The sequence below is a fragment of the Diadema antillarum genome, unplaced genomic scaffold, assembly GCF_040938485.1.
Source record: "Diadema antillarum isolate AM-2024a unplaced genomic scaffold, OU_Dant_1.0 scf00000015, whole genome shotgun sequence".
In the NCBI taxonomy this organism is placed as follows: domain Eukaryota; kingdom Metazoa; phylum Echinodermata; class Echinoidea; order Diadematoida; family Diadematidae; genus Diadema; species Diadema antillarum.
In genome coordinates this window covers 464502-536590 of record NW_027270904.1, presented here as the reverse complement: position 1 = coordinate 536590, position 72089 = coordinate 464502, and the positions used below count along the sequence as shown (strand labels likewise).

General features: G+C 38.5%; 1 protein-coding gene across 1 annotated transcript; it reads left to right on the top strand.

Moving 5' to 3' along the window:
- The first annotated feature begins 14103 nt into the window (after positions 1 to 14103).
- Positions 14104 to 25794, top strand: LOC139724117 (uncharacterized). The gene is made up of 8 exons (XM_071635321.1): positions 14104 to 14180; positions 15926 to 16192; positions 16550 to 16684; positions 21453 to 21617; positions 22024 to 22173; positions 23377 to 23532; positions 24258 to 24389; positions 25493 to 25794. The coding sequence occupies exons 2-8, from the start codon at positions 15988 to 15990 to the stop codon at positions 25792 to 25794; spliced, it is 1245 nt and encodes a 414-aa protein (XP_071491422.1). The 5' UTR covers positions 14104 to 14180; positions 15926 to 15987.
- The last annotated feature ends 46295 nt before the right edge of the window (positions 25795 to 72089 follow it).

The window sequence follows — 72089 nt, the reverse complement described above, 5'->3', positions numbered from 1 at the left end:
GGAAGTTACCTCTCTCTTTCATTTAACAATCTTTAACATGTTGAACTGGTCCATTTCGCCCTTAAAACACATCATTCAGATCGAAGAATTTAAGAAAGAAAGAGGAAAATTTGGGGCAAACGAATTAGTTTAGACAAAATTACAAATATTGGGGCATCAGTGGGCGAACATAAAAGAAAAGTGTTACCTATTGAAACCACTCTAGTGATTAGACTCACATGCTGGTCACTTTTGCAATTAATGTCATCAATAATGCTACAAAAATGATTTCCATTAGCCTTACCTCGTAGACTATGTAGATGGTCCAATCTTGAATACATGTATTCATACTTAAGGTGGTCAAAAGCTTCGTCTGTTATTTTCACAAAGCTTAACAGGAATTTACTGTCTAAGATTATTACAGTAAAAATGATCAAAATGACACATGCACACACACACGCACACACACACACACACACACACACAAAATCTTCAGGCCAGAGTTTTTATGATCATAATCTTGAAGATTAGAAGTATGGTGAAAAAAAAAATATTCTTAGCAACTATTTAGCAACTTACATAGAAGTTCCTTACATTTTACATGTTATTGGGCATAACAATAAAAAATGATAATAAAATTAATTTGTACGTTATAAAATACTCATCTGTAGTGGAATCGGAAAATGCGCTTATTTTGAAAAATAGATAGTGAGGCTTTTTTATCGATAAGACAACAAAGTGCCTGCCCTGATGACGATCAGGGGTCTTGCTTTGCATGAAATTCAAATTCTCGGAGCATTTTAGAATTTGAAACCTTCCCTTCTCCTTCATCTGATGACATCTGATTTGAATGTGCATGTGAATTTTGACTTAACAGTGAAATAACATTATGATCAGTACTTCAGCAGTACACACAGTCTGTATTTCTGTTTATTTAGCCTCAGGTAGGAAAACAATATTCCTCATTACACTAGTGTGATAGATCTAATGATATTGTATTGATGTATTATAAACTATATTATGTTTGTGCATTTAGCCTGCTTTGAGCCTGTGGATGGGGTATTCACCCGTACGGTCAATGTAGGTGACGCAGGAGTGATGATCGAAATGACAGATACAGGTGCTTGCTCTCCTGGTACCCCTGTGTGGAGAAAAGATGGAGGAGACCCCGTGACAGGACAGACAAACACCACGTTCATGTTTCCTGATCCAATCGTGGCTGAGGATGAAGGCATCTATGAGATTTACTACAGTGGCATGCGAAGTCAAGGAAGGGGAGCCTTGTACAAATTGATTGTTCGAGGTAAGTCACTGGAGCAAAAGCTATGCTTTGATGTAAAGTTGATATCTGTATCACCCCTAAATGTAATATCAACGCTAAATGTAATATCGACCCTAAATGTAATACACCTTAACCCTAAATGTAATAACAACCCTAAATGTAATACATTTTACCGCTAAATGTAATAATCGAGTCAACCCTAAATGTAATACAGTTTAACCCTAAATGTAATAACCGGAGACAACCCTAAATGTAATACATGTCAACCCTAAATGTAATATCGACCCTAAATGTAATACATGTCAACCCTAAATGTAATATCGACCCTAAATGTAATACTTTTTAACCCTAAATGTAATATCGACCCTAAATGTAATACATGTCAACCCTAAATGTAATATCGACCCTAAATGTAATACTTTTTAACCCTAAATGTAATATCGACCCTAAATGTAATATCGACCCCAAATGTAATACACCTTAACCCTAAATGTAATAACAACCCTAAATGTTATATATTTTAACGCTAATAAATAATCGAGTCAACCCTAAATGTAATACAGTTTAACCCTAAATGTAATCACCGGAGACAACCCTAATGTCATACATGTCAACCCTAAATGTAATATCGACCCTAAATGTAATACATGTCAACCCTAAATGTAATATCGACCCTAAATGTAATACTTTTCAACTCTAAATGTAATATCGACCCTAAATGTAATACATGTCAACCCGAAATGTAATATCGACCCTAAATGTAATACATCTTAACCCTAAATGTAATATCGACCCTAAATGTAATACACCTTAACCCTAAATGTAATAACAACCCTAAATGTAATACATTTCAACCCTAAATGTAATATCGACCCTAAATGTAATACATCTCAACGCTAAATGTAACATCGACCCTAAATGTAATACATCTTAACGCTAAATGTAATAACAACCCTAAATGTAATACATTTTAACGCTAAATGTAATAACAATTCTAGTTGTAATTCATGTCAACCCTATAAATGTGATACGTCTTGACGCTTAATGTAATTACCACCCTAAATGTAAAAACCTCATTATAGAGAGTGTAACCAACGCAGAATATCGGGCAAAAGGTCAGGGGGTATATGAAGGGGCTATGACGCAACTTTTTATAGCACTCTTGAAAGAACAGCAATAGTTGCTTAGATTTGTTTTTGTTGTTTACCCAGGTAAAGATCACGCAGTCTTATTAATTCCTTTGTTTGCCGCAAAGTTAATTAGGTACATTCGACATAGTTTTTCTTTTTAATCTATACCTTTATCATACAATCACATAAACATTTTGTATTCCAATCGTCATTCAGTGTTCATGTTAGTTTAAAGTTTTGATGAAAAGAAAAAAAAATGGGCAAAAATTCTCTGCAAGGAAATTCTGACTATGAATAATATTGCAAGAAAAAAAAAACATATACCTACTGATGAAACGGGATGATAGAGCGAGTAGATTGAGAAAATTAGAAATTAGAAAGATTTAGAAAGATTTCGCAAATTCTTTACGAACCATCATTATCTATGTAATGTTTCAATGACGAAATAGCTGTCACACATTGACATGGCAGCAAATCACTGTCCGAAATATTAGCCTCATGACATTGTTCACTGGTACTCCTGGTAATCACTACTATACTTAGTGACACGAAACTAGGACAATTGGTCGTGGGGAGGGTACACGAAATAAATTAAAAGATGCCAGTAAAGCAAAAAGAAATAGATGTCTTTTTTTATCATCTTTGAGTCACCATTTGTATATTGACTTTTCTATGATATATAAATGTATGAGTAAGGCAAACTGACTTAACTTTTGCCCATTTTTTTTTCTTTTTCAACAAAACTCTAAGCAATAAAGAACACTGAATAAAGATTGGAATACAAAATGTTTATGTGATTGTATGATAAAGGTAATAGATTTAAGAACTATGTCACATGGACCTAATTAACTTTGCAGCAAACAATAGATTTAATATGACTGTGTGATTTTTACCTGGGTAAACAACAAAAACAAGTCTAAGCAACTATTGTCGTTCTTTCAAGAGTGCGAGAGAAAATTGCGTCATAATTATCTCCTTCGTATACCCCCTGACATTTTGCCCGATATTCTGCGTTGCTTACCCTCTCTATAATCAGGTGTATTACATTTAAGGTCGTAATTACATTAAGCGTTGAATGTATTATATTCAATAGGGTTGACATGAATTACATTAAGGATTGTTATTACATTTAGCGTTAGAATGTATTACATTTAGCGTTAAGATGTATTACATTTAGGGTCGATGTTACATTTTGCGTTAAGATGTATTACATTTTGGGTTGACATGTATTACATTTAGGGTTGAGGTGTATTACATTTAGGGTCGATATTACATTTAGGGTTAAAATTTATTACATTTAGGGTTATTATTACATTTAGAGTTGAGGTGTATTACATTTAGGGTCGATATTACATTTAGGGTTAAAAAATATTACATGTAGGGTCGATGTTACATTTAGGGTTAAAAAGTATTACATTTAGGGTCGATATTACATTTAGGGTTGACATGTATTACATTTAGGGTCGATATTACATTTAGGGTTGACATGTATTACATTTAGGGTTGTCTCCGGTTATTACATTTAGGGTTGACATGTATTACATTCAGGGTTGACTCGATTATTACATTTAGCGTTAAAAAGTATTACATTTAGGGTTGTTATTACATTTAGGGTTAAGGTGTATTACATTTAGGGTCGATATTACATTTAGGATTAAGATGTATTACATTTAGGGTCGATATTACATTTAGGGTTAAAAAGTATTACATTTAGGGTCGATATTACATTTAGGGTTGACATGTATTACATTTAGGGTCGATATTACATTTAGGGTTAAAAATTATTACATTTAGGGTCGATATTACATTTAGGGTTGACATGTATTACATTTAGGGTCGATATTACATTTAGGGTTGACATGTATTACATTTAGGGTTGTCTCCGGTTATTACATTTAGGGTTAAAATGTATTACATTTAGGGTTGACTCGATTATTACATTTAGCGTTAAAATGTATTACATTTAGGGTTAAGGTGTATTACATTTAGGGTCGATATTACATTTAGCGTTGATATTACATTTAGGGGTGATACAATATTAAGCAACAAAACAGAAAGCTATGAGTGCACATAGTTTATGTCTTAATTTTCTTGACTACGTCCGCTGCTGTGCTGGGGTTGAAATTAACATCAGTGCATTTGAACATTCATTCAAATATCAAATAATAACCTGTGCCCCTCTGATGTTTCCGAAGGTTCTTGCTTAGATAAGAGTTGTACGTGACATTTTATGAACTTCCTTGCCCTTCGTGATATAGTAGGGATACCGTATATTTTGTGTCTTATTTTGTTTTCTACCATAAAGTTTAATCAGATGGAACATACATATTTCTTTTTCTGTTTGCAGATTGTCCAGCTGGTAAATGGGGTCCACCTTACTGCATCAGAATATGTGACAAATGCTACAACGGTGGAGTTTGTGATGATGAGACTGGCAGGTGTATATGTCCAAATAATTTCAGAGGACCAAACTGTTTGGAGAGTAAGTAGGCCTACATAGCAATTGGTTCTACTGCATGTTACTGCATTTCAGCAATTTTGGAGCTAGTGAGAGATAGAGATAATAGGCGGGTACCCTACAAAGCAGTATATGGAAACTGGATCCAACAGCATTGGATGTTGCTGGAAATATTTGATTCAGTTTAGGGAATGCATGTATGGCCTATACACACAAGCCACACAATTTTTGTTTTAAATCAGTATTTCATTGATTCATGCAATAGTTATTAACACGTGTTTGAAATAATTACAAATTATATCATGTATATTGGTGTGCTTTTGGTTTCTTCTTTAGTCTGTAGAGCCAATGGAGGAAATCGATTTGGTCCAAACTGTGAGTTTAGATGTACGTACAATAGTGACCCTGCTAATAGTTGTAGTCCTCATCAGTTCTGCCTGCCTGATCCCTTTGGGTGTTCTTGTGATACAGGAACTCAGGGAATCAACTGTAATACAGGTAAGAAAACATTATCGTGTGAGTCTATTGAAGACTGCAGTGAGCAAACTTTGATTTATCAAATTCAATTCGATTCAAATTTATTTTCATTTTTTGACAGACAACATACATTTCACTTTCTTTTATATCACACAATAATGTAAACAAGACAATGTGAATTGACTAGAGTATACAACAATAGTGAACCCTCATAGTAATCTATGAATGGACAAGGATTAACTGAATTTGATATCACAATTCAGTTACTGATATCGAGCCTCTTCTCATGTGACATATTTCAAAATAAAAAGGTTACAATCAACTCGAAAGATACAGAAGATCCCATATAATAATGAGGTTATTTTTTTAGAACTATTAGGTCTTTGTTGTTGTTGTTCACCTCTTTTCCTCTTACTTTACAAAGTTTGTAGCAGCGGAACGTATGGAGCTGGATGCACTCAAACATGTCACTGCCAGTCTGGTGAATGTAACAGATATTCTGGAGTCTGTACAAAAACAGCCTCTTCGGGAACATCTACAGACTGTCAAACAACCTGGTCCGGAGAGAATTGTCAGAGTGAGTATAGAATCCTCCTCTCCTTCATTTTAAGATCTATCAAAATCTACAGTTTGTGTAATTGAAATCCTTTCCAAAACGAAAACTTAGAACAGAGTATTTGTCACCTTGAACGTTGTAATCATGTTTGAAAAAATAAAAAAGTAAACTTAATACGAAAGATTTTATAAACATTGATAAAGATAATAACTAATAACACTCCTCTGAAAGCTTTATCAATATCACCCTAAGTATAGGTCGTGATGTGTTTTGTCATATCCAATTTGTTAGTGTTTGTAGATGGCTATTTCACAACTTTCAATCAAAAATTGAAATCTTGTTATAAGGCTAGGTCCTTCAGAATATACTGTGCACCGAACCTTTAATATTATTTATAACCAAAGCCACTTAGAAGATTATTACGCAGTGGTTTGAATTGAAAAATTGAAGGGGACTACACACACACACACGCACATATATGACAAGTTAGATTTCATACTGCTATTTTTTTATTTACGGAAAATGACGTTAATAGATACACTGGAAATTTGTTGTTGTTGTTATTATTTTAAAGATCGAAAGAAGAGAGAGAGAAGTGGGGCCCTATACAAATAATTTGCCCCAGACAGCACTTATAACATAAAACAAACATTATAGATCTTAAAGAGATATAAACAAGAATATTAAATGCATACCAAGTCTCCTCGAGGGAGCTCATATCGTCTCCACGAGGGAGCTCATATTGTCTCCACAAAGGAGCTCATAAAGTCTCCACGAGGGAGCTTATCAATTATTGTCTCCATAAAGGAGCTCATTACGTCTCCACGAGGGAGCTCATATGATATTGATGAGTACCTCATATTCTTCAGACAAACTCAAATAACTACACAATACACGCGCGCGTGTACCGCACACTAACTCATCCACGTGCACACACTCAACCACATACACACACCTCAACAACGCACAGCACAGACACCCATATCATGGTTCAACCCAAAATAATGTACAGTATTTAAATAGAGCACACGCACAATGATATGTTTTTTACAAAATAGATAAAATTACTATAACTGTATCATTGTTTCGAAAGAAAGAAGAAAAAAAATATATATACAGTGTTTATATCAAGGAGCTCTAAGGCGTTGATACAGAAAAATATTTGCAGCAAACAACGGAGAAATATGATACAGATATAGGAATCAAAGACGTATGAGTATACCTGCGGGCTTCAAGCCCCCCCCCCCCCCCCCCCCCCCCCAAAGAAAAAAAAAATAAATTCAAAAAAAAATCTTCAAAATAAATTCAAACCACAGATTTAAAGTATTAATTAGGTGCAGGCGACTCATACGAAAGGGGATTAACAAACATTTTAAGTTGTTCTCACCGCAAAAATAATGAAAGGTGTATCATTTATAAAATTACACTATAGGTATATGAACGAAAAGATCCCCTGTTCTTGCTAGGGAAACGCACGCAAGGAACGTAAGACAATATACATGTATATATTTTATATAATAGAGACCCATTGAGGGAGATGCCGGGATCTGCAGCAGCGAGTGACTCCCCAAACCCGCTTGCTGCAGATTCCGGCACCTAGAGGCGACGTGGACGGATGGAGGCCTCAACGTGACGGCTGACCAAGGTCGGCTTGTTGTCGGAGGGGACCGGAGAGCGATGTCCGCTGCGAATGTCGTGAAGGTCTATTACGCTGAGGATAGGAGAGATTAAAAGTCCTTCCCCTGTGTACTGGGAAAGGGAAAACGAGACTAAATAAAACATAAGTGAGATTTATCACAATCAAGCATGAAAAAAAAACAAACAAACACAAAAACCCACATATCATTGATAAGCAGATATATGCCAACATGACATGTGTATAGGCAACTCGCAATTATTCATGAAGATGTATGATACATGTACATACATCTTCAAATGCATTCCACAGCAACGTGGGAGACATTATTAATAAACAAGTAATTGATAATAACAATAATGCATAATAACATATAATACGACGACTCACAAAATATCTTGAAATCTACGTTTGCAAAATGATAAAGTACATGTACATTCTGCAAGACTTTGCAAAGTCCATGCTACCGCAAAGTTATGCAATCTTAAATACTGTGATATTTGTTGTTTTCCTTGACATAGGCAATAACTGCGTCCAGAGCTTTGTGATTTGCGAGTAAATCAGAGATGTTTAGTGATTGCTTATGGATAGCACGCATGAGATTTGTACGTTGATTTGTGTGTTGTTTGCAGTGTAATAGATAATGTTCCACGGTTTCCAGTGCATTGCATATTGAGCAAAGATCAGTGGGATGCTTACGGATAATATGATAAAAAGTTGCTAATCTGGCTCTGCCCATGCGGAGTCGGTGAGTTATTATTTCATCACATCTATTCAGACTTTCAAAGGTGAAGGTGTTTGAGGCACAGGGTTGGATGTTGAAAAGATGGCGTCCTTTCTTAGACGAGCGCCATAACGCGTTCCAAGCGTCAAGACACCTATGTTTAATTACATGTCGTATATCATCAACACTTAGAGGAACACTGATTGTAATGTTCTTACGTAAACTTTGTTTGGCAAGATAATCGGCTTTTTCGTTGCCCGCTAGACCACAGTGAGCTGGTACCCATGCTAAAGTGATGTCACACCCATTCATTACAAGATTTGAGCATTTAAGAAGGACTTCATTGGGAAGGTCAAGGATATTTGAGGTGTGGTTATTCAAAAGTGTCAAGGCACTGAGAGAATCTGAGAAAATAACAGCTCTGAGAGGGGGAGAGGATTCCAGCCATGATAGGGCAAGAAGAATTGCTACCAGTTCTGTACGACAAATTGAGATGGGTGAAACCCTTTCACTTATTTCATGACGATAGTGAGGTACGTAAATTCCAAAGCCAGAACAGTTAGTGGAGGGATCATGGGAACCGTCAGTGTAAATTGTCATGTGGTTTGAATATGTGGTCTTTATGGTTTGAAGAGCAGTTTGATATTGCGCTGAAGGGAGGGCGGTCTTGGGACATGAGCTGTGAAGAGAGAAGTCAATATTGGGATGTTCAATGGACCAAGGGGGACTGGGATAAACATGCATTGGTTGCAGCTTTAGGAAAGTGTCCGTAAGCGGCTTGACTCGGAGAGCGAAAGGAAGTTTGTTTTGTGGCCATTTATTCGAAGAGTATTGCCAGCAGTTGACAATGGCTTTTCGGACGGGGTGAAGTGGGGACAGTGTGTATATGTAGGCGCAGTAATTGAAGGCGGCCCTTTCACGGCGTATATGGAGTGGTGGTTCGTTACATTCTACTTGAAGTGCATGCAGGGCAGTAGATGGTAGCGCGCCGGTGCATATTCGAAGGGCATGGCCCTGTACTGTATCTAGTTTGCTTGAAAGGAGCGGGGATAAAGAACCATAGATTTCACAGGCGTAGTCGAGATGAGGGCGGACTAGAGACCGGTAGAGTAAGAGAAGGATTTGTGTATCGGCGCCCCAGTTTGAACCGGTTTAACTGGAAATTTGACAGTAGAGAAAAATCAATGTGAAATATTACATTTCTGTTCATGTCCAAACATCATAGAAAATAGTTCCATTATTTTTCTTCAACGCTTAAGTAAAGGAATGGTTAAACATTTAATGAGTTTTCAGCTATCTTTTGAAAACATAACTTGCTCAATAGGTGATTTTCTCAGATTCTTTACCTCAAAAGAAAGAAACACAAGTAACACAAAATAAAATGATATTTCTAAGCCTTATTTGTTCATACATTTTCCAGTCCCAGACACGTGTGATGACGGCTACTACGGAACCGACTGTACAGATAAATGTCATTGTTTGGATGACGCACCATGTGACAAGATAACAGGAGAGTGTCCGAATCAGCGGTGCGCCCTCTATTTCAACATCTATGATGATGACGTTCACTGTCAGGGTAATAGTATACTAAATTGTCTTAGTTCATGTAACTCTCTCTAGTCACGTGATCCATTTTTAAATACATTTCAAGAGTTTCATCGTACAACGACCTAACTCAATTTTCGTTAAGTTGAGATTTTTGCGATCAAATCTGCAGAAAACAACGAGATTTAAAAGAAAATACGGGATATCCCTTACTCTAACTTTATGAATTTTATCACTGCAGAAGTTTTTTTCGCTCTATTTGACGATGGATTTGCCTAAAAATAGCAATAAGCCCATTTTGCGATGAAAATCTTCTTTTGTCAGTTTTTTTACATATTTAATACCTTGCTTCTTCCTACCATAAATTTGATACGCATATCCTCTGGGGAAGAAGTAAATAAGCTGAATTCAGTCGATTCTACTTTTTAAGCAGTTGTCTTGTTTTGATCTTATTTTTCCCCTTTGCACATTACTTATGACGGCCATGTAACTGATCTCTTCACTGTCACGGCTTTATACGAAAACCGTAAGAAAGATATTAAAATATAATGAGTGAATAAAGTGACACTGGACACAGGTATGCATTTGATATGTGCGAGACTTATTTTCAAATAGGAAGAGTAGTCAATCCATCACTGTTTGGAAATTTACTCACGGTACAACGTTTCTTTCTTTCGCTGTGATAATTTTATGCAAGTAATTGACACTAGTTGATCAGTCTTTATTTCCCTGCATAATCTAACAGAATGCCAAGGAGCGTTCTATGGCCTTGGGTGTGTGGAGCCATGCCACTGTGATGAAAGCACTTGTGACAAAGTGTCGGGAATCTGTAGAGGACAGTGTCTACTAAACTGGGTGGAGAGAGATTGTCAAGAAGGTAATGTAGGGAGTGCAACACTCGTAGTAGTTTTAATTAGACCATCATTGTGGAGCTTTCGAATCCATCCTAGTGTAGTCGTCCTTGAGTATGTCCTTCGTCTGTCTTGAAGCAGGTGTGTCAACTAGATTTCTGCAAATATCAGCATGGTCAGATATGGTTTCGCCATCTCATACGGCAATGACGACACTAAATAGGCTCCCTAGGGTAGTATGACCAAATCATTATTTTAGTGTCTCACATAGCCATTGTTGTTACTATTCTCATTATTAATAGTATAAGTAGAAGTAGTGCAGTAGTAGCATGATATGTGCAACTATCATTATCATTATTATTGTTATCATTGATGTTGCAGAATCGCATGAGTGTTCGAAAATGCCGCTGTAAAATTTCCTCACATATGATGTCATAGGGAAACGTGTAAATGTTCTCAGATTACTTTCGAAATGAAACAGTTGGCACTAGAATATGAAGAAAATGTGTTTAAAATTGATGTACCAAGAGACTAGGAGTAGCTGTCATGTGAATGTAACACTTTTATTTCCTTTCAGGAATCTACGCCCTCGATGTGAATGTCAGAGTTAATCCAAACCAGCCTTCATCCTTCACCTGTGTTGTTGAAGGAGATCCACCAGCTAACGTAACAGATGTCAGTTTCTACCAACTCACTGATGGTGTGCGAAATTACTCTGGTATCAGTCAAAATCAGAGTTCTCTGAATGCGTCTGGAGATAGGCGTTTGGTAGTATTCTCAGTTGATCGAGTGACTTCTGGAGAATATGTATGTGCCCTATATGAAAACCAGGCGAGCCTCAGTGTCTCTGCAGTCACATACGGTAAGAGGAATGTTCTGAAATATCAGTATGATAAGTTTTTAATGAACTTCGGGATTTCTGTATATTATGATAGAGCTGTAGCAACTTTTTACAAATTGCATTTATGTATAGACGAGATAGCCTTTATACAATGTGCATGTACATGAGCATGGTAGGATGTGTAGTTCTCAGCCCATATCAGTCCAGGGCACGATCACGCACTAGCACCCAATCTGGTCCGATATGGGTCGAAATCGGTGTTTTGTGTAATTCCCTTTCTTGTTTTGCGATATTTCTTTCATAGTTCTGCCTGTAATTGAAGCTGCTCCAGTAGTTACTGCATCAACATCCACCTCTCTTACCATTGAGTGGGTGGCTTGGAGTGAGCAGACAGGTGTTGGAGACCCACCCCTCACAGAATACATCACGTATTACAGGCTTCCTGATGAAAAATGGATTACTGGACCAAAGGTATTTGCCTCAACGACATCTGCTACATTGACTGGTCTGAATCCAGACACTGAATACGAGGTCAGTGTAGCAGCGGTCAGGGAGGGTCCAGGAGGAACAGGACCGAGGTCTAACTCATCCTCAGGAGTGACCATGAGTGCAAGTAAGATCATGTGGTCAGGAATATCTTGATTTGCCAATTTATTGCTTCAAATATATGTATATATATATATATATATATGTATATATATATTACATATGTATATTATAAATATACATATTTATGTATCTATGTATATCTATATATAATTTGGTATAAGCTGCTGCGTGTTGGCAAATTTAGAAATACAGAGATAACAAGAATGATGCCGTACTTATAATTTCTATCTATATCATTTGACATATTTCAGAAATTACTACAAAATTAATGTATTCAGAAATGCATTTATCTTTTACACTTCATTCCAAAATATTTGGGTAGCACTAAACCTTCATAAGACCGACGAAATTACCATTTACAATAACTTGTTATAATGAGGAAGATATCAAAGTATAAAAGAATAGAAAATCAAAGCCAACAAAGTGTTATTGACATGTTATGAGTAACAGCTCCTCAAAGTGTAAAACTTGGATTGATTTTAAAAACAGGGGGGTCAACAACAGAAAAGCCAACAACAGAAGGACCAACAAGAGGACAGACAATGGAAGGGCCGACAGCAGAAGGACCCACTCCTGAAAGGCCAACAACAGTGGGTACAACAACAGAAATGCCAACAGCAGAAGGACCAACGAGAGAAGAACCAACAGTGGAAGGGCCGACAGCAGAAGGACCAACTCCGGAAAGGCCACCAAGAGAAGGAATGACAACTGAAGGACCGTCACCTGAAAGGCCAACAGCAGAAGGACCAACAGTGGAAGGGTCAACAACAGAAGGACCAACTCCTGAAAGGCCAACAACAGAAGAACCGACAACTGAAGGAGCCACTCCTGAAAGGCCAACGACAGTGGGTACAACAACAGAAAGGCCAACAGCAGAAGGACCCACTCCTGAAAGGCCAACGACAGTGGGTAAAACAACAGAAAGGCCAGCAGCAGAAGAACCGACATAATGAATATGAGACCATTCTGAAGCAAATAATTTTCACACAACAATAGATATACAGTGTATAATGTACTCTCAAATGAATCCCATGCACAAGAATGGAATATTCACCCCCCCCCCCCCCCCCCCAGCATTTCCACCGATTCCCACTGATCAGTTACTAGCCATCCCCTTTATGTTGCGGGGAGTCGTACACTGCCTCACCATAGGTAGCCTTTCAAAAATAGAGCAAATCCAATAGAAATACACAAGTATTACATAAGTCAGACGTACAATAAGAACATCATTAAACTGAGAAATTTCGCGTATTTCTATTAAAACAATGATATGAGTATGAAGCACACGATTATGTTAATTAGATAAAGTGATATGTTGTGTTTGACATAAAACAATTTTTAGAAAGAGTTTGTATTTTTGTTATGCTGTGATTATCGAGTAATGATGACCTTGAAAGGATTTTAGTTCCTCAATGATATTGACCAAACATGATTTGTATGATATCTTATTATTAGGGGCTGAGTGATGCCATATCACCTGAACAAGTTTCTGCCTAGAGTTACCATTTTTTCATCTGTTTCAATGCTTTCAATAAGAAATAATCATATAATCATTATAAATCTTAATTTCTCTGAAGCAGTAGGCATGCTCTTACGATTTGAAGGTTTTGAAGTGACAGAATTTAACTTGACAATTTTAGCAATGTAGAAATGTTGAGGCGGTCATATGATGTATTGTCTAAATGCTGTGTAACATGGGTGAATATTTAAGCGGTAGTTTTTCGATTTTTTTTTCCCCCGAGATTAAAACCCTCCTTCATGTATGTAATTTGTCCATATCCAGGTGAGCGGGTCCACATCACTGTGCTTTCAGTTGGATTTTCAAACATTGAGAGTGCAACTTCTCAGATGCTCTGCTTTCGAAGCTCTCCATCCTCAGCCGCCTCCCGTGACTTTGGCAGGACAGCACCAATCCCAAGTGACACTTCACCTGAACCACCTTCAGCAGTCATCTCTTTTACAAATGTCAGACGCATACAATTTCTACCCACTTCTGACTGGGAAGTGGAGGGATTCGGAGCATTTTACTGCCTTGGTTCACAAGAAGGCTTTGACGACCAGACGATATCATCATTCTTCAAACGAAGTGACGGTATGATAACAAAACAATGCCTTGTACTCACATGACAATATACACAATCAAACTTGTAAGAATATATAGCTTACATCAGGTACTTCTAACTCCATGATGAGGAGTCTTTGTTGAGAATAACGACAGCTATATGATAACAACGGCCAATTAGATTTAAACTTAGAAACTGTTTTGCAGGTATCCCTTTTCCTATGCCGACCAATAATAAAAAGAAAGAACTTCATACAAAATAAATGCTATCAACAGCTGCTGGGCAAAGACGGAAATGTATTATCGTATCGTAACAGTGGCGGATCAAGGCGGGGAGCAGCAGGCGCTCCGGCGTTTTTTGTTTTGTTTTGTTTGTTTGTTTGTTTGTTGTTGTTTTTTTGCTTAAAACAAAACAAGAAAAAATAAATAAAAACTTTCCGGGGTGTGGTGCGTGAGCCCCCTATAGTTTTTAAATGCTCCCGTCTTTAAGGAATTTCTGGATCCGCAAATGGATTTCATAGGTTTAGGTAGGTTGGCAACTAGTCTTCAAATCATCCACTTTGTCCTCCATTTAATCATAGGATAAACTATAAACTCCTAATATAAATCCCTGACGGCAACCATCAAAATCCGTATATTGCAAGATTAGCTTATAACTATGATTTCAGATGAAGTAGCCAACACTCCTGCCCGTTATCTATATAGCTAATGTATCACTTGTTCCATCAAATACATCAAATACATTGTGAAGTACATTTTGTGTGTTTATGGGAAGTTACCTCTCTCTTTCATTTAACAATCTTTAACATGTTGAACTGGTCCATTTCGCCCTTAAAACACATCATTCAGATCGAAGAATTTAAGAAAGAAAAAGGAAAATTTGAGGCAAACGAATTAGTTTAGACAAAATTACAAAGATTGGGGCATCAGTGGGCGAACATAAAAGAAAAGTGTTACCTTTTGAAACCACTCTAGTGATTAGACTCACATGCTGGTCACTTTTACAATTATGGTCATCAATAATGCTACAAAAATGATTTCCATTAGCCTTACCTCGTAGACTATGTAGATGGTCCAATCTTGAATACATGTATTCATACTTAAGGTGGTCAAAAGCTTCGTCTGTTATTTTCACAAAGCTTAACAGGAATTTACTGTCTAAGATTATTACAGTAAAAATGATCAAAATGACACATGCACACACACACGCACACACACACACACACAAAAATCTTCAGGCCAGAGTTTTTATGATCATAATCTTGAAGATTAAAAGTATGGTGAAAAAAAAATATTCTTAGCAACTATTTAGCAACTTACATAGAAGTTCCTTACATTTTACATGTTATTGGGCATAACAATAAAAAATGATAATAAAATTAATTTGTACGTTATAAAATACTCATCTGTAGTGGAATCGGAAAATGCGCGTACTTTGAAAAATAGATAGTGAGGCTTTTTTATTGATAAGACAACAAAGTGCCTGCCCTGATGACGATCGTGGGTCTTGCTTTGCATGAAATTCAAATTCTCGGAGCATTTTAAAATTTGAAACCTTCCCTTCTCCTTCATCTGACGACATCTCTTTTGAATGTGCATGTAAATTTTGACTTAACAGAGTAATAACATTATGATCAGTACTTCAGCAGTACACACAGTCTGTATTTCTGTTTATTTAGCTTCAGGTAGGAAAACAACTCCTCATTGCACTAGTGTGATAGATCTAATTATGTTGTATTGATGTATATTAAACTATATTATGTTTGTACATTTAGCCTGCTTTGAGCCTGTGGATGGGGTATTCACCCGTACGGTCAATGTAGGTGACGCAGGAGTGATGATCGAAATGACAGATACAGGTGCTTGCTCTCCTGGTACCCCTGTCTGGAGAAAAGATGGAGGAGACCCCGTGACAGGACAGACGAACACCACGTTCATGTTTCCTGATCCAATCGTGGCTGAGGATGAAGGCATCTATGAGATTTACTACAGTGGCATGCGAAGTCAAGGAAGGGGAGCCTTGTACAAATTGATTGTTCGAGGTAAGTCACTGAAGCAAGAGCTATAGATGTTATGATGTAGAGTTGATATCAAGCAACAAAACAGAAAGCTATAAGTACACAAAGTTTATATCTTAATTTTCTTAACTACGTCCGCTGCTGTGCATGGGTTGAATTTAATATCACTGCATTTGAACATTCATTCAAATATCAAATAATAACCTGTGTCCCTCAGAAGGTTTTGAAGGTCATTGCTTAGATAAGAGTTGTACGTGGTATGTTATGAACTTCATTACCCTTCGTGATATAGTAGGGATACCGTATATTTTGTGTCTAATTTTGTTTTCTACCATAAAATTCAATCGGATGCAATATACATATTTCTTTTTATGTTTGTAGATTGTCCAGCTGGTAGATGGGGTCCACCTTACTGCATCAGAATATGTGACAATTGCTACAATGGTGGAATTTGTGATGACGAGACGGGCAGGTGTATATGTCCAAACAATTTCAGAGGACCAAACTGTTTGGAGAGTAAGTATACATCATCAGGAAGGTGTCTCACTTCACAAATAGTATACACCTAGTTGAAATGGAATGGAATGAATATATTCAATTTCAATTTCAATTTATTTTCATACTTCTCAATGAAGGAATGTACATCAAATATAATAAAAACATAGTGAATCATTTCATTTCATTTTCATTTCATTTATTTATTTCAACACGGCACATGATTCAGCCAGACGGCTGTTCTTCCTCATGTCCGTGCATCATGAGGTAAAAATGACATACTTTTTTTTTTCAAAACATATACACATGTACATGAAACATATATACAAAATACAATTAGACGAAACAAATCAGAACAAAATTAGAAGAAAAAAAATATTTACATTTAAAAAAAAATGAATACATGCTTGGTTTACTTGAAAAAAAAAAGATGGGTAATGGGTACAATATCACTGTGGTGTCAGATACAAATTCAAACTCCGTCTATAACCGCTAAAAATTGTTTGCTGTTTTACGCATGTTGGCAATGTATTCCATAATTTTGGACCTTGATAACTAAAACTCCTTTGCCTAAAGCAGGTTTTGATATATGGTAACTTGAATATCAGCGTTGTATTCCTTAAATCATAATCAAAAATGTTCAACTCAAACATTTCACTTATGTATTTAGGGGTTAAATTATAAGCGACTTTATACATTGTGCACAACATATGTTTTTTCCTTCTCATCTCAAGTGTGTCAACATTAATTTGTGAGTATAACAAATTAGTTGGGTATCTCGAATTCACCTGCAACACTGCTCTTAGAGAACGATTCTGAAGAATTTTAAGACGCTGAATATAACTCTGATTAACATTTGACCATATAACATCACAATAGTCAAAGTTACTTTGAATGATGGATTTATAGATTGTAACAGCTGTTTCAACTGATATAAAATGTCTTATTCTCTTTAACAGATACAAATCTCTGATAATGCGTTTACACAAATGTTCAATATGATGGCTCCAGTCTAGTGACTGATCAATATACACACCGAGATATTTACAATAAGGAACTTGAGTTATTCTAACATCATTTACAATCACATTCAAATTCACATGTTTAACCTTTTTTTTAGATCCTATTAACATAGTTTCACATTTTTCCAAATTAAGGGCTAATCGGTTACATATTAGCCAATCTGCAATACGGGCCATATCATGGTTTAAATTTTCTTCCATCTGTTTTAAATTTTTACCAGACACATAAATACACGTATCGTCAGCATATAATGCAACCGATGAACGCTGTAAGCAGTTAGGCAAATCATTGATATAGATTGAGAACAAAAGTGGGCCAAGATTGGACCCTTGGGGGACTCCACATGTTACGCTAAGTGATTTCGATTGAAACCCATTCACCTCAGTATATTGTGTGCGATTGCTGAGGTAATCCTTAAACCATTCACAGGCATGGGGAGCCATGCCAATCATTCGCAGCTTGTCTACAAGTATGGCGTGGTCCACTGTATCAAAGGCTTTTCTTAAGTCTATACTAACCATTCTTGTCATTCTACCATCATCCATAGAGGAGAGCCAGTCTTCTGTAACCTTCAATAGCGTGGTCATTGTTGAATGTTGTGGGCGAAAACCTCACTGGTTTTTGTTAATGGCGTCTACTGAATGCAAATAGGAGTAAACCTGATTGTACACAATCTTTTCAAGCATCTTCACAGTGATCGGCAGAATGGAGATTGGTCGATAATTATTGACATCTGTCTTCTTCCCCTTTTTATGAATAGGGATGATTGTTGAACATTCAGTGAAGTCGGAATTTTACCAGTTTTAAAGGACAAATTGAATATAAAGGCTAATGGTGCAATGACATACTCAGAAACGGCTTTTAACAGACTCAGAGGTAGCTTACCCCCTTCACTGGATTTTTTGTTCGGTAGATCCGGCTTGGATGTACAGTAAATTAATGTAAGAATATAAAACATATAGTGGTTAATCATCGTACGTTTGGTTCTATGTATAACGCTAAAGAAATATGACGGAACCTACTTAAAAGCGAGCTTGTTAAGCGTAGGTCCCAAATTCTGAACAGAGTGTAAAGATGAGGAGCACGGATGCAACGTAGGACCAAAATAAAGATAAACAAAAATGAAAGGCAAAAATACCTGGTGCACTAACAGAATCTTCTCAATACATTAATAGTGATATACAGACAACCACATTCTGCAGATGTAAGAACAGTTGATTTAACAATGTTGACAATAGTGTAGCAGTATGATTTGAATAATGGTGAAAAGAGAACAACTCGACATGCGAGTCCTCGGAGGAGATACGGGAAACCTAAAGAGTGAACATACAAGTACTAACATTCAAAGAAAATTTGGAATTAATTAGAATTACCAGCCAGTATAGCACTGAGGGGAATACAACGAGCCAGCTGTTCACGCGTTCCGAAGTCTTAGGGTACCAAAAGGGGTACTGGTGTGAAGGAATTTAAGAGCGCAAACAGAGAGGCTTAACTGATTTGAATAACAACAACCAACACAGCAGGAAAAGGCACATAAACAAGAAAGAAGGAAATTCCAATGGACTTACGCAATGTAATTATTCAATAAATTATGTCTTAATTTGTATTTGAAGGTCGACAAAGACAAACAACCTGCGAGTTCTATGGGGAGATCGTTCCAGTACTTCGGCCCTGTATACATAATTGTTTTTTTCGCAAAAATGGTTCGGGTACGTGGTAGGTGATAATCGTCACGTTGGCGGGTGGGATAGTTATGAATAGAGTAATTTCTTTTAAACATATGCAAAAAAATATCAGGAAGATCATTTTTTGGATAATTTGTACATGAATATCCCTAAATTGTAATAAAACAAATCTGACAATTTCAAAATGGTGTTCTTCTGGAAAAATGCATCTGTATGAGATAGATACCCAGTCTTACTAATTATTCTAATAGCGCGCTTTTGTAAGAGAAAGAGCGAGTCAAGCAAAGACTGGGTCGTGTTACCCCATGCCAGTATTCCGTAGTTGAGGTAAGGGGAAATCATAGTCGAGTATATAATTTGCAATATATTGGTGGGGAAGTAATCTTTCAGTTTATTTAGAATTCCTGCATTCCTAGATAAAACTTTGGTTAAAAAGTTGATGTGAGACTTCCAAGATAAATCGCTATCAATATACAGTCCTAGAAACTTAACACTATCAACCTTCGTTAAATTAATGCCATTAATTTGGACATGACCAGGAATAAATTGCAAAGAGTTACTGAACAGCATATAATATGTTTTATCAATGTTTAGTGATAACTTGTTGGCATGAATCCAGGATTGAACAAGTTTCAATTCGCTGTTTAACATAATATGAATAAGCGTATTAGAATTACGATGTGAAAGAAATAAATTTGTGTCATCTGCAAAGCATATAAAAGAAAGAATCTCTGATGAATTTTGGAGGTCATTTATGTACAAGATGAATAGTAGCGGGCCGAGTAGGGAACCCTGGGGGACACCACATGTAATTGATTTCATTGAGGACTCATGACCATTAAGATAAACATACTGCTTTCTATCAATGAGATAATCTCTAAACCATTCTAAAGCCGTCCCGCGAATGCCGTAATGGCTTAACTTATAAAGGAGAATATCATGGTCTATCGTGTCAAAAGCCTTCGAGAAATCAATAAAAACACCGATGGTGTGTGAAGCATCGTCAAGAGCACGTGCCACTTTATCAATAAAAGCCAAAGCGTGGGTTGTGCTGTGTTGCTTTCTGAAACCGAACTGAAAATTCGAAAGAATATTACAATTAATAAGAAATCGAAGAGTTCTTTTATGAACAAGCTTTTCCAAAATTTTTGAAATTGAAGTTAAAAGAGATATCGGGCGATAATTATTAACATGTTCTTTAGGACCCTTTTTGTATATAGGAACAACTCTAGCGACTTTCATTTTATCAGGAAATTTTCCGCTTAATAAAGATTGATTGAAAATATGAAGAGTTCTATTGCAAAATGAGCTAGGCGCCATTTTAAAACACTTCAAAGTAAGTCCATCATCAGCAAAATGAAACCTTCCCAGTAATACCTCACTTGTTACATGACAAGGAATATTCTAGAAATTATGATTAAAAATATTCTTTATTATCTTATCATTTTATGTGTTTTTTAGCAGCTTCAATGACAAATATCTCAACTTAACAGGAATGGAGTTAGCTCGTTTTGTGATAAAGCTCTTCATAATAAATGCTTGATATTCCACGGAAGGTATGTAATCTTGAAGAAATTGTAGCCGCAAAGGGATATACAGGTCATTTCTTAATGAATAATCAAACTATCTTTCTAAAGCGATGCAAATTTCACGGTTAGTTTTACTTTTGCTGTGACAGAAAGAATGAAATAAAGAAAAATAACCATGATAATTTCGTTAGAATTAGACAAAGTAATGACAATTATTTTCACGGTAAGGGATCTAACGTTGACCGGCCAGTTGTCAGAATTTGTTTCCTCACTTGATTCTACTGCATGTTACTGCAGTTCAGTAATTTTGGAGCTAGTAGAGATAGAGATAGTAGGCGGGTACCCTAAAAGCAATATATGGAAACTGGATCCAACAGCATTGGATGTTCCTGGAAATATTTGATTCAGTTTAGGGAATGCATGTATGGTCTATGAATACACAAGTCAGAAAATTTTTGTTTTAAATCAGTATTTCATTGATTCAATCAATAGTTATAAACACGTGTTTGAAATATATCATGTATATTGGTGTGCTTTTGGTTTCTTCTTTAGTCTGTAGAGTCAATGGAGGAAATCGATTTGGACCAAACTGTGAGTTCAGATGTACATACAATAACAATGATCCAGCTGACACCTGTAGTCCTTTTCAGTTCTGCCTGCCTGATCCCTTTGGGTGTTCTTGTGACACAGGAAGACAAGGAATCAACTGTGATACAGGTAAAAAAACATTGTCATGTGGGTCTATTGAAGACTGCAGTCAGCAAACTTTGATTTATCAAATTCAATTCGATTCAAATTTATTTTCATTTTTTGACAGACAACATACATTTCACTTTCTTTTATAACAAACAATAATGTAAACAAGACAATGTGAATTGAATAGAGTATACAACAATAGTGAACCATCATAGTAATCTATGAATAGACAAGGATTAATTGAATTTGATATCACAATTCAATTACTGATATCGAGCCACTTCTCATGTGACATATTTCAAAATAAAAAGGTTACAATCAACTCGAAAGATACAGAAGATCCCATATGATAATGATTTTTTTTTCTGAGAACTTTTAGGACTTTGTTGTTGTTGTTGTTCACCTCTTTTCCTCTTACTTTACAAAGATTGTAGCAGCGGAACGTATGGAGCTGGGTGCAGTCAAACATGTCACTGTCAGTCTGGGCTATGTAACAGATATTCTGGAGTCTGTGTAGCCTCTTCGGGAACATCTATAACAGACTGTCAAACAACCTGGTCCGGGGAAAATTGTCAAAGTGAGTATTGAAACCTCCCCTTCCTTCATTTCCAGTGTCATCAATATATATACAGTTTAGATAGAATAAAATGAAAAATGAAAAATAAAAAATAATAGTAAAGTATTTTTTCAACTTTGCTATATTACATCCATGTTGACAGAAATAAACAAGTAAACTAAATACGTAAAAAAAAACAACTCATAAGAATAAATAGAGAAATCAACTACCGCTCCATGAAAGTTGCAACAATATCAACCTACGTAGAAAGTGATGTGTTTGGCCGTATTTCCACTCTGATAGTTGTTTTTAATGTTTATTTGATAGTTTTCAATAAAAAATAAACTTTTTATAGGAACTAATGAATGATCGCTACTAAAAGTTTTGGTGTCCTGCAGAGTGAATTTTTTTACTGAACCTTAAAGATCAAATATAATCAAAACCACATAAATGGATATTAAGAAGTAGAAATTGATATTAAAGGCCCTCTGGATGAGGCTATACATATATATATGTACAAATATATGTATACATCGTTCCTATTTTTCACCATGGGATATCAGCTTTACAGGAAACATCGAAATTTTGGCAGAAATGAAAAAAAAATGATGTGAAATACATGTACCATATCTCTGTTCATGTCCAAAGATCATCAGATCATAAAGAATCACGTCACTATTTTCTTCAACGCTTTAAAGCATGATAATTATTTACCATATGCAGAAGAAACAAAAACCCAGCATTGATGCTTTAAAATGAATCTGAAATGTAAGTTATGGCTAGAAACAACCACTGTTGAAATTTGAATCCGTATAATCGATATTGATTACTGTTAGATAAATATTGTGAACAATAGTTATAATAAAAATGTTTCAAGACCAAACCATCTACATTTACGGTTTAATGAGAAAAAAACACTAATATCTCTTTATATTTTATGCTTTATTTCAAATATTTTATATGGTAGGATGTTTTCTGATACAACGGACCTACACATATGCATTAAATGTGATATCATGAACTTTTCCACTGCTCACACGGGTAAGCAGCACCTTTAAGTACAGGAACGGTCGTTTATTTCATGAGTTATTCAGCTATCTTTTGAAAACATAACTTGCTCAATAGGTGATTTTCTCAGATTCTTTACCTCAAAAGAAAGAAACACAAGTAACACAAAACATAAAATTGATATTTCTAAGCCTTATTTGTTCATACATTTTCCAGTCCCGGACACGTGTGATGACGGCTACTACGGAACTGACTGTACAGATAAATGTCATTGTTTGGATGACGCACCATGTGACAAGATAACAGGAGAGTGTCCGAATCAGCGGTGCGCCCTCTATTTCAACATCTATGATGATGACGTTCACTGTCAGGGTAATAGTATACTGAACTGTGTTAGTTCATGTAACTCTCTCTAGTCACGTGATCCATTTTTAAATACATTTCAAGAGTTTCATCGTACAACGACCTAACTCAATTTTCGATAAGTTGAGATTTTTGCGATCAAATCTGCAGAAAACAACGAGAATTAAAAGAAAATACGGGATATCCCTTACTCTAACTTCATGAATTTCATCACTGCAAAAGTTTTTTTTCGCTCTATTTGACGATGGATTTGCCTAAAATTAGCAATAAGCCCATTTTACGATGAAAATCTTCTTTTGTCAGTTTCATACATATACATATTTAATACCTTGCTTCTTCCTACCATAAATTTGATACGCAAATCCTCTGGGGAAGTACGTAAGTAAATAAGCTGAATTTAGTAGATTCTACTTTTTAAGTAGTTGTCTTGTTCTGATCTTGTTTTTCCCCTTTGCACATTACTTATGACGGCCATGTAACTGATCTCTTCACTGTCACGGCTTTATACGAAAACCGTAAGAAAGATATTAAAATATAATGAGTGAATAAAGTGACACTGGACACAGGTATGCATTTGATATGTGCGAGACTTATTTTCAAATAGGAAGAGTAGTCAATCCATCACTGTTTGGAAATATACTCACGGTACAACGCTTCTTTCTTTAGCTGTGATAATTTTATGCAAGTAATTGACACTAGTTGATCAGTCTTTATTTCCCTGCATAATCTAACAGAATGCCAAGGAGCGTTCTATGGCCTTGGGTGTGTGGAGCCATGCCCCTGTGATGAAAGCACTTGTGACAAAGTGTCGGGAATCTGTAGAGGACAGTGTCTACCAAACTGGGTGGAGAGAGACTGCCAAGAAGGTAATGTAGGGAGTGCAACACTTGAAGTAGTTTTAATTAGACCACCATTGTGGAGCTTTCGAATACATCCTAGTGTAGTCGTCCTTGAGTATGTTCTTCGTCTGTCTTGAAGCAGGCGTGTCAACTAGATTTCTGCAAATATCAGCATGGTCAGATATGGTTTCGCCATCTCATGCGGCAATGACGACACTAAATAGGCTCCCGTGGGTAATAGGACCAAATCATTGTTTTAGTGTCTCACATAGCCATTGTTGTTACTATTCTCATTATTAATAGTATAAGTAGAAGTAGTGCAGTAGTCGCATGATATCTGCAACTATCATTATCATTATTATTATTATTATTGATGTTGCAGAATCGCATGTGTTCTAAAATGCCGCTGTAAAATTTCCTCACATATGATATCATAGGGAAACGTGTAAATGTTCTCAGATTAATTTCGAAATGAAACAGTTGGCACAAGAATATGAAGAAAATGTGTTTAGAATTGATGTACTAAAGGGCTTTTAACACTTGTAAATTTTTGCTTAGTCCCGTACCGACGGTGGGGCTAAGGGGGGGGGGGGGGGGGGCTTAGCCCCATCGTTGGTACGGGACTATCCTTAGCCCACTTTCTGTTTACACTCGTTTTTGCCAAAGTTGGCTAGCCCCACCGATAGTCCGGTACTATCTGGCCCTGCAAAATAGCAGGGTTAGCACCGCAATTGCGGTGCCAAGCAAGTGAGTGTAAACAGAACGAAAAAATAATCCTCGGCTAAGCGACGGAGACGAAGTCCGACCCTCGCTGACCAATCAGAAAGGAGGTAATCAAGTGCTGCCGGTGCGTGCGTGTACGTGTACAGTACACAGCGTAATCATGAATATTCATGTGGTTTGGAAAGTCCGGGGTTAAGAAATACGAGTGTAAAAAGGTCAGTTTTCTCCTTAGCCCCGGACTAGAGATAGTACTGGACTAATTGGCGAGTGCAAAAAGCTGAAAAAATTGGTACGGGACGATAGTCCTGGGTCAGAGAAAGTCCGGGGTTAAGTAACACAAGTGTAAAAAGGGCTTAAGAGACTAGGAGTAGCTGTCATGTGAATGTAACACTTTTATTTCCTTTCAGGGATCTACGCCCTCTATGTGAATGTCAGAGTTAATCCAAACCAGCCTTCATCATTCACCTGTGTTGTTGAAGGAGATCCACCAGCTAACGTAACAGATGTCAGTTTCTACCAACTCACTGATGGTGTGCCAAATTACTCTGGCATAAGTCAAAATCAGAGTTCTCTGAATGCGTCTGGAGATAGGCGTATGGTAGTATTCTCAGTTGATCGAGTGACTTCTGGAGAATATGTATGTGCCCTATATGGAAACCGGGCGAGCCTCAGTGTCTCTGCAGTCACGTACGGTAAGGAAATGTTCTGAAATATCAGAATGATAATTTTTTTGATGAACTTTCGGGATTTCTGTATATTATGATAGAGCTGTAGCAACTTTTGACAAATTGCATTTATGTATAGACGAGATAGCCTTTATACAATGTGCATGTACATGAGCATGGTAGGATGTGTAGTTCTCAGCCCATATCAGTCCAGGGCACGATCACGCACTAGCACCCAATCTGGTCCGATATGGGTCGAGATCGGTGTTTTGTGTAATTCCCTTTCTTATTTTGCGATATTTCTTTCATAGTTCTGCCTGTAATTGAAGCTGCTCCAGTAGTTACTGCATCAACATCCACCTCTCTTACCATTGAGTGGGTGGCTTGGAGTGAGCAGACAGGTGTTGGAGACCCACCCCTCACAGAATACATCACGTATTACAGGCTTCCTGATGAAAAATGGATTACTGGACCAAAGGTCACAGCCTCAACGACATCTGCTACATTGACTGGTCTGAATCCAGACACTGAATACGAGGTCAGTGTAGCAGCGGTCAGGGAGGGTCTAGGAGGAACAGGACCGAGGTCTAACTCATCCTCAGGAGTGACCATGAGTGCAAGTAAGATCATGTAGTCAGGAATATCTTGATTTGCCAATTTATTGCTTCAGATATATGTATATATATGTATGTATATATATATTACATATGTATATTATAAATATACATATTTATGTATCTATGTATATCTATATATTTGGTATAAGCTGCTGCGTGTTGGCATATTTAGAAATACAGAGATAACAAGAATGATGCCATACTTATAATTTCTATCTATATCATTTGACATATTTCAGAAATTACTACAAAATTAATGTATTTAGAAATGCATTTATCTTTTATACTTCATTCCAAAATATTTGGGTAGCACTAAACCTTCGTAAGACCGACGAAATTACCATTTACAATAACTTGTTATAATGAGGAAGATATCAAAGTATAAAAGAGTAGAAAATCAAAGCCAACAAAGTGTCATTGACATGTTATGAGTAACAGCTCCTCAAAGTGTAAAACTTGGATTGATTTTAAAAACAGGGGGGTCAACAACAGAAAAGCCAACAACAGAAGGACCAACAAGAGGACAGACAATGGAAGGGCCGACAGCAGAAGGACCCACTCCTGAAAGGCCAACGACAGTGGGTACAACAACAGAAATGCCAACAGCAGAAGGACCAACGAGAGAAGAACCAACAGTGGAAGGGCCAACAGCAGAAGGACCAACTCCTGAAAGGCCACCAAGAGAAGGAACGACAACTGAAGGACCGTCACCTGAAAGGCCAACAGCAGAAGGACCAACAGCGGAAGGGCCAACAGTGGAAGGGCCGACAGCAGAAGGACCAACTTCTGAAAGGCCAACAGCAGAAGGACCAACAGTGGAAGGGCCAACAACAGAAGGAGCAACTCCTGAAAGGCCAACAACGGAAGGACCGACAACTGAAGGACCCACTCCTGAAAGGCCAACGACAGTGGGAACAACAACAGAAAGGCCAACAGCAAAAGGACCAACAGGAGAAGGTCCGACAATGGAAGGGCCGACAGCAGAAGGACCCACTCCTGAAAGGCCAATGACAGTGGGTACAACAACAGAAAGGCCAACAGCAGGACCAACAAGTGAAGGACGGACAATGGAAGGGCCGATAACAGAAGGAACCACTCCTGAAAGGCAAACGACAGTGGGTCCAACAACAGAAAGGCCAACAGCAGAAGGACCAACAAGAGAAGGACCGACAATGGAAGGGTCGATAACAGAAGGAACCACTCCTGAAAGGCAAACGACAGTGGGTACAACAACAGAAAGGCCAACAGCAGAAGGACCCACTCCTGAAAGACCAACAACGGAAGGACCGACAACTGAAGGACCATCACCTGAAAAGCCATCAACAGTGAGTACCACAACAGAAAGGCCAACAGCAGAAGGAACAACAAGAGACGGACCGACAATGGAAGGGCCGACAGCAGAAGGGCCCTCTCCTGAAAGACCAACAACTGAAGGACCGACAACTGAAGGACCATCACCTGAAAGGCCAACTACAGTGGGTACAACAACAGAAAGGCCAACAGCAGAAGGACCAACAAGAGACGGACCGACAATGGAAGGGCCGACAGCAGAAGGACCCTCTCCTGAAAGACCAACAACAGAAGGACCGACAACTGAAGGACCATCACGTGAAAGGCCAACGACAGTGGGTATAACAACAGAAAGGCCAACAGCAGAAGAACCGACAAGAGAAGGACCGACAGTGGAAGGGCCGACAGCAGAAGGACCAACTCCTGAAAGGCCAACAACAGAAGAACCGACAACTGAAGGACCCACTCCTGAAAAGCCATCGACAGTGAGTACCACAACAGAAAGGCCAACAGCAGAAGGACCAACAAGAGACGGACCTACAATGGAAGGACCGACAACTGACGGACCATCACCTGAAAGGCCAACGACGTTGGGTACAACAACAGAAAAGCCAACAGCAGAAGGACCAACAAGAGACGGACCAACAACGGAAGGACCGACAACTGAAGGACCATCACCTGAAAGGCCAACGACAGTGGGTACAACAACAGAAGGGCCAACAGCAGAAGGACCGACAACTGAAGGACCATCACCTGAAAGGCCAACGACAGTGGGTACAACAACAGAAAGGCCAACAGCAGAAGGACCAACAAGAGATGGACTGACAATGGAAGGGCCGACAGCAGAAGGACCCTCTCCTGAAAGACCAACAACGGAAGGACCGACAACTGAAGGACCATCACCTGAAAGGCCAACGACAGTGGGTACAACAACAGAAGGGCCAACAGCAGAAGGACCGACAAGTGAAGGACCAACAGTGGAAGGGCCAACAGCAGAAGGACCAACAAGAGAAAGACCGACAATGGAAGGTTCGACAGCAGATGGACCCTCTCCTGAAAGGCCAACAGTGGAAGGACCGACAACTGAAGGACCATCCCCTGAAAGGCGAACGACAGTGGGTACAACAGAAAGGCCTACAGCAGAAGGACCAACAAGAGAAGGACCAACAGTGGAAGGGCCAACAGCAGAAGGACGAACTCTTGAAAGGCCAACAGCAGAAGGACCAACTCTTGAAAGGCCAACAGCAGAAGGACCAACAGTGGAAGGGCCAACAACAGAAGGACCGACAAGAGAAGGACCAACAGTGGAAGGGCCAACAGCAGAAGGACCAACTCCTGAAAGGCCAACAGCAGAAGGACCAACAGTGGAAGGGTCAACAACAGAAGGACCCTCTCCTGAAAGACCAACAACGGAAGGACTGACAACTGAAGGACCATTACCTGAAAGGCCAACAACAGTGGGTAGAACAACAGAAAGGCCAACAGTAGAAGGACCAACAAGAGACGGACCAACAATGGAAGGGCCGACAGCAGAAGAACCCTCTCGTGAAAGACCAACAACGGAAAGACCGACAACTGAAGGACCATCACCTGAAAGGCCAACAACAGTGGGTACAACAACAGAAAGGCCAACAGCACAAGGACCAACAACAGTGGGTACCACAACAGAAAGGCCAACAGCAGAAGGACCAACAAGAGAGGGACCGACAATGAAAGGACTGACAACTGAAGGAGTCACTCCTGAAAGGCCAACGACAGTGGGTACAACAACAGAAAGGCCAACAGCAGAAGGACCAACAAGAGACGGACCGACAATGGAAGGGCCGACAGCAGAAGGACCTTCTCCTGAAAGACCAACAATGGAAGGACCGACAACTGAAGGACCATCACCTGAAAGGCCAACAACAGTGGGTACAACAACAGAAAGGCCAACAGCAGAAGGACCAACAGTGGGTACCACAACAGAAAGGCCAACAGCAGAAGGACCAACAAGAGAAGGACCGACAATGGAAGGGTCAACAGCAGAAGGACCCTCTTCTGAAAGGCCAACAACGGAAGGACCGACAACTGAAGGACCATCACCTGAAAGGCCAACAACAGTGGGTACAACAACAGAAAGGCCAACAGCAGAAGGACCAACAAGAGAAGGACCGACAATGGAAGGGTCAACAGCAGAAGGACCCTCTTCTGAAAGGCCAACAACGGAAGGACCGACAACTGAAGGACCATCACCTGAAAGGCCAACAACAGTGGGTACAACAGAAAGGCCTACAGCAGAAGGACCAACAAGAGAAGGACCAACAGTGGAAGGGCCAACAGTGGAAGGGCCGACTGCAGAAGGACCAACTCCTGAAAGGCCAACAACAGAAGAACCGACAACTGAAGGACCCACTCCTGAAAAGCCAATGACAGTGGGTACAACAACAGAAAGGCAAACAGCAGAAGGACCGACAAATGAAGGACCAACAGTGGAAGGGCCAACAGCAGAAGGACCAACTCCTGAAAGGCCAACGACAGTGGGTACAACAACAGAAAGGCCAACAGCAGAAGGACCCACTCCTGAAAGGCCAACGACAGTGGGTAAAACAACAGAAAGGTCAACAGCAGAAGAACCGACAAGAGAAGGACCAACAGTGGAAGGACCGACAGTGGAAGGGCCGACAGCAGAAGGACCAACTTCTGAAAGACCAACGACAGTGGGTACAACAACAGAAAGGCCAACAGCAGAAGGACCCACTCCTGAAAGGCCAACGACAGTGGGTAAAACAACAGAAAGGTCAACAGCAGAAGAACCGACAAGAGAAGGACCAACAGTGGAAGGACCAACAGTGGAAGGGCCGACAGCAGAAGGACCAACTCCTGAAAGGCCAACAACAGAAGAACCGACAACTGAAGGAGCCACTCCTGAAAGGCCAACGACAGTGGGTACAACAACAGAAAGGCCAACAACAGAAGGACCGACAAGAGAAGGACCAACAGTGGAAGGGCCAACAGCAGAAGGACCAACTCCTGAAAGGCCAACAGCAGAAGGACCAACAATGAAAGGGCCAACAACAGAAGGACCAACTCCTGGAAGGCCAACAACAGAAGAACCGACAACTGAAGGAGCCACTCCTGAAAGGCCAACGACAGTGGGTACAACAACAGAAAGGCCAACAACAGAAGGACCGACAAGAGAAGGACCAACAGTGGAAGGGCCAACAGCAGAAGGACCAACTCCTGAAAGGCCAACAGCAGAAGGACCAACAATGAAAGGGCCAACAACAGAAGGACCAACTCCTGGAAGGCCAACAACAGAAGAACCGACAACTGAAGGAGCCACTCCTGAAAGGCCAACGACAGTGGGTACAACAACAGAAAGGCCAACAACAGAAGAACCGACAACTGAAGGACCCACTCCTGAAAAGCCATCGACAGTGAGTACCACAACAGAAAGGCCAACAGCAGAAGGACCAACAAGAGACGGACCTACAATGGAAGGACCGACAACTGACGGACCATCACCTGAAAGGCCAACGACGTTGGGTACAACAACAGAAAAGCCAACAGCAGAAGGACCAACAAGAGACGGACCAACAACGGAAGGACCGACAACTGAAGGACCATCACCTGAAAGGCCAACGACAGTGGGTACAACAACAGAAGGGCCAACAGCAGAAGGACCGACAACTGAAGGACCATCACCTGAAAGGCCAACGACAGTGGGTACAACAACAGAAAGGCCAACAGCAGAAGGACCAACAAGAGATGGACTGACAATGGAAGGGCCGACAGCAGAAGGACCCTCTCCTGAAAGACCAACAACGGAAGGACCGACAACTGAAGGACCATCACCTGAAAGGCCAACGACAGTGGGTACAACAACAGAAGGGCCAACAGCAGAAGGACCGACAAGTGAAGGACCAACAGTGGAAGGGCCAACAGCAGAAGGACCAACAAGAGAAAGACCGACAATGGAAGGTTCGACAGCAGATGGACCCTCTCCTGAAAGGCCAACAGTGGAAGGACCGACAACTGAAGGACCATCCCCTGAAAGGCGAACGACAGTGGGTACAACAGAAAGGCCTACAGCAGAAGGACCAACAAGAGAAGGACCAACAGTGGAAGGGCCAACAGCAGAAGGACGAACTCTTGAAAGGCCAACAGCAGAAGGACCAACTCTTGAAAGGCCAACAGCAGAAGGACCAACAGTGGAAGGGCCAACAACAGAAGGACCGACAAGAGAAGGACCAACAGTGGAAGGGCCAACAGCAGAAGGACCAACTCCTGAAAGGCCAACAGCAGAAGGACCAACAGTGGAAGGGTCAACAACAGAAGGACCCTCTCCTGAAAGACCAACAACGGAAGGACTGACAACTGAAGGACCATTACCTGAAAGGCCAACAACAGTGGGTAGAACAACAGAAAGGCCAACAGTAGAAGGACCAACAAGAGACGGACCAACAATGGAAGGGCCGACAGCAGAAGAACCCTCTCGTGAAAGACCAACAACGGAAAGACCGACAACTGAAGGACCATCACCTGAAAGGCCAACAACAGTGGGTACAACAACAGAAAGGCCAACAGCACAAGGACCAACAACAGTGGGTACCACAACAGAAAGGCCAACAGCAGAAGGACCAACAAGAGAGGGACCGACAATGAAAGGACTGACAACTGAAGGAGTCACTCCTGAAAGGCCAACGACAGTGGGTACAACAACAGAAAGGCCAACAGCAGAAGGACCAACAAGAGACGGACCGACAATGGAAGGGCCGACAGCAGAAGGACCTTCTCCTGAAAGACCAACAATGGAAGGACCGACAACTGAAGGACCATCACCTGAAAGGCCAACAACAGTGGGTACAACAACAGAAAGGCCAACAGCAGAAGGACCAACAGTGGGTACCACAACAGAAAGGCCAACAGCAGAAGGACCAACAAGAGAAGGACCGACAATGGAAGGGTCAACAGCAGAAGGACCCTCTTCTGAAAGGCCAACAACGGAAGGACCGACAACTGAAGGACCATCACCTGAAAGGCCAACAACAGTGGGTACAACAGAAAGGCCTACAGCAGAAGGACCAACAAGAGAAGGACCAACAGTGGAAGGGCCAACAGTGGAAGGGCCGACTGCAGAAGGACCAACTCCTGAAAGGCCAACAACAGAAGAACCGACAACTGAAGGACCCACTCCTGAAAAGCCAATGACAGTGGGTACAACAACAGAAAGGCAAACAGCAGAAGGACCGACAAATGAAGGACCAACAGTGGAAGGGCCAACAGCAGAAGGACCAACTCCTGAAAGGCCAACGACAGTGGGTACAACAACAGAAAGGCCAACAGCAGAAGGACCCACTCCTGAAAGGCCAACGACAGTGGGTAGAACAACAGAAAGGTCAACAGCAGAAGAACCGACAAGAGAAGGACCAACAGTGGAAGGACCGACAGTGGAAGGGCCGACAGCAGAAGGACCAACTTCTGAAAGACCAACGACAGTGGGTACAACAACAGAAAGGCCAACAGCAGAAGGACCCACTCCTGAAAGGCCAACGACAGTGGGTAAAACAACAGAAAGGTCAACAGCAGAAGAACCGACAAGAGAAGGACCAACAGTGGAAGGACCAACAGTGGAAGGGCCGACAGCAGAAGGACCAACTCCTGAAAGGCCAACAACAGAAGAACCGACAACTGAAGGAGCCACTCCTGAAAGGCCAACGACAGTGGGTACAACAACAGAAAGGCCAACAACAGAAGGACCGACAAGAGAAGGACCAACAGTGGAAGGGCCAACAGCAGAAGGACCAACTCCTGAAAGGCCAACAGCAGAAGGACCAACAATGAAAGGGCCAACAACAGAAGGACCAACTCCTGGAAGGCCAACAACAGAAGAACCGACAACTGAAGGAGCCACTCCTGAAAGGCCAACGACAGTGGGTACAACAACAGAAAGGCCAACAGCAGAAGGACCGACAAGTGAAGGACCAACAGTGGAAGGGCCAACAGCAGGAGGACCAACTCCTGAAAGGCCAACAGCAGAAGGACCAACAGTGGGAGTTCCAACAACAGAAGGACCAACTCCTGAAAGGCCAACATCAGAAGAACCGACAACAGAAGGAGCCACTCCTGAAAGGCCAACGACAGTGGGTACAACAACAGAAAGACCGACAGCAGAAGGACCAACAAGAGAAGGACAGACAATGGAAGGGCCGACTGCAGAAGGACCCACTCCTGAAAGGCCAGCGACAGTGGGTACCACAACAGAAAGGCCAACAGCAGAAGGACCAACAAGAGAAGGACTAACAGATGAAGGGCCGACAGCAGAAGGACCAACAACAGAAGGACCGTCACCTGGAAGGCCAACAACAGTGAGTACCACAACAGAAAGGCCAACAGCAGAAGGACCAACAAGAGAAGGACCGACAATGAAAGGGCTGACAGCAGAAGGACCCAATCCTGAAAGACCAACAACAGAAACACCGACAACTAAAATACCAAAAACAGAAAAGTCGTCAGTTGATGGTAAGATCCACAGAAAAATAGCATTCTTTAACGGCACTTCAACTTTATAACTTACACCATTTATCAAATTTTAGAGATACAAGATTGGGGTTACCGTAAAGTCACTTTGTGACTTTGTCACATATGTGATGGTCATGATTTTGTGGGTTTCAGTTCTTTATTATAAAGGTAATTTTTTTTTGGGGGGGGGAGGGGGAGTAGGTGGAGTTCAGTTGGTTTGTTGGTTTGAAAATTTGTGTTATCCAAAAATGGAATTCGTTCAGTGGTTTTGAAATTTTTATAGTATGTACTTATTTTCTTCCGAGTTTTCGGAGAAACACAACTATTGTTACCATGATTATTGTCGTAATTATCACTATTTTCTTCATTGTTAATATCCATGATTGTGGTATTCAATAAAAAATATAATATCATCACCATGTCTCTTTATCCCACATGATCCCCTTTAGAATCTTAAATTCGTACATGATAAGCGCTTGTATTTAGAAGACATAGCATTAAATTGGTAATAAAGTAATATGCACTCAGTAATAACATTGAATATCGCTATTCATATTTTTTTTCGGGGATATTTAAGGATCTTTCTATTTGGATTACGGGCCGGGAGAAGAGGACCTGGCAGTGGCGAAAGATACCGGAAGTCGAGGCTGTTACTCCGTGTCGCTGCCCGTCGGCCCCACGACGGGACTCCCAATAGGAAAGGACGCGCTCTTCTCATATGTCAGGGTGAGTTTAAGGCCAGACTCCATTGACTCTCAACCTACTTGACAGGGCTATCGTAAATGTTTCATTGCTGCACTTAGCGCTGGTAATGTCAGAGTTTAAAGCTGTAATGTTGGTCAATCCCATAATACATTACTGACGGATAATGCCTCTACTCACGCCCAGCAAATCAATGTCAAAAATCAAAGTAAATTATCTATTGAAGGTTTTTACCGTACCTACTGAAAAGACCAAATTTGGCTTTGTTCTTCATCAATTTGGGAGAAATTGTCCACATACTAAAAAAGGGAAACAGTCGGGAAATTTGAAAATTACATAGGTAGGTGAAAGACATCTAGATAATAAAGTTATGTAAACATGGATTGAATATTCTGCAGGTAAATTACCAGTCATGTCTGTGCATATTTGTGTACTTCTCCCTCAGATCACATCATCCGGCGCGTTGGTCTTCTCAAACGCGACCAGTGAGAATCTGAACAGCTTCTACAACCCTTCTCAAACTGATGAACACAGCGTCGTCTTTGTACTTGGCGCCTCGACAAATTTTTGCACCAATGATTCCCAAATATACTACAAGGTGAAAACAAATTAATTTCATCACTTTGCCCTCTTTTCAGACACGTTGTATCATCGAGTTTACTAAGACTGGCACTTAATTCCATAATGCAATCTTAACACGAAAAATATGACGTTGTAACAAAAAGGGGGAAATTATCCTAGATTATCAATACAATGCATTCAGTGAATGCAGAAATAATATATATACAAAACAAGTCAAGTAATTTCAGGAGAAAAGCAATGTTTGTTTTTTTTTTCATATGCTATCTAATGAATGTAAGAGGACTTACTTACCTCCTCTACAAGGCAAGGAGAATAATGAAATAATCCATACAATTGTCAAAGACAACTAGAGAGAATATGAACTATTCATAAAAATATAAAGTTTGTGAAACTATCCCAATATTTTCTTGTAATCGTAATATCGTTGCATCACGAAATGTTTTAGTCTTCCTATTCAGTGATGATGGCACGCGGATTTAGCATTTCTATTCAAATTCATCATTTTTTAACGGCTTCTCCGAACTTTCGCCAATACCAACGATGTATTCTACTATTTTTTCTGCATTCAATAAATTTACTGATGTCTTTGTTGCAATTTCCCCGTCATAGCGTTTATACGTAGTACAGGTTCATAACTTCTATTCGGTGTTACGGGGCTTTTAATCGGTCATTCTTGCTACCATTCAGTTCCTTATATTATTGTTTCCTTAATAAGAAAAATAAAAAATAAAATCGTATGAAACGCTCCTTCCTGCCAGGGAAGTGCTTTTTATACGAAAAACGAAAAAGCAGCAAGAACAGGATGTGAAACTGATGTTAAGCTTTAAAACCTGTTTCTGAAGCAGACACACAAAAAGCTAATTTTGGAAACAGTGTATTATATATCAGGGCTGCACACTAACTCATTTTTTTTTTGCCGGTCCAACCTGTCTCTGTCGGACCGGTAAATGCCCCGTTTTACCATTTTTTACCGGTCCGAACAGAAAATTTACGGGTCAACAACGACAACCTAAAAAAGATTAAATGACTTGCAAACTTATTTTCTTGTTTCTTATGGACGTACCCCCCCCCCCCATGTACATTTTACAGATTAATATTTTTTTTAAAACTTGCATTATTTATTGTACAAGAAATTAAAAAAAGATAGGAAAAAATTGAATGTTTGTTTGTGAGTTACAGTGTAAAATGATAGTGAACAAAATCAGACTGTATCAAATGCGTTTGTGACTTTTTCTAAACTGGCATCGGCGCACGAACTTGCTGCGTAACCTGTTCTTGGTGGTCAGTTGGATTGCGACGATTTAATGAATTATTTTAGCTGTGATATTTTCTGATGCACGCGCTACAAGGGGTTCTTTAATTTTCTTCCGATGATCTATTCGAATTTGTGCATGCGTTCTTGAAAGGTACACGACATGCAGGGCCGAATTCGCAATCCTTTTTGCGCCCATTTCCACCTCAAATATTAGCGGGATTGTGACGATTTCATAAATTACTTCGGCTGTAATCTTTTATGATGCACGCGCCAAAAGAGGTTGAAAATGTGTCCTTTATTTTTTCCCGATAAACTCTTCGAATTTCGTAAGTGCGTTCTCAAAAAGATGTTCCACACAGCCGATTTCATGATACTTTTTGCGCTTATTTCTACCTCAAATATCAGCGGAATTGTTTCGATTTCATGAATTACTTCGGATGTAACTTTTTGTGATGCGCGCACCGGCTAGAATGGTTGAAAATGCGTTCTTTGTTTTTCTCCCCATAATCTCTTCGCATTCCGTACATGCGTTCTTGAAAGGTATACGACACGGCCGAATTCACGATCCTGTTTGCGCCTATTTCTATACCTCAAATATCAGCGGGATCGCGATAATTTTATGAATAACTTTGGATGTAATCTTTTATGATAACGCGCCAAAATGGATTGAAAAATAATGTGTCCTTTATTTTTCCCGGATAAAATCTTCGCATTTCGTAAATGCGTTCTTAAAAGATATACGACACGGCCAAAAATCATGATTCTTTTTGCGCCTATTGTTTCCTCAAACTTCAACGGGATTGCGATGATTTCATGAATTATTATTCGGCTGTAATCTTTATGATGCACGGGCCAAAAGGGATTGAAAATGTGTCCTGTATTTTTCTCCCAATAATCTCTTCGCATTTCGTACATGCGTATACGACACGGCCGAATTCACGATCCTTTTATCGCCTATTAGCAATTTCTACATTGCATATCAGCTGAATTGTGGCGATTTCATGAATTACTTCAGATGTAATCTTTTGTGATGCACGCACCAGCTAGAATGGTTGCAAATGCATTCTTTATTTCCCCCCCCCCCCCCCCATTATCTCTTCGCATTCCGTACATGCGTTCTTGAAAGGTATAAGACACGGCCGAATTCACGATCCTTTTTGCGCCTATTTCTACCTCAAATATCAGCGGGGTTGCGATGATTTCATGTATGACTTCGGATGCAATCTTTTATGATACACGCGCCAAAAGGGGTTGAAAATGTGTCCTTTATTTTTCCCCAATAAACTCTTCGCATTGCGTAAATGCGTTCTTAAAACGACAAAAATCATGATTCTTTTGCGCCTATCGTTTCCTCAAACTTCAACGGGATTGCGATGATTTTATTGCAAATGCGTTCTTTATTCCCCCCCCCCCCCCCATTATCTCTTCGCATTCCGTACGTGCGTTCTTGAAAGGTCACGGCCGAATTCACGATCCTCTTAGCGCCTATTTCTACATCAAATATCAGCGGGATTGCGATATGTCATTAATTATTTCGGCTGTAATCTTTTGTGATACATTCACCAGAAGGGTTGAAGATGCGTTCTTTATTTTTCTCCGGATAATTTCTTCGCATTTGTGCATGCGTTTTCAAAATTATACATTGCATGCAGGGCCGAATTCGATATTCTTTTTGCGCCTATTATTGTTTACTCAAATTCCAACGGGATTGCGAAATTTTAATGAATTACTTTTCGGCTGTAATCTATAATGATGCAAGCGCCAAAAGGGGTGAGAGTGTGTCCTTTATTTTTCTCCCGCTAATCTTTTCCCATTTCGTACATGCGTTCTTAAAAGGTATACGACACGGCCGAATACACGATCCTTTTTGCGCCTATTTCTACCTCAAATGTCAGCGGGATTGTGGCGATTTCACGAATTACTTCGGATGTAATCTTTTGTAATGCACGCACCAGAAGGGTAAAAATGTGTTTTTTATTTTTCTCCCGATAATCTCGTCGCATTTGTGCATGCGTTTATGATAACCAACACGGCATACAGGACTGAATTCAAGATCCTTTTTGCGCCTATTATTTCCTCAAATCTCAACGGGATTGCGTTGATTTCATGAATTGTTATTCGGCTGTAATAATTTATGATGCACTCACCAAAATGTGTCCTTTATTTTTTTTTCTCCTCTATAATCTCTTCGCTTTTCGTACATAAGCTTTTGAAAGATACGACGCGGCCGGTCGAATTCATGATCCTTTTTGGGACGATTTCTACCTCAAATATGTAGGCGGGACTGCCATGATTTCATGATTTTTTTTTCTCCCTAGTATTATCTCTTCACATTTTGTGCATGCGTTCTTAAAAAAGTACACGGAAGGGCCGATTTCGTGATCCTTTTTGCGTCTATCTTCATTATGAGACCATTCTGAGCGAATGAAGATATTTATTTGTGAAATGACTGTGTAAAATGAAAATAAACGCAATCAGATCCATTTACTGTATCGCTGAATATCGAATATGTTTTTACTTTTTCTAAAAATCGACACAAGTAAATTAGTTCTAACATAACTGCCACGCTGCTGCGAAGCCGGGATCGGATCGATCTTGCGTTAAAAAATCATGAGTAAAATGACCCAGAAATGCGTGCGCTTCTATAATTGTATCGATGCTTCTTGTCTGGCATGACCGCCGATCGCAAGCAAACGAAAAGCAGTTACCCTGTATATGCTTTGCATGTATTGCATAGCATGGCAGTGCGTGAGCAGCGCCAAATGCGCAAGCGAGCGCGAATTACTGGTCGACTGCTAGTGCTCAAAACTAATACATTGTATACTAAGTATTATATTTACTGTATACAAATTGCACCGGTAGACATGAAAGAAAACTTGCGTAAAACTTGTTGAACAGTGCGATATCTGGCATTCTGTTTCTCCCTGATCGGGGCTGCTCTTTTTCTTTCTACTGACCCCACCAATGCTTTTTTTTTTACTGGTCATGTCGGACCGGTAACTTGTGGATTTCCTGAAAAGTTACCGGTCCGACAGTGACTTTTACCGGTCTTTGACCGTCGGACCGGCGCCAGTGTGCAGCCCTGTATATATATATATATATATATATATATATATATATATATATATGTAACTCTGGATTCTGCTTTAGGGAGACAGTGTCAGGGACATGTGTACTAAGTAATATCAGCAGTGAAGCGTGTCGTTTAATAGGATGTAATACAGTTAGATACATTAAGGAGACACAAATTGTCTCTTTATAGAGGAAACCGAAACCCAAAGAACAATGTGGATTGATTGAGAGAAACAACATTAGTAGGACACATCAGTGAAAGGTTGAGGAAAATCGGATAATGGATGCAAAAGTTCTGAATATTTAAAGTTTTGGTGTTGTAATGAGTGGATAAGGAGACTACTTTTTTTTCAAGTGATAGAATTTATGAAAGATTTCTCGCAGCAACATAATTATACAGAGGATGGATGAAATACATAATTATTACTTCAACATAATATAAAATCATTTCTTAGAGGAGACTACTTTAGTTTATGACATGACTGTGTGGACAACAATATAAAGAAGATATAAAGAAAATTAAATATACTTTCACTTTTCTAGCTTAATGAAAGAGCACTTGACAAACCTCTTTCAGAGAGCAGGGCTAATGATATTACCCTTAACATTATGTCAGTAACAAGTTGATGGATTGTGTAGTTGTCATGAAAAATGAAGGTCATAACTCTAGTAGTCTCCTTATCCAGTCATTACAACACCGAAATTTTAAAAATTCATAACTTCTGCATCGATTTTCCGATTTCCACAAACTTTCATTGATATGACTGATGTGTGTTCTACGAACGTTTCTGCTTTCACGCAATCAATATTGCTCTTTGGGTTTTGGTTTCCTTTAACATAGTATTTATGACCATATGTGGCCCTGCATCACAAAACCAACAAAACGTCACCAGACATGGATTTCTAGTGATGGGCAGATTCTGGAAGAGCAGACTCTAAGCTTTAAAATGATGTATAACTCAATTCAAATGGACTTCCCTAACCTATAGTGGAAAGAAAGCACACTCTGGAAAGTGTGAACTGGAAAAGAGGCTCTAAAGTACAGGGTCTATTCAATTGCTTAATCTTTTACCAAGCCTCGCTAGCTGAGCGATAAAAAGGACAAAACATAGGATGTCAACCACCGGAGCAACAGCAATGAAGGGATTATCAGATTCAGCTGAAATTAAGCATGTTCTAGTAAACATTCTGTCCATGAACAATGCCAACTTTCAAAGCAGAAGCATTGTACTTTCAAAAGTTATTAGACTTGAAAGTGAAGAGTGTGCAAAGGATTTCAAGAAATGAAAAGGGGCCTCCAAGACTGAAGACATACCTGATCATTCTACTCTCCCCCAAAAAGGGGTTGTAGAAAAACTGCTGAAAACACAGTTTCCCATTCGTGTTATGATCTTAAACTAAAGAATGATGTAGAAGAAAGACAGCTCTTTCAGAAAATATATGACAAACTCAAGATTGACTTAGTAGACCCATTTCACCTGTTTGGAGTCTTCACGTAAAATCAAAAGGTGCGACTTTTCGTTGGTTTTGTGATGCACGGTCACATAATTATAATGTCTCCCTGAAGCTGGATACGTAGTTTATGTACTTTATCAAAAGTTTGAATGTTAATTGCAAAATTAACACTGTATGCATAGGCTTGTGTGACGAAAATTTTAATCCGGCTGCATACTGACATCTGATCAAGATAAAAATGTTTGTGTGTCAGCTGAAAAAAACAAAACAAAACATGCTGGCCATCTTTTAGAACTCTTTGCACTTCACATCAACCTCGTGAACAGCAATTGAAATGATCACAATGTTTTAATGCATTACTGGTGACCGAATAATTTAAGAAAATTTAATGACTTCTGTTTTTTCCCCTCAAAGGAATATGTCGGCAATTTGAGCGTCGTGCAGCAGGTACTGCAAAACGCTGGGGAAAGCGTCAACCTTACGGGCGTGGTGTACACGTACGCTTTGAAGGTCACTTTCGTCAATTTCAGACCCGCAGTATCAGCATCAGACGATGAAGTATGTGTGGAGAAGGCATCTTCGATTTTATAATGTGTCAAATAGGGCAATGTGTAGACAATCATTTTCCTTATTGAAAGTGCATGGTTGGTCTCTGTAGGGCACCTATATTGATGACTTCTTAAAACTCGTTTCAATTTATGTTTTTTTTTGTTTTCATTTTCCATTTGCTCTTCATTCCGTAATCTCTACGAGTACTACCTTTCAAATGCCAGAGGAGGTGATGCCGTTGCTTTTTTATTCACATAGCTAATTGTGGCATGTTGCACAATGTTTTGTACTGCTTAAAGTTACACCGCCCATTTTATGATAAGAATGATAAGAATTATGTTACTTGAGAGAATGTAGGGGTGAAGTTCCCATCTTCAGTAGGCTCTGGCGAAAGAAAACCTGATGACATGCATAATGGCGGTATACAGCAAAGACATTCTATTTCTTATTTTTGTAAAAGGTTAACACATTCCAGGCCATTATTGGTACAAATGGCGCACACACTGTGAGCGTCTTGCACTACGATGCCAATCAACTACAGTGGGACGTTTCCGCGCGAACTGTTGCAGCGGTGATCGGTTACAACACCGAGGTCTCCTCGTTGTACCTCTACGAGAACGCCATTCCTGGAAGCTACCAGCCATTGGACAATCGCACTGTCTTTAGACTGGACAACAACACCGCAGAGTTTGTCAATCCCAGGAAAGAGTGTATGGATTGGTGCGAAGAGGCAAAAGAAATTCCAGAGAGCTCCATGACGCGGACGTGTCCGTGTTCTCTGTTGCAAGCAGTCTTTGACTGGCGGTTCGTACTTTGTTCCGAACCACCACTGTCAGCTTACACGCACGGTCTGCTCCCACCCGGTAAACTGCTAACACATGACACTACAAACATTTCACAACGATTTACGCTCCGGTGTATTACCCCATCAAAAATTAAAATGACACTAAAAAATAAAAAATAAAAAGTAATAATAATGTATATGGTTACAGTTCGTTATTCCGAAGGTTCATTATTCCGAAGGTTCGTTATTCCGAAGATTCGTTAATCCGAAAATGAAACAAAACTCGTTATTCTGAAGATTCGTTGCGGACCCTATTTCATTTTCTGATCAACGAACCTCCGAAATAACGAACTCTATTTCATTTTCGGATTAACGAACCTTCGGAATAATGAACCCCTATTTCATTTTCGGATGAACGAGCCTTCGGAATTGCGAACCCTATTTCATTTTCGGATTAACGAACCTCCGGAATAACGAACCTTCGGACTATAAAAGAACCGTAGTAAGGTTACATGAGATCACGAATATGTAGGACTGACGAGATTCTATCGCCAGTTTGCAGTGAATTTGAATGCTCATTGCTTAGACTCCATGCTCCTTTTTTTTCAGATTCTACTGACGCATATGAACATCAGTTTCAGTGTAAGTTTCAGTAAGTTTTCAGTGGACTGTCTGCTTGGATACTGAAGGATAGGGCTGGGAATTTGAAAGTCGATTCAGAGCTGGAGCATGAAGCTGAATGCAGGAAATATGAAACTGAATTTAAAAAAAAAGTTATAGAATTGACCGGGATAACGTATGTTATTGCGGTTACTGTTTTTGTTATTTATATAGTACAAGTATCATTAAACTTATCATCATTATTCTATCATCATTTCTATCATCAGCATCTTTGTTGGCATTATCATCATATCTTATCGTTAACATCAATGTCATCATTGTTCTCATTACGATTGGCATTATTGTCAAGGTAAAAATGACTATGGTAATGATATTTCTTTGCTCTTACGTAGATGTGGCAGATGAAACATTGTGCTTCCAGCGGTGGCGGGGGGTGACAGCCAGTAATCCGTTTCAAGGTATTCCACGCCAGGGTCCCGGGGTGCGTTGTTACTACGACCGGTCCACCTTCGCTCTCATCACCAACTTCCGGGGTGTCCACGCTTACAGCAGGCAGCAGAGCATAACGGCTTACACGGTAGAAGCAAAGCTTGAACTGTATGGTCAGTGTCAATATTTAGTTTTATTTCGAGTAAAAAATAAGGTCATCAACATCTACAGCGATGAAGACGAAAGCTATCTGTTTGTTTAAAGACTCTCTGACAAAAACAATAACACTAAGATAACAATATGAGTCCAGTGACATTATGAAACTTAAGCTATGCGGAATTTTTTTTATCAACAATAATGCATGACGCTAACTACGAATTGTTTAGTAGTTACAAACATGAGAGATTTGTTCCTAATTTATGCCTTTCAAGGTGACTATGGTCTCCCTTTTCTTTCGCAAGATAGAATACGAGAAAGGAAAATACCTTCTTCTTTAAAATGGACCATTTTTATATGCACATGTAGTTAAAATTCTTATCATCTAAATATATATATATATATATATATATATACACCAGTGAGATGAGTAATGTCAAAGATTGTCTTCTCTGATCCCCATATCTGGTTTTCCTTAGCTATGGAATTATTTCCTTAATTTCTGTTAGATCGTGAAGCAAAGACGTTGAAAGAGAAAGATATGCAATGATATTTCGAACACCTGTAGCGCTGTTACCCACACAAAAACAAGCATGTACCAATTCTCCATATCGCATATAGCCGATATACAGCGATATCAGTTATCGATATCAATATCCTGGTATTTTTGCTGGGAAGCTCACTTCCGGTAACAGCTATGAAACGTTATACCCTCAATGAAAGTGCGAAGTTTCATCGTTCTTTTTCTGAACTGTTCACACATTCATCATGGATGAATTTCAGGGAATGACAGTGCCACAACTGAGAGAATTTTTAAACAGTCGCGGTGTTCCAAATGCGGTGAAACGACGACAAGAACTCGAGACACTCGCCACGAAAGCCAACGAAGCCGTCGTATAAAAGCAAGAAAGCATCGATCGCCAACTGGCCCGCTAGCACCGGAAGTACCCTTCCCAGCACATCCGGGTACTTTGAAGGGAATTTTTGCTATCGATAGCTGATATCGCTGGATATCGGCTATATGCGATATGGAGAATTATTGTAGCGCCTTGAGTAACAGATTGGTAGAAAGTGCGTATTAGAAATATTTACTACTATCATTATTGTTGTTATTATTATTATTATTTACTTCAGAATGTCAGAAAAGAAAGATTCAATGACGAGCCATTGAGAGTTCGTGGCACGTGCCTGGTGTTGGCTACATTTGTTAGGTTTGTAGCTTGTATTGCTCAGCATGACAGCGAATCACACTTAGCGTGCAAAATCTACAAGGAGTTCCTTTGATATCCTTTGGGATATATCATAGTTATTGAACACTTCTTCTTTTTTTATCAAAGATGCCGATATTCTCCCTCTGTATTACTGCATCGTGCGCTCAGAGAGCGAGGTGTTCCAGACCCTCTATGATGAGCGAAGGAAACCCGTCACATGCAATGACTACAATCCCCCACTTCAAGGTATCAGTATAGATTAATCAATTTGCTTTAAGTTGATTAATAATTGTCGGTTTCTGCGTCATCATACCTACACCTAACAATGAATTATAAAGTACCATGATCTCTTGGACGTCAACTCTTTTTCACCTAAAAGCAAAATATGCTGGAGCGATACGTAAAAACAGAAGTCGCACAACTAAAGCAAAGGTTGAACTTCTTACAGCACTTGATAGCAAACAAATTAAGCTTACGGGCCCGGTATGAACTGACTTCCTTCGAGAGGAAAAAGAGGATAAGGAAGGAGAAGGATGGAGTACAGAATAGGAATAACATTATAGAAAAGAAGTTATCGCACCAGCGTCATATGTTTTCCCTCGCTCTCAACCAAATCACTCCGCAGTGACGAATTCGGCGTCAGGTCAGGGCGGGTTACACAATCTACTTACTTGTTGGTGACATACTACAGATCAGCACACACATTTCTTGTGAAAACATCTAGAGAAAGTCTGAAAATCAGAATTGTGAAAACCAATGCAAAGAGGAGGATGGTATGATGAATCTCTAACAGTGTCCTGGAATAGTTCGAATCCTTCTGCAGTATTTTCCGCAATTTCCTATACTCGATCAAGTTTACAAAATAGGTAGGGCCTGCCTCTGACAAAGTTTATGCAGTAGAAATATAGGTGCTCTATAGGGAGCAATGTGTTGACGTAAAAGAGGTAATTTTTGGCACAGTGTGTCACAGGCTGACCCTTACCAGATTTATTCGCGCATTTCTATCAGCATTCACTTGGGGCGACCCTCACATCAGTACGTTGGACGGTAACACATACACATTCAACGGACTTGGGGAGTACACATTGATCTCCATCCCGGATGAGGTGAACTTCACCCTGCAGGCCCGTACGGCAAAAGCCCTCGACGTCGATGATAACGAAGTCGACACTGGGACAGTATTTGTTGGCTTCGCCGCCGAACACTTTGACACGAAGGTATGTTTTCTTTGTTCAAGCTGAAGTTTGATTTTTTTTTTTTAATGAACGATCTACACTTAAGAATTGGTATTAATTTGTTCAGTTCAAATATTATTGTTTGCTTGGAGAGGGTTTCGATTTTACGTTCGAAAACCAGGTCTGTCAGTAACGCATTTTGTCTACCTTCTATCTATCTTTCTGTGTATCCATCTATTCATCTCTTTATCAATTATTTAATTGATATGCAGTTCTCGGAAAGGCAAAGAAAAAGGTAAAAACTTGATGTCCCCATAATGATAAATAATGATGTGTGCAATTTTGTTAAAAAACCCAGAATCATCAGTGTCCTTGTCTTTGCCATCTTATATTAAGAATGTCTGTGGACATCATCTAGTATTTACATCGGAAACGGTTTTTGGGTCTCGTCATTGTTGCACCTTTCTAACCAAAACACTTAAAGGCATAATTCACCATTTGCAGATGAAACAAAACCCAACTTTAGTGTTTTAAAATAGTTCTAAAATGTGAGTTCTGGATAGAAACAACCAGTGTAAAAAATTGAATCCGTATAATCGATGTTAAGTATTGTTAAATACACTAAATGTGGACAATAGTTATAATGAAAATGTTTCCAGATTAAACCGTCTATACATTTATGGTTTATTAGAAAGATACTGATATCTCCTTATATTTTAGGCTTTATTGCGAAAATGTCATATGGTAGGATGTTTTGTGATACAACAGACCTACACATTTGCATCAAATGTGATATCTTGAACGTTTTTTAAATCACTGCTTCCAAAGATAAATAGGACCTTTAATTTGTTTACAACATACAACCTTTACGGTAATGTTCATTATCAAGTGGGTATATTGACATTGAATGGTACCAACACATATCACAATTTACACGCATATACAACCAGCAGCAAATCCCCGCGTAACTATGGGCAAAAAAAAAATCATAATGATAACCATCTGAAAATATATCCTGCAGAACACCGCGTTCTATAGCTTAAAGCAGTAAAGAACGATATTCACTCCAATGCCCAACCTGGAAGAAGATAACTAATTTCAGCGGCTTTATGTTTCTTATGATTTCACATTACAACACACGACAGGTCGAACTGCTGTTGAACGATGAGAGAAATGCTATAAGCATTTTAATCAACGGAACTCAGAATGTCAGCGTTGATGCCATCATACAAGGTGCTGATTCTCATTGATTTCTGTTGTTCAACATCGTCTCTTTGTTTGTTTGGTTTAGATTGATACAAAATACTTTCATGTGATGTCTTGACGTTGAACAGACTATTAGAAATAGATAACACGTCAAGGTGGAAATGAAAGGTGGCCGTTTTAATGATCATCAAGACGTCTTAGGAAATCTATTCGTTTATTTCTAACCAATAGAGATGAGATCAGTGAAAACCCAAAAGGCATGAACATTCGGTCCAAATAAGTAAAGTGCTCATTTGGTTCTGTGCTAGTTTTGCATATTTATATAGCTTTTACTCCTTTTACCCCTGTTATGTACAATCATCTGGAACAACGTCTCAATATATCGTATTAAACAGACAAAAAGAAAATTAAACTTGGACATAGTTGCATCTACTTTAATTCGTCTCACCGTTGTGTTCTCCGCGTTGATGAGTGTCAGGAGTTCAATATCAGATCGTGTGAGAAATAGAAAAAGTCATAGGTGGCGAATTCAGGCAAACTTGAAAATTCGTTTGAAACAATTTTGTGTGAAAAAAAAAGTGATTAAAAACAACTCTTGTTCCTGTCACACACGTGGAGTAAAACAGCAAAAACGTATAGATCAATCAATGCTTTACCTCATGTTACCATTTTGTTAAGAGCAGGTGGCTATCAGGACGAGGAATCGGGTTTCTCCATAGAGTACGACCCACCCAGTGAGTTTAAGGAGAATGCAGAGATTGTCGTGTCCTTCGAGATTGATAGGACGCTGGGCATCTCTATCAGTTTCTCCATCATCCAGGCCTACAAGAGCCTCTCCTTTTCTTTCCATGCACCCCCGGAATACTCGACCATGGGAACAAGTTATGGTCTACTTGGTGAGCAATTGAGACACGCACACACACACATGCACACACACACACACACACACACACACACACACACATTAACACAACATCCCTCATTTTTAACTTTTTATAGAAATGGTTGCATATGACATCTGCGAAATAAAGATGGCGTCTGCTGCGTACAACACAATAGTGCATGGAATAGAAAGACACACAAGGCGTATGAATACGAACGTATTTACGATATATCAGTCTTCACTAAACTAAACTGTTTGACTATAAACAATCATTTGTTGAAAAAATTGACTGTTTTTTCGTTCACTGAGAGGTAAGATAAATGATACAAACACAGAATAAATGAGACAAGCTCAGAATGTGTATTTGTTGGTAGCTTTAGGCATCTCACTTGCCATATTCAATAAGGAGTGCAAGGAAACCATGTGCATGTGTCAAAATATTCTTCACTATGATATGAATAGTTGGTAAAAAGTTACCTTGAATGTATTATACGAGATTATATGCACGACAACTGAATAATTAGTCCAAGTATAGTTTTATTTCACCTTACAACCTCGATAAAATAGAATTACACGAAGGGTAATAATACATTTTGTAGTGCATAAAAAAAACTCTGCACCATTTGTTACTGTAAATAAGTATGTCTGTAGAGAATTAAAGTTTGAGTTCCCTCCATAAGAGTAATACCTACATACCCATGTCCAAACAAAGGTACACTGCGGGTGTAAGTATATTGGCCTTTCACAACAGGCTTGGGTAGAGGTGCGTAGTGTTACGTACTATGACTACGCCGAGCTAACGCTACCCTAGGCGGTGCCTACGCCGGCCTACGCCGGTCTACGTAACAATACGCCGAGTGACGCAAAGGGGTACGCGAGATGGACGTACTAAGTATACAAATTTGACATTTCTCTCTTTTTTACGTACTTTCGACGGAGATCACAAGACGAAGAAAGTACATACGTAGGCTATATATACTATGTATACGGTGTTTGTTAGCACGCCTACTCAACACTGCACTTTAAAGAAAAGGAAGAAATTGAACGCCATGCCTACGCTACAATGCGGAACACTACGCTACAGTGCGCTAATGCCTAGGCAATTCGCTACCCTAATAAAAGCCAGTCTGACGAAAATTCCATTTAGGCTGGATCCAAGGATTTAAACCGCACACTTCGTCATATCCATATTCAATAAGTATACAAACCCAGTTCATAGTTAACAAAAGTTGCTACTTCAAAAATGTCACCCACACGTGTATAAAATTGATTGATAAAGAAATCATTTCATGACGATCACTAATTATTGTACCCGTTCTTCAGGAGTGTGGAATGGCAATACTGCCGATGACTTCCTATTGAGAAATGGCACTACTTTCGAAACGGCGCCTAATGGAACCGTGGACGAATCTCAGATCCATGCCTTCGGGCAATCCTGTAAGTGCTTTTATCATATCACTGAATGCATGTACTAGTTCGCACACATGAAGACCTCCCAACCATTCTGAATTTGGAGGAAAGAATCTGAATTTTGATCATTCCCAGCTCTTGTTTCAATAGGAGTTTCATATTTTTCTGGATAATTTTACTACACACTCGTATGAGAACTGCTCTTTCTTTCCTACTTTTAAGCCATATCATTCCTGTATTTTAGTCAGAGTTGGGACGTCTACATATGGATAAAGGTATATGTTCTACGCTTAATAAGCACAATAGAGCGTAAAACGTGTTTCCATAGCTGAAAAATCCCGCAAAACGTATTTACTAGTTAAAGAATACTTCTGGTCCCATTAGCAATTACGGTACATTTTAAAACTCAAGCGAATTCAACATTCGATGACACATGCAAAAGCCCCTGGAGGCACTGGCGTAGCCAAGGGTGTGTGGGGGGGGGGGGTGGGGGCGATGGGGTGGTCGCCCCCCCCCCCCCCCCCACCAAGATTTGGACCGGGGATTTGGAAGGCGGAAAAAAATAATTGCGTGTATACTGTATGCATGTACATGAAGCGGGTCTCCCTTTCAACCTTTCATCAGGTAAGATCATAATTTTTCAGTATTTCCCTTAACCCTATTAAGCCCAAGCTATTTTGACCCCTCGCAGGCCCAAGAGGGGGGGGGGGCACATTGTGCCCCCCTATATAACTTTTTTATCATTTGATGTATCATCGTCATATTTGGCACGTGGGTAGAGTAACTCATACTCTACATGACTGTACATTTGAATTGTCACAAGGTCACCGATGGAGGGCGCTATTTACCAAAATATAAAGAAATACATAGGAAATATGCTAAAAACATGATTTTTCTGTATAATTTCTTTATCCCCATTATATATGTCTTGTTATAGACCAATCATTTTCATATTTGCCACAAACGATAAGCAAGTGGAATTTTATTATTTGTTATGGTTGAAATTTCTCAAGGTCACCACATGGGGGCGCTATTCATATCAACATAGTGATACATTATGAGACCTGGGATGAAATGTTTGGGATGGGTACATGTATAGTTATGACATTTCATATTTGCATAATACTGGAATTTTGAGATTGCAAATTGATAATATGATAAACTAATGATATTAGAGGCATAACTTGGGTGAAGGAATCAAAATAACTCAAAATAGAAGGGCAATCTTTAGAAAATACTATTGTTTTCAATTATCTCTATTGTATCTATTGTTTTATGCCTTTGTCACATAAAAACAAAGGAAATAATAAGAAAAACTTTCCAGGACCATGATTGCTTCAAATTTTGCTCCTTCAACAATTTTCAGCCAAGAAACACCCATTTCATACACTGTAATGCTGTTAAAAGAAATGAGAACAGAAAAAGATGCAAAATCTGACTGACATGGTTGTCAGTTTATGGTTGCCATGGCAACCAGCAACACCAAATATAGCTAAATTATATATCAAAATGTTCGCAATAAGATTTTAGGAAAAGTCACCAAATTTGGTCGAAATCGGATTAAGGGCGAAGGAGTGGCAAACGTAAATCTGGTAGGGGGGGCACAATGTGCCCCCCCCCCCCCTTGGGCTTTATAGGGTTAAAGAGTGCACCAGATCGTTGAATTTCAATTAAAAAAATGCACAATTTCTCTTACTTGGAATGGGGATACCCCCTCCCAAACCCTCCCCCTCTGCGCCCCTTTCCCTAGCCTTAGTACAATTTTCAGATTTATAACAAATTCTGAATAATTCTGAGTGCACAAGACTTATAATTTATATTATGAAAACTCAATAGTTTCCCCGTACATAAGGGGAATATCCCCTTCTAATCAAGCATTTCCTCGCTCAGTTCCCCCAGATAATTTGTTTTTTGGGTGTTTTTGTTTTTTGATAATGTCCCAAACATTCCTTCAAATATGTGTATACGAGATATCTCAATTTCAACTTTAAAAAGGTAAAAGTTCCCTCGTACGGGAAGGGTGGTGATAGCACTCTCTCACGCCTTCTTCCTGCTTTGGACAATTTGAACATAGACAGCTTTCCAAATATGCCACAAAATGTGTGCACCAAAACGTTTAACTGCAATCGGAAAATACAGAATCTCCCTCGTGTAGGAGGGGGAATAGGGCTTATCCCCTCCCACATCCTCCTGCTTTGTCTCCTTCCACAGAATTGTTACAATTATCTGATTGACAAATTTCCAGATATTCCAACAAAAGTGTGCGCCAGATTGTTGAATTTCAGTTCTAAAACTGAAAAAAAAAGCTCCCTCGAATATTGGAGAGATATCTTGCCACCCTCCCATGCTTGGTCCCTTCTTTAGACTTAGTAGCCCTACACCTTGGGGAATGACAATTTCCGAATTTTCCACAAAAATTGTGCTTCAGATCGCTTTTTTTTTTCAATACTAAAAACGCAAAAGCTCCGTCGAGCGGGATGGGGAATCCCCCTCCCACTCCCTCCCCTATGGAAGCTCTACCTCACTAGACTTTGTACATATACACACAGATGATGCACACTCGGAATAAGAGCTAAATTCCGTGATTTAGCTATTAAAACTTCAATGAAAAAGCCCAATTTGTTTCCATTATTATTTTTGTTGGGGGTGGGGGCTAGAAAAAAAAAATAATTTGCACCAAAAGTTTGCACCAGATTGCTGAATTTCAGGTATGAAAATGCAAAATAACCTTAGTGTGGGAGGAGAAATGCCCCTTATGTACACTCTCGTCTGCGTGCTTTTTCTGTTTGATTGCTTAACAAACAGCGTTCATGATATGCATTGTAACAAATTATTCAAAAAATTATCAAAATGATACCATTTTATAGGCAAATTGCTTAGCAATAATTTCCATCAAATTATACTGCTACTTTAAACAAGTGGGACTGTTTCAAGTCGATAAGACACGCAAAAACATGCATCAAATTGCACCATTTACAACATCAAAATGGAAAAAGTTCTCACCGTGGGAGGACACCCCCTCCCACACCCTCCCCTCCCCCTCACACTCGTAGCACATCTAAATTAATAAAATTACCGTTTATGTCTTCAACTTTTTTTCCTGATTTCAGTTCTAATTTCTTTTATGATGCACGACTTTGTACTCACAAAGCCGTCGATGCCATTTACATGAGGAGGGCCATGACATCAATTCTGATCCACTGTAGCTACGTAGTCCACGTCACGGTAATAATGATGTGATTCCCATTCATAATGTCCTGTGCTCGATGATGACACCCACCCCCCCCCTTTGTTTCTCACCATTTAGGGAACGTCCTATCAAACGAGGTCCTATTCACGTATCCAGAGGGCAAATCTTGGGCGGACTACAATGACCCGGACTTCCGACCGCTCTCCCTCGGCGACCTCCGCCAACAAGCCAACGAGTCGTACATCGCCGAAGTGGAACAACGGTGTGATGGAGATCGGTCGTGTGTTTTCGATGCACTTGCCACTGGAGACATCGATGCCGGAGTGAACAGCAGGAATACTTCAATAGCGTCTACATACCAGAAAAATTCCCTGAGTAAATGAAAGCATGATAAAAGAGCACTTGACTTGCCTCTTTCAAAAAACAGTGGCAATAACAGTAACATATATTATGTCGGTAACAAGTCGAGGGAATGAGTACTTTCAGAAAAAAAAAGAATTAATTTTGTGGAAATCTATTTATGTTATGTTTATGTCGTTCTTTAAAACTGTAGAAGTATTCTCATGCAGCGATGGCGACACTAAACACTAAAATTGTAAAAAAAAAAAAAATTAACTCTTTGACGGATTGACCGATTTTCCTCAAACTTTCGGTGATGATGTGTTCTCCTAATATTGCTGCATTCACTGAATCCACACATATATTTGGGTAAAGTTGTCCTTTAACTGTACTTACTTTCAGCTAACTTTCCGCCGTCCGTCGTAAGCGTTGAGGATATAAGTGTAACCAAGGGCCTACAACGGAACGATACGCTCGCAGTAATCGTCGGTAATTTGTACATGCTGCAGATCAATGCCAGTGACGTCAACGGGGACACCATCTCTTACACAATCACCGGGCCTGGCTCCGAGGGAGCTGAGATCACTGCCGGTGAGTCCTTGATCCGGGTCAATATTGTGTTGACCTGAATGTACGGTTTGTCAAGACAATACAACCAGGGGGGTGTTTCATAAAGCTGCTCGTAAAGTTACGAACAACTTACGAGCGACTGGAGATCAGTTCTTGTGCTGAATTATGGAAATTCTGATAAGTATAGCACAACAGAACTGATCACCAGTCGCTCGTAAGTCGTTCGTAACTTTACGAACAGCTTTATGAAACAGGGCCCAGGTAACCTACTGGAGGGGTTTGGCAGGTTCATTGGAATATTGCAACAGAGATGTGTGTGTATACCCACGATTACCGATCTCGCGCATAATTTGGTGATTTGAATAATGAAAGGTTGAATCTTCCAGAATCTCCACATGCCCGCCATTTGCTGATCGTTCATTGCACCATACAAGTGTCGATCATTCTTTCACTCTCCCTCTCTCTCTGTCTCCCTCTGTCTCTATTTCTCTCTTTATTTATTTATTAATTTAATTTACTTATTTATCATTTATAAGTAAATAAATAAATAATTATTTATTTACTTATTTATTGTTTTTATTTAATTATTCATTTATTTGTTTATTTATTCATTTATTTATTTATTCATTCATTTATTTCTATGTTTCTCAGATGGTCGATTCACATGGACTCCTGAGAGCATCAACCTCACGACAATCGAGATTGTCATCTCAGATGACGTCAGCAGTTCCTCATTGTTCTTCAAAGTCAAGATCTGCCGCTGTGACAACGATGGCACGTGTGACTTCGACAACTACGCCGAGGGGCAGAACTTTTTGGTGGACAATTTTGCGGTAGACACCCGTCTATTTCATTTCACCTTTTGATTTTTATTTCATGTCTGTGACAACCACCTGACAATTTAATTATAAGGAAACGCTGTAGGCTCTAGTTGGCTCGACAGGGAGAACAAGGATACAAATTTGTCATTATAAACTTCTCCTAGGTATATCAAAATCCTCATCGATTTATTGGATAGCTAGGATCCACCATGCTCCCATAGGTAACGAGATAAGGTTCTAGAATATCTTGATATAAGTGCATTGAATAGAATATCTGCAATGCCAGTAGTGGTGTATATATTGAACAAGTGTTAGAAATGAGATATCTTTGTAAGCTCATTATTACGAGCTATACTCGGAATTAGCGTGATTGTAAATTGTCGCTTTCCTATTAATGTTCCAGGCGTGTGATTGATCTTAATTATTAGTTATGATACTATGTAACGTCAGCTATAACAATATAGGGGAGAATATTGTTCACTTGGAGCATTAGAATATGACGAAGACATTTTAGCAACATAATAATGCCGTGAACACAATGTTTAGACTAGTCAACAAAATATAAAAGCTTGTTCATGATTATGCAACAGAGCAAACGTGTTCAAGAGGCTACTCTGATCACAAAGAAAAATAGAACAGATTTTTTCTGCACAAAGAGAACAAACCTGTGGATATCGCTCTGTTGAAATTCACCTGGACATGTCATATTATGCTATTGCTGAAATGGAAGAAGTGCGAAACATTGGAATAATCCTTTCCTACAATAATTTTTATGATACGATTATCTATTGTCTCACACGCGCGCTCTGCAGGTCGTAACGTGTAGGTGCCGACCTGGCTGGACGGGTAGCCACTGTGAGGAAGACTTGGACTCCTGCGCTGGGCAGCCGTGCTTCCCGGCAGTCAACTGTACCGACTTGCCTCCAAACAGCACACTGACACAGTGCGGGGCCTGTCCCAGAGACATGACGGGGGACGGATTCACATGCACCTGTAAGCAAGAGCTTTCTTAGAGTACCAAGAACCCCTTCTGCTCTTAAAGGGATAGTATGATATTTGTTGAGATGATGATTGAGCTTTTAACTTTTTGCGAGATATTTTTGATAGAAACTACTTATGAAAATTTACAGAACATTTAATTCTAAGAGGAATACAAAGTTTATTTGATGAAAATCGGTTTTTAAATCGCTGAGATATCCAAAAAACAAAGTAAAACAATACAAACCTTATAAAAGATGGGTCCGATTTTTTATTAGAATCGCTTTGTTTTGGATATCTCAGCCATTTCAAAACTAATTTTCATCGAATGAACTTTGAGTCCCTCTTAGAAATACATGCTCTTTCATATTTCATAAGAACTTTCTCATTATCTCACGAAAAAAAAGTTGGAAACCTGAAACCCCATCTCAACCAAAACTATACCATCCCTTTAACGTTTTAGGTAGCCAAAACTAAGCGTAATTATATACAGGAAAGTTTGGGGCTTTTTTTTCTCTCTGTCTCTCTCTCTCTTGCATGTATTTAAAGTTCTTAAGGCAGTAATGTGAAGTCTATATGAATGAATTGCCATTGCATGACTTTTCCCAGTCTTGAAAAGTTGAAAGTTGATAGTTATTGCACATGACAGGGCCGACGCTGCATTTTTCAAAGTGGGGGCCCAGTTTATATTTCTGGTACCACTTCCGGGTTTAATCAGCTGTCACTATCAAGAAAAGAAAAAAGAAAAAACAGGGGTCTTAAGTGCAATTTTCTGGTGCCATTATCAGGATTAACCACAAGACAAGCAAAAACAAACAAACAAACAAACAAGGAATGTTTAACTGCATTTTCTGGTGCAAAACAAATGGGGCCGAAGTGGTTAGATCCTCATGTATTGCTATGTATTATACAAAGACAAAAGTAGGGGGCCCCGAGCCCTCCCTCCCCCCCCCCCCCCCCCCCCCCCCCTTTTCCCGGATTGCGCCGGCCCTGGATGACATTTGTATCCTCTCATTCTCACTGTTAAAAAAGTGCTACCGAGCGCCCCTGTCACCACAGATCTGCCGAGTTCGCAGGCACCCACGTCTTCTCCAACCACAGCACCCATCATATCGAGCCATTCAACGCTGATGACATCGGATGATGATTCTATGACAGCTGCAGAAACACGTGAAGGGTCTACGCCATCTGTAGGGTCCTCGACGGACGTGGTTATCATTTCTTGTGAGACTGGAACCAAGCTCAGAAATGGGCAGTGTGTTGGTCAGTTCAACATTTTAATCCCATTATAAGAGTGAACAATCCTATAATATATAATATATTAAGTTATAATGATTTATAGATATATCATACACTGCACTCCCGTTACAACGAAATCCAAATTCAAGTCCCAAAATATTTGTCTTTACTTCTTATTGGCTTACTGTTAAGTTATGACGAAATTTCGATATAACGAAAGAAAACCGCTGGTCCCAAGGACTTCTTCATTAAGAAGTACACTGTATTGTATCATTATTATTCTCGTTGTACATAGCAAGTAACACTGATTTTATGCCAATAATTATGTTAGGCCCGATCATGCAGTTTAGACCTTGCAAAAAATGGAAACAAATTAAGACCTGATTTCAGGTTTCTAACATTTTTTGGTGAGATAATGAGAAACCTCTTATAAAATATGAAAGAGCATGTAATTCTACGAGGAATTCAACGTTTATTTGATGAAAATTGGTTCTGAAATGGCTGAGATATCAACAAAAAAAAAAGCGATTCGAATAAAGTGTGGGACCCACGCTTTATTATGATCAATTTGTTTTACTTTGTTTTCGGATGTTTCAGTCATTCCATACCCGATTTTCATCAAATAAACTTTGAATTCCTTTAAAATGGTATGCTCTGGAGTTAAGTATATCATAAGTGTTTTCTTGATATCTCGCAAAAAGTTAATAGCCAAATTCTCATCTCCACCAATACTGTACCATCCCTGTAATGGTTAGCAGTGTGCGCAGAGTACCAAATTTCCGTTTCACAAAATAGAAATCAAACATCACCTAATTTGCAAACAGTATCAGGTTGTTTTGTTTTTTTCGAGCTTTGTAAAGTAAACTATGAAGAGACTTTCCTATTGTTGGACAGCAATCAAAACATTAGAGCCTATTTGGTCAAGGATCTCAGCAAAACTAGATCAAATAACAACCTAAGTTCCTTTTGAAAATGTTTTACGATGCTATTGTTTTTATTTGGAGGTAATTGAGTCTTTGTTTAAATCAAATCAGACATACAATGAGTATTCGGATGAGTAAATATCACTACGCAGTGCAAATCTTTTCCGAAATCAAAATATTTATAGTGTGTTCGGGTTAGATTGCTCTTCGGATGAAGAAGAATGGCTGTTTGGATTTTCAGTAATTTCTTTTCCTAGTGCGGGGATGGGACAATTTATGTATAATTATAATAAAAATAATCTCCCAAATATATTTCAAACAATGTTTCAAAGAAATCAATCCGTTCATAATTATCCAACACGGCGATCAAATGATTTCCATTTGCCATTATTTTCTGAGAACTTTGTTGGCTCAAAACACATTTATTTAGGACGGGCCAAAGTACTGGAATTCACTTCCCAGTAACATTACAACAGCTCAATCTCTGAATTCCTTCAAGAATAAATTAAAATCATTTTTATTGAAATTTTATAACATCCAACAGAGTTAGTTTCCCTTTATCATCTCAGTCAAGTCATCATTCTTTTTTACATAAGTCCTCCTAAGTATGTCCCTGTCTGTGTTCTAAATATAACGATGTGTTTTTTTTTCTCCTGCATTCTTACCAACATAACTACGTATAAAAAATGTTTGGCATTACATTCAATCCAGCTTGTATTTTATCACTTATTTTACATTATGAAATCTAGATTGCTTGCGTCCACGATGGCACATGCTGTAGTTCCCTCTTTTTTCTCCCTTTTTTCCTCTCTTTTTTTTTTTCCTTTTTTTTCCCCTCTTTTTTTTTCCTTTCCTTTTCTCTCTTTTTCCTCTTCCCAATCATTTTGATGTCAGTTGACATCGGTTCGTTTATTGTGTTTTATATTGATGTTTTGTGTATTTTCTGAGGGTCCCATATCGTACAAGCTTTGCTTCTATAGTGGGACCCTCCACTTCCATCCTCATCCTTAGTTGACTTGTATTATACGCTTTATGTATTTAACAAAGATGTAATCGCATCTACTTTTCATTTTCATAATTTTCTTATGTACCTTTTCAAATTTTGTTCTGTATCACAGATATCCCGTGTATATGCAATGTACATAATTTCTTTGTTCATTTTGATGGAGGTGAAAAATAAAGTTGAAAGTTGAAAGTTGAAAGTTGAAATCACATCTATTGAAAGCCCAGTTGATATTCTATTTCTGTTTCCTTACCATACATAAATACTCTTCTTACAAGTTTTTGTTCTACTTCGTAAATATGTTTGTTTACAAATTATGCGTTTGTTCTTCGTGTTTTGCTTTTGTCTTATATTTGCAAATGGGATGTGCAGTCTCTTATTCAGCACAGGAAATGAATTTGTTTCTTCATGAAGAGTACGTTTTTGTGTCCTTATGTCCTTATGTCCTTGGGTCTGCATTACGCAAATTCTGACCTGAATGTAGTGGTATAAAGATAAATAAATAAATAAAGATTTGCAAATTACAGATTCATTTTGTAATCCAGAAAGTATATATATATATTTTTTTATGGGTGACAAGAACAAAGTTTGACTGAATAATTCATGAAGGATTCAGAACTAAGACTACGCGTATCTCTTTCTTTATCTCTCCCCCCCCCCCCCCTCTCTCTCTCTCTCTCTCTCTCTCTCTCTCTCAACAGCTTTTGAGTCATTGACGCTTGAGCTGACAATCTCGCACATCAACTTACAGGTAGCACAGATCTCGAGTGATCTTGAAACAAAAGGCAGTGCTGCTTTTCTCGAGTTGGAAACCAGCATCACACGAGCTGTGAGTGCATCAATAATGATAATAATAATAATAATAATAATAATAATAATAATAATAATAATAATAATAATAATCATAATCATAATCATAATAATGATAATAATAATAGTAATATTCATAATAATAATAATGATGATAATAATAATAATAATAATAATGATAATAATATAACATAAAATGGTATAATAATAATGTCTTCTTTACCCAGGGTAGCCTCTTCAGTGTTTGCCACTGCCCTACCAGAGGGCTCTGCTATTATTATTACCCTAAGGTTGCCAGGTACCCAACTATACACCTGGGTCGAAAGGGACATCGTGGGGAAAAAAACATCTTGTCCTAGGACTTAAACACAGGACGGGAATCGAATTCGGGTCCTCCGATTGGAAGTCGGGACTTCCACCATGTCACAGCCCCCCCCCCCCCAACCTTTGTAGTAATAACTCCAACCTTTGATTATTCAAGCTACATGATCATTTTGTTCTATTGGATTCTCTTCAACCAACACGATAAATCAAAATTACGTGCGAATCATGAAGAAATATCATGGGTTCATTAGTCTGCGTCAGTCTGGCCTACGTCACATGATTTGTATGGAACGTTTTAGTTTGTTTGAATCGAGACAATCGCTGTGTAAGGGGCATGTATGTATTTATGTATTTTTGTATGTATGATGATAATTATATAAATCATGTAAATATATATATATATATATATATATATATACAGTACATGTATTGTGTGTGTGTGTGTGTGTGTTTGTGTGTTAGTGTCTGTGTGTCTGGGTGAAAGAGAGAGAGTGGGGGACTGGTATGTGTGTTTTGTGTGTTAATTAAATCGTATCTTGTGCAAAAAAAAGGTCAGAAAGTTTTTAGTTTTAATCGCAAGTCTGCGATGCAACAAACATTGATGTTCAGTTCTGTTTCTCTTTTTCTCTCCTTTTGTTTTAGCTTATCAGTACAACAGAAATAGATTCTAACAGTATAGACGTCAGGCTTACGAATGTAAATGAAGGCAGCATCATCGCAACTTTCTTGGTGGATGTTTTCGGTGACGACGCGCCACAACTGGTTGAGACTATCCGAACCACAGACTTCTCTATTCTTAGTGACGGTACCACGACTTACACCATAACGGAGGTTCGGATCGATGGTGAGGACATGCCCTGCCCAATGTTGTCAACATTTGTTAGAAAATGACAACAAATTTTTTGTTCAATACTCGCTTGAATGCCTTTACACACTGTGGATAAAACAAAGATGTTTGAATTGACAATATTTGTTTGAGCACCGAAGGATAGATTCAAAACTGGCGTCACAACAGGTTTTCCTATAGACGTATACGGGGGGGGGGGGGGCAGTATTATCCCACAATGTATCAAATTGAGAGCAGTAACATGATTAAGACAGGAATAAATCTCATATGATTATATAGTTACAGTAGGAAACGGTGCTGAAACTTTTGTCCCGGTATATATATATATATATATATATATATATATATATATAACGTCTATTAATTCATACGATGGATCAATGTAAGGAGTGTTCAGGCATTCAGGCAGGGGAAAGCAATGATTAATTGAGAAGTGGCAAGTTGAACAGATAATGTCCTGTAATTGTTTTTGTACATGTAATTGATTTGTATAGTAACAGATTGAAAGTATAATGAAATATTTGAACACGTGACCTTTGCCAAACAGTGAAATGGAAGATGGCTTAACCTTGCATGGATCAACATATTGCTAGGTCTTAGATAAACAGTGTACAGTAACATAGCCTCTTGCAAAGGTGACTCGCAATTTACTTGCATACGGCGGGCGGATTTTTTTTTTTTTTTTCGACTCGCGCGCACACAGCGATCGGATTGGACTGGCAGCTCGCCGGACGTGCGCTGTGTGTGCGAGTCCATTGCTCTGTGTGTGTGTGTGTGCTGAAATCATATATATATATATATATATATATATATATATATATATATATATATATATATATATATATATATATAGCGAGCTGAATACACTTGTGCATACACAAGTGTATTCAGATAAAATTTAGAATACATTAAAGAAAACAAACTAAGAGAATTTAATTTGAAATTGTTGTATAATTCATTGCCACTGAGAAGTAATCTATTCAAATGGCGTTTAAGTTATGATGATTTGTGCTCGAACTGCAACGCAAAAAGAGCACATATCGTTCACGCCTTCATTGAATGCAAACTTCATTGAATGCAAACAAATGCAAACGAATATTTTTTACTATACGTAAGGAGTTTGTTACAAGATGTATACCATGCAACAGTAAAAAATATCAACGTTTCACATTTGTTGAAAATACAGTGCAAGAGTCATTATAGTCTGTTTTTGACAATAGCATTTGGGAGTATTTATAAGCTTATATTGAAACGGAATGAAACCAGTAATGATAAAAGAAGCTGTTCTTTAATATATGTGTTTATGAGAGAAATTAGAACGAGAATAGATATACAATGTTACGTGAAACATAGAAGAACACAAAAGAAAAATGAGCAATTATTACCAAACGAACTGTTGAACATCTAATGCACGATTTTGTTTGTATCACGTTCATGTGACATCGTTATGATAATATTATTTTGATTGTGTATTTTGAATGGAATCCTGAATAAATAAACTGTGCGCTCAGGTGAAACCGTCCAGAGAGAACAACGACTGTCCGCAGCTGCCCTCATCGGGATAGTTTTCGGCGTTTTGTCCGCCGTGATCTCGGCTGGGATCTGCGGCTGTCTGTGTTGTGGGTTGCAGGCCAGGGCTAGGCAGATTCCAGCACGTCTACCGTAAGTGGACGGATCCCAGTTTGTTTAGAAACATGGAGAGATCCTTCTCACCTGAAAAGATCCCCAAAGCGGGTCTATGCAATTTCTCTGCACCGCAAGGCAAATGTTAAACCGCTAACTTTTAAAGGACAAGTTCACCTTCATAAACATAAGGATTGAGAGAATGTAGCAATATTAGTAGAACACATCAGTGAAAGTTTGAGGAAAATCAGACAATCCGTTCAAAAGTTATGAATTTTTGAAGTTTTTTTGCAGTACCCGCTGGATGAGAAGACTACTGCAGTGTATGAATAACTTAGATGTCACATGCGTACAACAATATAAGGAAAATATAAAGAGAATTTCACAAAATTCCATCTTTTGAAAAAAGTACACATTCCCCTGACTCGTTACCGATAAATGTTATGGGTGATATTATTCCCCCTGCCTTTAGAAAGAGGCAAGTCAATTGCTCTTTTATTACGCTCGCCGGACGTGCGCTGTGTGTGCGAGTCCATTGCTCTGTGTGTGTGTGTGTGCTGAAATCATATATATATATATATATATATATATATATATATATATACATATATATATATATATATATATATATATATATAGCGAGCTGAATACACTTGTGCATACACAAGTGTATTCAGATAAAATTTAGAATACATTAAAGAAAACAAACTAAGAGAATTTAATTTGAAATTGTTGTATAATTCATTGCCACTGAGAAGTAATCTATTCAAATGGCGTTTAAGTTATGATGATTTGTGCTCGAACTGCAACGCAAAAAGAGCACATATCGTTCACGCCTTCATTGAATGCAAACTTCATTGAATGCAAACAAATGCAAACGAATATTTTTTACTATACGTAAGGAGTTTGTTACAAGATGTATACCATGCAACAGTAAAAAATATCAACGTTTCACATTTGTTGAAAATACAGTGCAAGAGTCATTATAGTCTGTTTTTGACAATAGCATTTGGGAGTATTTATAAGCTTATATTGAAACGGAATGAAACCAGTAATGATAAAAGAAGCTGTTCTTTAATATATGTGTTTATGAGAGAAATTAGAACGAGAATAGATATACAATGTTACGTGAAACATAGAAGAACACAAAAGAAAAATGAGCAATTATTACCAAACGAACTGTTGAACATCTAATGCACGATTTTGTTTGTATCACGTTCATGTGACATCGTTATGATAATATTATTTTGATTGTGTATTTTGAATGGAATCCTGAATAAATAAACTGTGCGCTCAGGTGAAACCGTCCAGAGAGAACAACGACTGTCCGCAGCTGCCCTCATCGGGATAGTTTTCGGCGTTTTGTCCGCCGTGATCTCGGCTGGGATCTGCGGCTGTCTGTGTTGTGGGTTGCAGGCCAGGGCTAGGCAGATTCCAGCACGTCTACCGTAAGTGGACGGATCCCAGTTTGTTTAGAAACATGGAGAGATCCTTCTCACCTGAAAAGATCCCCAAAGCGGGTCTATGCAATTTCTCTGCACCGCAAGGCAAATGTTAAACCGCTAACTTTTAAAGGACAAGTTCACCTTCATAAACATAAGGATTGAGAGAATGTAGCAATATTAGTAGAACACATCAGTGAAAGTTTGAGGAAAATCAGACAATCCGTTCAAAAGTTATGAATTTTTGAAGTTTTTTTGCAGTACCCGCTGGATGAGAAGACTACTGCAGTGTATGAATAACTTAGATGTCACATGCGTACAACAATATAAGGAAAATATAAAGAGAATTTCACAAAATTCCATCTTTTGAAAAAAGTACACATTCCCCTGACTCGTTACCGATAAATGTTATGGGTGATATTATTCCCCCTGCCTTTAGAAAGAGGCAAGTCAATTGCTCTTTTATTATGCGAAAAAAGTGAAAATATGTTGAATTTTCTTTTATATTTTCTTTATACTGTTGTACGCATATGACTCACAAGCTGTAGTAGTCTCCTCATCCAGCGGTTCCAACACAAAAATTTAAAAAATTCATAACTTTTGCATCGATTGTCCAATTTTCCTCAAACTTTCACTGATGTGTTCTACTAATATTGTTGCATTTTCTCAATCCTTATGTTTATGAAGGTGAACTTGTCCTTTAACTATAATGAAACATGCCATCAAACATCTCTACAGTGTGATAGACTGTGAAAAATATATTATTGAATAAATTGGGCCAGTTACAAATTGAAGTGTCAAGATGTGTGAGAATATAGCATCGAATAAAAAATAAGGAAATTCCATAAATATTCTTTTCAATGCGAAATTCGCATTTCCTTGACCCGATAGATGCATAATTATGTTTCATGTTACACTATTCCCCCTGCCTTCTGAAGATGAGAAGTGAAGTATAATCTTTCATCGCATGCTAGAACTGAAAATAAATCCATATACCTGTTTGGATGATGTTCCCCTTTAAAATGGCCCGGGCATGAACACTGAATATATGTTGTGTTTACGAGACATGAAACCTACTGTTTTATGACGACATAACATTGAAGTATCGTATTACAGTAAACTCTATGGTATTCCTCTTTACCGTAATTGGGCACTTTTTCCTTGGACCCAAACTGCCCATACTTCATGGAACTATTATCCACGCGGAAAGAAAATCCTATTTAGCATTGTGACATGACGAATTATTGTAGCCTTGTTAACCACCACTGACGGCAGTTCGATTTAAACAAAAGTTTCATTCACAACTTCCAACATAATATTATAGATAGTATTAGAGAGTATCTAGCAATGTATTTTGAACAATGGTAACTATTTCACTGCTCTGGTAATGACAGCCTTCTCATATACATATACATTCACTGAATTCGCTTAACAAAATGACCCGTATATAACTCAACTCATGACTCCTCCTCACCCACCCCATTCCTTCCCGCAACTAAGAAGGCGACCTTGTAAATGGCTTTGTAGAGTTTCAGTTTTGTCTTCAATGTTTGATGTGTTGTCACTTTATATTTACGTTTCTCTGCCCTTACAAGCTCTGCTTTTTGTAGCTTCTCTATTTTCAACATTTTCAACATTATTTAGAAAATATAATGTATCCGTATAGCCGCCTTAATCTATTGAGCAATGTTATATTCGATGCTCATAGAATATGTATTGCCATTTTTTATCATATGTTTTGCAAAACGATATTCTTTGTTGAATTTGAAAATAAATGAAATTAAATAATATTGTAAATGCACTTGCATATTTGGGATAGATTTCCCTTGAAAGTTAATCTGAAATGATACTCCAGTATCTACCACTTCGTCTGAAGTACCATCTATTTCGAGGTACACAGGGATATTATACACACACTTATTAAACTACAGTGCACTACCATTATAGCGAACATTGCCGTTATATAAGAATTTATCTTTACATACTTTGTTTCGTTATAACAAAATTTCGATATAACGGAAGAAAATTGCCGATCCTGGAGACTTTGTTATAACGGGAGTTGACTGTGAAGTGGAAACTCGGTATAACGAGATCCTTGGGACCAAGACTGTTCTTTATATCAGATATTTTGTTATATCAGAAGTCAATAAACGATACAAAACAAAGGAAATTAATTAATTGGGACAAGAGAAATTAGTTTGTTATATCAGGTAGTTTGTTATATGGGACATCTTTATAGCGAGATTTCGCTTTATTTGCTCCAGCAGGGTCGCTGAGATTTACACACGAGACGATCTCCCAGCTCTCGACCAACCCCAGGCTGACATGCATCGGGCTATCCGCCATATCCAGCAAGATCGCGGCAGCTTTATGGCTGGATCTAAGTCAAGAATTTTCTCAAGCCCATACCATGAACGGGTGAGTTGTACTGTGAAGACATTAGAATAACATATCGATTTAGTATGTTCTCCTGAACGGTTGAACAAATTCTAACAATATAGTGAAAAATATGCAAACAAAAAAATGTATGTCTACCAAATCGGTAGTGGACACTTGAATCATGAATGCGCCATGTAGGTAAATCGGCAACTTTAAGGAATTCATTTTCCAAAAAAAAAAAAAAGAATCCTAGTATGAGAAGAACAAATTGCGTGGTACGGTGTACGAATTGCCTCTTTATGTGTAAATTGAAAATCTTCTCGATTCGTGATTTCGCACTATTCCCCAAGTTAAAGGAATAGTATTGGTGGAGATGAGGGTTGAGATTTTAACTTTTTACGAGATATTAACAAATCACACTTGTTCCGGAGCAAGCCATGTGAAGAGGAATTTTTAATTCATTTGATGAAAATCAGTCTTAAAGTGATTGAGCTTTCCAAAAATAAAGTAGAAATAAAGAGATTCTAAAAAAACCTTAAGTGCCACTTTTCATTTAGAATCATTTTGTTTTAAATATCTCAGCCATTTTGAAACCAATTTTCATCAAAGTGTAAACGTTGAATTCTTTTGGAAATTGCATGCGCATTTATATTTCATAAAGAGGTTTCTCATTATTTCACCAATAAAGTTAAAAACCTGACGCCAATAACCAAATTATTCCATACCTTTAGATGTACAGTTATTCAGATGTGGTAAAATGAGCGTGGAGTACAAATTTGCTTGATATAGTGAAAAAAATGGGTTTGCCCATTTTTTTTTTAAATAGCTTATGTTGCTAATAATGTTGAATTTCAACGTCAGATTGCAGTCGACATAAAAACCTAAGAATTTTGAAAATTCCACTTGTATTAGAGGACCATTATCAATCATAGAAAAATTACATTGTATATAATTAGCAAGGTGTTTGACGGAATTAACAAATAAATCATTTGGTTTACATTACGAGAAAATGATTTTATTTACTTTAATCTATATTTGAATTCCATTCTCTATTCACTGTATCTATACAGAAGGGGCTCAGTGTTACAATTGGAATGCAAATGTTGAAGTCATTGGCAAACAAAAGAAAAAAGCGATATGATGAATTTTGTTACATCATTTATACAAAGAATGAGTATATAAACGCGACCCGAAAGAGGCCAGGAGGAACTCCGCAAGATAATAGTTTGAAACTTAGAATTGAGGCCATTTATACCAACAATAAAACAAAAGTGTCCTGTCAGTCGGATAGCTCTATTAAAGCATGCAGTCCAAGGCCTTTTCACGTAGGACATCATAATGGGATAATTTATGTATTGTTATGTGAACTATTCCATTACTATAAGTGTAAATAATGCATCAAAAAACGATTGAACAATATCATGACGTAAATTTTATACTGCTTCTTTTCAAATCATAAATTCATCAACATTTTATACGTTAATCATAAATAATGTAATTCATAAACTGATAGAGATTGTGCGACTATGTATTCCAGTATCAATTTGCCAAATTTCTCAATTAATCTTCTAAAATCAAAACGTCGTCGACTTCACGGAATAACACTATAATCACGTTTACCTACTTCTAAGTTTTAGTTATCAATTTGGCTTTCAATCACAGTCATAACTGAACATGGAGCTAGAAAAATGGTATGAAAAGTATCATATTTTCGTTTGTCTGGATAATCACAGGGTCGTCCCGCCGAGGACTTTCGTCGGGGATTTGTGCTTCCCTATTTCGTGGACGGTAGCAAAGCTTTCGTAGCCTCCGGACACTCAGCTGTGGTGAGTGCCTCCGTTTCGAACTATTTGCATGTATATATGTGATGGTGTGTCAGCTCAGTAAAATTATTTGAAGTGTGTATGAGTGTTTTTTTTTTTTTAATCTAACTCTCTGTCTAGTGCATACACAAACGAGATTCATTGATATGATAAATTCATAAATACATTGAACAAAATGTACATGGCGGGTGACACGACATTTGCTCGTGCGACAATTAAATGCTCCAGTCTTATTTTCTTCAAGGGCTAATAATAAGGTTAGGGTTGTGATAGGGTTTCAGGTTTAGTTTGATGTGAGGATTGGGATTAGGGTTATAGGATTATGTGAGTATGTTTGACTAAGCGTGTAGATATTTCATGGGAGCAATAAAGTCAAAGGAGCAAATGTCATGGAACCAGCAAAGTAATAGTCTTATAGTTGAATACAGGTGGACGGCCGTACTCAGCGATGACAACATTGTAAATCTGTTTTCCAGAGGGGTCCGTTTATCAGGAATATTGATGTAACTAACGTGCTTTACGTCATTGGTATACTTACAAAGTTGTAAGAACAAACGCAAGAGGGTAAAATCTATCAACCGTTGGAGCATTTTGTTGAAACTAAAAAGAGAATTGATCTATTCATCATGATAACAATCAACTAGCAAATGGTGTCACTATGAGTCATGATGAGTTGTTCAGAGTTTTCAGCGTGAGGACTATAGCTGTTTTAAAGTTCTACATTACATATACATATTATATATATATATATATATATATATATATATATATATTATATATATGTTATATATATTATATATATATGTATATATATATGTATATATATATATATATATATATATATATATATATATATATAGTGTGTGTGTGTGTGTGTGTGTGTGTGAATGCCTTTGACAAATGTGGATATAAAGCATTTCAAAATGATGATGCGTTGTCGACACAAATAAAAAGGAAGAGATTATGTAAAATTTGCAAGAGGACATCTTCTGGTTTTCTATCAATGTATTTTTTTCCTTTTGTCTTGACTACAGGTGCCTGTGAATCGCAGTCCAAGGCACGGACAAGGCCGATTTCAATACTAGAAGGGGAAGGAGCTGAATAATTTCCCTAGCTTAGCCCACCGTATACCTGTTGTCATCTGGAGCTTTCGATAAGGACGGAAGGACGAACAGGACAGAGAGTTCAGCGACCTCATCGCTGGATATTCAATAGCAACAAAAGATCCCCAAACACCAAACGAACGAACTTGTATAAATAACCGGGGGGCCAAAAGCTAAAAACAGAGGTCGAGTTGCACTCTCTCTACAAACTAAGTAAACCATGCTTATCTTCAAGTTTTTATTGTAACAAACAACATTCCACTGGTCTACCTCAAAAAATTTGTTGCGAAAGCCTCCAAATCCAAGATGGCGTCCAAGATGGCTGCCATATTTACTGAATTTGCTATTTAACTGATAGAATTCGATAGAAACATTAGATTTCAACAAATGTGATGTCATGTGAAAGAAAATAAAATTTTCTACAAGTTGATACCATTTTTGTGGGTTATTGTGATAACTGGATTGAGATTTTAAGGAAAAAACACTCATTTTTTGATATTTTTCTGAAAAAAGGAAAATCATGAAAATGCTTGATTCAGCATAAATCAAAGAAAGACTGAAGGATTATCTTGAAACGTTTCAAGAATTTTGTTTGACATATAATTAATATTTGGAGAAAATTACGGGTCAGTACCATATTTGGTTTAGGAGTTATAATGTCTCAAACTTGAAAACTCACTAGGTAAAAATGGCCACTTTAGTTGTGACCAAGACCTTGTTGGTCATAAAAAAAGTCTGCGCGCGCTAAGACTACTACACGCACCACTGGCACTGGCGCTTGTAGCAGTGCCAGTGGTGCGTGTACTAGTCTTGGCAAATGGAGACTTTTTTGACAAACAAGGGTTTGTGCCTGCAAACTAACTTTTCATACCAAGTGGTAGCTCAGGTGATACTGATCGCTATTATTTCAAAGTAGATTGTTCTGAAGCAGATGAGATGAAGCCCCAAAAAAATTTCAAGTAGAGGTAATAGCTTGAAACTTGGCACCAATCTTCTTGTAGATAGTTTAAGACAGAATTTAGATCAACCGCTCAAAAAAAAAACAAACCAAGATGACAGCCATCAAAGTTGACATAATGTATTGCGCCAAATTAAATGCATTATTTCGATTTTGATACAATTTTTATCTTAAACCGTCTTAGGTTTTTATGGACATATTTTTAAAACCAGTGATATTCTACTCTCCGAAAAAGAAAAAACAAATCGAGTGGAAGTTTTTACTTTTGATGTGAGGAGTGAATAACAGAAAATGGTGAATTTAGAGTGAAATTGGAGTGACATTTTAGAGTGACCGTAGGCAGGGCTCCACACTAACTTTTATTTATGGTGTCCCAAAGGCAAACATCCGACCTTTTTCGTTGGCCCGATCAGGCCACCAAATTCTTCATTTCTGACATTTTGGTGGCCCGACGTGCGTTTTTGGTGGCCCTGGGCCACCGGACCGCCGTTAGTGTCGAGCCCTGCCTTGTGTTGGATCACTCGTCACTCTTCGAGTGATCCACGAGGTCACTCTAAAATGAATGAAAATGAACATTTTCACTCTCGAGAGATCCTTATATCTAATATGGGAAAGCATCTAGACATACCAATGGCATAAGTTCAGATCAATTGTGACACTATAACCCACATGAAATCAGCCTAAAAAAATGTAAGAAAATCTGATAACAGTAAATACAGTTTCAGCATGCTTATTTGTAAATGTGAATATACAGCACGAATAGTAATTTCGCACAACACATTTAAGAGCAAAGTTTAGAAATTGCCGCCATGTCGGATTTTTTTTTTTTTTTTTTTGGGGGGGGGGGGGTTCGGATCAGAAGGGCTTTCAAGGACATCTGCGGATCAGACATTATTACACATATACCATCATCATTCACGTTTCTACAACAGCAGAGTAACACACAAGTAAAAAAGCATATCTTTGATACAGAAGCATTTCTTTTTTATCAAAGATTGGGCCTTACCCAAACACTGGAATGAGCTCCACCCCCCCCCCCCCCAAAAAAAAAAAAGAATAAGACCCTCAATATGGTTTACACTAGTGCAATATCGTTCGGATGTATAGAAACATGTAATAGACAGCAATATAAGAAGATTAAAAAGATATATCAAATTATAAGTTACAGTGCATAAGTTGAGATTTAACTTTCACGCAACACACTAAAGGTATTGTTTACCATTGGGAGAAATATCACATTCGATTTATATGTGCAGGTTAGTTGTATCACAAAACATTCTACCATGTAAAAAAAAGAAATAAACCTAAAACATACGGAGATAACACCATTTCTTTTCAAGAAACCATAACCATGATAACTGTTAACAATTTAGTATATAAAAAACATTCTTATCAGATCTATCTAACAATATTTAGCATTAATTATACTGACTTAAGTTTGTACATTAGTTGTTCTATCCCTAAGTCACAGTTTAGAACTACTTTGAGACATTATAAGTAAAGCTGGGTTTTTGTTTTACGTGCACTAATGGTAAATAATGCCTTGAACGACAACCTTGATTAATTACCGCCATCCTGAATTTTGTGTGGATACTATTTTTATCGCTAAATATTACACATTGGCAAAATTTGTGCCAAATTCCAAGCTCCTATCTCTTGTTGGAAAATACTTTCTGTTCAATCTTATCTGCCTCAGAACAATCTACTATGATGAAATGCTACAGTATAGCGACACCTATATACCACTTGGCATGAAAAGTTAGTTTGCAGGTACTTGCAATTCACTAGATCATAACAATATTGCATGTGACCATGTAAGCGCATTGTATGCAAAATTTATAATGCATAAATATAATTTTTTCAAGTTTTAGAAGTTAACTTGTCAACAGTGTATGATATTGCCTATAATTCCAGAAATATGAATTATGTCTCAATCTCAGTAAATCTCAATCTCAATCGCAGGTTTCAAAACAATTCTTCAGTTCTTCTTTGATAAATATCAAATCATGCATTTTTACATTTCTTCCTTTTTTCAAAACAATATAAAAATATGTATTCCCTCCGCCCCC

Coding starts and splice junctions, on each gene's coding strand:
- LOC139724117 (XM_071635321.1), top strand. CDS start 15,988: ATGATCGAAATGACAGATACAGGTGCTTGCTCTCCTGGTACCCCTGTC. Junction 16,685..21,452: donor AGGACCAAACTGTTTGGAGA/GTAAGTATACAT, acceptor TTTCTTCTTTAG/TCTGTAGAGTCAATGGAGGA. Junction 23,533..24,257: donor TGATGACGTTCACTGTCAGG/GTAATAGTATAC, acceptor ATAATCTAACAG/AATGCCAAGGAGCGTTCTAT.